Source organism: Melanotaenia boesemani, chromosome 14 (assembly GCF_017639745.1).
Source record: "Melanotaenia boesemani isolate fMelBoe1 chromosome 14, fMelBoe1.pri, whole genome shotgun sequence".
In the NCBI taxonomy this organism is placed as follows: Eukaryota; Metazoa; Chordata; class Actinopteri; order Atheriniformes; family Melanotaeniidae; genus Melanotaenia; species Melanotaenia boesemani.
In genome coordinates, this window is record NC_055695.1 from 35,272,920 (window position 1) to 35,343,838 (window position 70,919).

A 70,919-nucleotide genomic window follows, 5' to 3' on the forward strand; every position below is an offset into this window, starting at 1 on the left:
GTCATACACCCCAAATGGCAGTTGACGGATCAGGCTGCAAAGTGCCTGGACCGAATGAAGGCTTTATATGAGGTGTTGATCACTGGTAAGCTTGTCTATCTGCAGTCATTTATCATTTCAATATATAGATCAGTCTGTTCTTAATAATCATCAACCCCTAACCCCTCCACCTCCTCAGCCATCCAGCACTCCACCTCCCCAGCCATCCAGCCCTCCACCTCCTCAGCCATCCAGCCCTCCACCTCCTCAGCCATCCAGCACTCCTCCTCCTCAGCCATCCAGCCCTCCACCTCCCCAGCCATCCAGCATTCCTCCTCCTCAGCCATCCAGCCCTCCACCTCCCCAGCCATCCAGCACTCCACCTCCTCAGCCATCCAGCCCTCCACCTCCCCAGCCATCCAGCCCTCCACCTCCTCAGCCATCCAGCCCTCCACCTCCTCAGCCATCCAGCACTCCACCTCCTCAGCCATCCAGCCCTCCACCTCCTCAGCCATCCAGCACTCCACCTCCTCAGCCATCCAGCCCTCCACCTCCTCAGCCATCCAGCACTCCACCTCCTCAGCCATCCAGCCCTCCACCTCCTCAGCCATCCAGCCCTCCACCTCCTCAGCCATCCAGCACTCCACCAGTATGCCAACTTATGTTATTATAACATTGTGGTAAAAGATTCTGTTTCCGTACAAGTTGCAATGACAATTTCTTCTCAGAGATGATAGAATATCATGTCAAAATGACATCGTTTTGATTTGATATCACACTAGACATACCGTCAGCTTCAATGAAATGATCACCTATTAGATTATCTGACATCAGTTTTTTTTTTTTAATAACAGCAATAGTAATTTTAAAATAACAGCTTTTTACAGACAGTTTATTATTCTCAACAGATGTACCTCCAAAGAAGAAGGCAAAAAAGAACAAGGAAGACATACCTGGAGGTTATTTGGTCATCCTTTATTTACGTTCCTTCATTTCCAATAGGACAGTACACATATTTCATGGTTCTTCTATATATCTTTGAAATGACAAATTAATCAATCAATTCAGCTTTATTTTTAATTACCCTTCATAGAGATTAAATGTAGTTCAGTGTGCAGTGATATAAAAATGAGAACTCCTGGTCCAGGCTCTGGTCATTTCACGCATTGACTACTGCAACTCCTTACTGGCTGGCCTGCCTGCATTGCTCAGTTAAACCTCTGCAGATGATCCAGAACACAGCAGCACGTCTGGTCTTCAACCAGCCCAAAACAGCTCATGTCACTCCGCTGCTAATCGCTCTCCACTGGCTTCCAGTTGCAGCGCATCAGTTTCAAAGCTCTGCTTCTGGCTTACAAAACAAAAACCCAAACGGCTCCGGTCTACCTCCACTCCTTAATCCAGAGCTACACTCCCTCTCCACAGTTACGCTCTGCCAGTGAAAGACGCCTAGTGCTCCCACCACAAGGTGGCGCCACATCAGTAGCTACACTCTTCTCCTCTGTTGTTCCCCGGTGGTGGAACCATCTACCAAACTCCGTCCGATCCGCTGGGTCCTTATCCACTTTTAAAAGCAAGCTAAAGACTCAGTTGTTTAAGGAGCATTTCCACACTTAGCTTAACTCTTCTACTCAGAATGAGGTAGAAAGATTTGTCCAGCTCTTTGGCTCAATCAAGTGCTGAATAAGCTGTGTGCCCCTATGCCCAAGTTGATATTGTGTGATGAAATCGTGATCTTGTATTTTAACAAAATGACTTAAAATGACAAAAAAATAAATAAAAAATTATATGCACTGCCTCTAGCACTACATGACAGCACCTGGGTCCAACTGGACTCAAAGCAGTCTGATTATCACTTAATTATGACGTCCCATCATGTTTGAATTCATGCTTGTGTTGTTCTTACTCACTTACTCAAATGTAAGTCGCTTTGGATAAAAGCGTCTGCTAAATGACTGTAGAATAGAATAGTAGAATAGAACATAAAATAGTGACAACACACGGTAATAACAAAGATGGACGTAGAAAAAGAAACCCAAATAGTTAAAAATAAATTATATAACAGTAAGACTTGAAATAAAATTACAAGCATCACAAATTTAAAACAAAGACCACCCAAGACAGTGATGAAAAAAGCAGTTAAATAAAATATTGAGTTATTACACATTGTGAAAAGTTGATTTAAAAAAAACCCTACATACAAAATATTGACGGATAAATTTGTTTATTTTTGGTTTAAAAGTATAGATATTCTCAGATCCCATGCACACATGTCCACTGTTTGAGAGCATAATGGCTAAATGAAGTACAACGTAAACTAAATGCATCTCTGAGAGACAGCCCAATGCAAGGCTGTGCCTTAAAAATTAATACAATAATTGTACAATCAATTAGGTAATCACAGGCAGCCAATGTAAAGAATTTTAATTTATGTAACGTGTGCTTTTCTAGTCTTCTACTCTATGTTGGCACCAGCATTTCTGCATTTTTAATCAACTGCAGTTTATTGTATTTTGTTGGAAGACCAAAAGTATAATTTTTTCTGTGCACCCCTGGCAGTTCTATAACAAATGTTTTAAAAAACGTAAGCGTACACTTTTTGCTCTTTCAGATGGCAGCCATATCGTCAGGGGAAAGGACAAGTATTACCCGGTGAAGCAAGTTTTAAAGACAAAAATCCAGAAGGTTCTCCTTTGTTATTATTTAAAGTAAAGATGTAATGTGAATATATACCTTTAGTCTGAATGTATTTAGTGGATTTTAATGCACCACAGCTCTAAAGTCCTCTGACAGTGTGATTGCTTATAGCAGTAAACATTTTAAAATATTTTTCAGGGGAAACAAATAGAGCTGGTGGAGTGGGAACCATGTTCCATGTGGTATGTATGATTTCCCTTCTTTAAATTTTAGAAAAAAAATAGTCTTTAAATTGAAACTTTTATTATTCATGTAATGGAAGTTGTAAGGTATTTATTGTTAAATGCTTCTGTGCTATATATTTGTATAAACTTATTTTAAATTGCATTTATAGCTTGAGTGTATATAAAAACCTCAGTGAAATCATCACCATAAGACTGTGAGCAAATTAGTCATATAACTGTGAGCATGTTAACAAAGTGAATGAGCTACAAACTGAAGCCCACTGCGGCTCAGTGTCTTTTACTGTCATGTTGTCATTGAATCTTCTTTACATTTATTGCAGTGGGAAGACGTGGCCTCCACAGTGGGTGGCAAAGGAGAATACAAAGAACTAAAACAGCTACCTTCAGTATTCTGTGGGCTGCTGTCCTGTTCCTTTTTTATAATATTTTGTTAATTTATTATCCATTATTGTTATTGTTGGTGTTGATGGTGGGTCTTGTTATGTCCATATTGCATAATCTTTTGTAATAAAATAAAAACATTTGAAAAGGTGTGATCCAGATGTTGTTGTACTGCAATACATGCATTCATACTAACAAATAGGAAGACTGAATGATTGATCTACCCCAGAAGGAAAAGAAAATTGTAGCAGTATTAATACAAACATGAATAAAAATATAAACAGCTAAAATTCAGGAAAATGAATTACATAGACCTACCAGTATAATATATAAAGAGAGGGAGCTATGAAAAACATGCCCCACCATCCAAATTTCAATTTCATAGCTTCTCTGCTCCGAAATGAGACTCTTGAATGAATGCAATATCTGCTTTGTGATGCTTAAGATACGCCATTAGCTTCCCTCTCTTAGCAGGACTTCCACACCCCTTTATATTCCAACTTATAATTCTAATACATTTTGTAACCATAAAAAGAAAGTAACCATACTGCAATAGCCCCAGTCGAAAATAACAAAGTAAAAGCCACTCTCTATCACAGATTTCTTTGTCATGTCTACGTTTCCTTTAGCACAAACATATATGCAAAAATAAGAACAAAAACTAAACTTAAAGTGTCCCCCTGAAACTTCAAGAGGGCCTTTTGGCCACTTCTTGTCCCAAAGAACAACAAAAATAAACAGGTAAAATGAAAACGACATAGAACAGGTTATGGTCCGCGGGGTGCCTGAGGAGGAGGGGGGGGGGGGGGGGGGGGAATAGTAAGAAAAGGAGGAGGAGGAGGAGGTGGTGGAGCAGGAGAAGGAAGAGGAGAGATAAAAGAGGAAATGGTAGAAGAGGGAGTAGGGTAAGATAAAGGAGGAAAAGGAGCAAGAGGAGGAGAATGAATAGGAAGAGGAGGAGTGGAAAGAGGAGGGGGAGAAGGAGGAGGTGGAGAAACAGTAAGAAAAGGAGGAGGAGGAGAAGGAGATAGAGGAGAAACAGTAAGAAAAGGAGGAGGAGGAGAAGGAGATAGAGGAGAAACAGTAAGAAGAGGAGGGGGAGAAAGAGGAGGAGAAGAAGGGGGAGAAGGAAAAGGAGAAAGAGGAAGAGAACAGATAAAAGAAGAAACACTAGAAAGAGGAGAAGGGCAAGATAAAGGAGAAACAGCAGGAGAATGAATAGGAGGAGAAAGATGAGGAGAAGGAGGAGGAATAAGAAGATGAGGGGGAGGAAAAAGAGGAGGAGGAGAGGGAGGATGAAGCAGAGCTGGAGGAGGTCTGGTGTCCACCACCTCGAGCCCGACAGACCGCGAATACGCTGTGAGGATTTCCTGCAACACAGAAATCATTAAGCAGAAACTAAAGCAGGAAACACATCACACACACTCTCACTGCAGATTCATCACACTGTCTGCAGACACAAACACATCACACACACTCTCACTGCAGATTCATCACACTGACTGCAGACACAAACACATCACACACACTCTCACTGCAGATTCATCACACTGACTGCAGACACAAACACATCACACACACTCTCACTGCAGATTCATCACACTGACTGCAGACACAAACACATCACACACACTCTCACTGCAGATTCATCACACTGACTGCAGACACAAACACATCACACACACTCTCACTGCAGATTCATCACACTGACTGCAGACACAAACACATCACACACACTCTCACTGCAGATTCATCACACTGACTGCAGACACAAACACATCACACACACTCTCACTGCAGATTCATCACACTGACTGCAGACACAAACACATCACACACACTCTCACTGCAGATTCATCACACTGACTGCAGACACAAACACATCACACACACTCTCACTGCAGATTCATCACACTGACTGCAGACACAAACACATCACACACACTCTCACTGCAGATTCATCACACTGACTGCAGACACAAACACATCACACACACTCTCACTGCAGATTCATCACACTGACTGCAGACACAAACACATCACACACACTCTCACTGCAGATTCATCACACTGACTGCAGACACAAACACATCACACACACTCTCACTGCAGATTCATCACACTGACTGCAGACACAAACACATCACACACACTCTCACTGCAGATTCATCACACTGACTGGGGGAAAAGGCTGCTGAGCAGAGGAGAGGTTAGAAGGCGGTTTACAAACCACAGGTCAGACTGCTGACAAGGCAGACAGCGGGGAATCCAGAGAATCTCCGGTGGGGCAAGGAAAGTAGAGTCTGTGATCCGATATCTCAGTCCTGTAATAATTTCCAGAGGTCAGTGAGCCAGAAGATCCAAACAAGCACAAGCACCAGACAGGGGGCAGGCAGAGGCGAAATCCAAATCCAGGTAGGGATGTTCTGCTCGAGCCGTCTGCTCGATCACGTGTCGAGCATGTGACACGGAAGTGTTGCGAGCATTGGTCGAATCCCAAATGGAACACTTGAGCACTCCTGCACTCACGGGCGCGCTCCCGCGAGGGGCTCGAGGGTTCAGTGGTATTCCAATTGGAATTGTGTGAGTGATCAAGGGATGATGGCGGACATTTTTGAGCCCTTTCTGCCCCCTTTCCATAAGTCAGCATCGATGCCAACTTTCGCTAAGGAATTACCCATAAATCACTGCGATGTCACGTGAAACACGGAGTTTACCGAGAGAAGCCGACGTGTGAAACATGTTCTTCAGTATTGTGGCGCTGGGTCGTTACCCAGCAACCCATGTGCATAAACATTAAACAGGTTAACCCTATATTTCTTCTTTAAGTTTTCCCATTTCTTTGCAGCCTGGCTGGGGGTCACAACCTTCTGCAGACCCATTTCTGCAATGATAACACTATACACATACGCACACAGACACAAATGCTGCTCATCAACACTGGTTTTCTTTTGTTTTCAGCCCATTTACTTTTATATGGATTACAAGAACTCAACACTTACTCAAATCCTTGTAAGGACGCGTTGCGGAAGCCCGTAAATAGCGCTTCATGTTTTATCCTGAGACAAATTAATTTTTTGGTTTGGTCTTCAGACCCTGTTGATGGAGATATTACGTTGTTATTAGCCACATTCTTTCAGACATTCATGACAATAAATCATGGCTGCAGTGTTTTATACTAACAGACAAATCGTCGCTGCAGCAACTTCTCTTCTGTCATTTTTTTTTTTTTTAAAGAATTGTAATCCTCTCGTTTTGGCGTCTCTCTCCTTGCAGTGCAGGTCTCAAAGTGCTGTCCCAATCCTATTTAAAGCATTTCGAGCCCTTGTGGCCTGTCACCCTCGACTCCTCATGCAGGTGATGTCATTTAGTCATCAGGGGCTCAGGGCGAGTGCTCAAGTTTTCGGTTTGGGATTGGGGGATAGTCTCTGAGCATTGATTCAGCATGCCAAAAGTCACGTGATAGACCAAACGAGGCCTCGTTACGTCATCAGCGCGTATCGAGCAGCAAGCGGGATCTTTGAAGGGACCGGGCTTGTCAATCTCTTAGATTCCAAACACTGAGGAGATCGCGGGTTTTTGAGAGGAGATTCTGTAGCGATTGTGCGACATTGCATTTTGAAAACAAATTTAGGAAAAGCATCACATCAGCATGAGCTTATATTGAATCACATTTAGCTTTTAGAGATTTGGGGAAACAAACGTCTGCGCGAGACGCCGTTGCCAGAGTAACTGCTGAAGGAGCTCGGAGTATGAGAGAAGGACGGAGCAGGTGGTGCCTTCAACATCACAGGTAAGCTTAATTCCCCTTTCTTTATATAGATGTTTTTTAAATAGCCTTGCAAAGAGCAGACTTTAAAGTTAATCATAAACTTCAACCAGAAGCATCAGAGGAAACGTCTCAGTCTGCAGCTGCAGAGGAAAAACCACCACCTGCAGGACCTTAGACACCAAGCTGGTTTCTGATCACCATCAGCAGAGAATTTAATGATTTTAAACTTGGTTAATTACAATTTTGTTCTTGTGTTTCTTTCAGGTGCAACCTCTCCAAAGCTGGAAAGGTAGTGTGCCAGAAGAGGAGCAGATTGAAGCCTAACAGAAAATACGTTTTTTAAATAAAAATCTATGACATCACAATGTTGCCAAAGTTTTTTTTCTCATCATACATTTCAAGATTCAAAGTGTCTTTGTCATTTGCAAAGTAAGGAAACAAGCTTCCCTGAACAATGAAAATCTTACTTTGCCGTCCAACCTGAATGCCATAAAACATTATAAAATAAAAATAAACAATTTGAAAAAAAAAAAACTAGATAGACGATAAACAAAAAAAACTGAGTAAATAATCTATGTACATAAATGTGCAGTGTGCTATAAACTGTTGTGCCACATTTAACAACGATCAGCTATGCAAAAGAAAACTCATGAGGTAGACGATAACAAGCATTTACAATATCTATTATAAATAATTAGACACATAAAACAGTAAACAATTTTATTACAACTGTATTAAATAACACAGTCACTATACCCGTCGCACAAACACTCCTTCCCTCATGCCTTCCCACTGAGTAACTACTATCATTAGATTGGTTTACTTAAGTTACACCACAATTCGGTTACCTAAACAAATGTTACCTAATACCCCTCCTTGTTATTTATATGAACAACAGAAAATACATTTTCACTCGGATGGTAGATTACGTATCGTTTATTAAACATGTATTCCAAGTTGAGATAGGGATGACAGATGTGAGGTGTCAGTGCTGTCCTTCTGATACATCAGACTCCTACAGCCAGCAGATGGAGCTCTTTGGTTTGGTCAAATGATTCAGAACACTAAGCCATTTTCAAGCATTTGGGTCAAAGTTGGCTCGATGATTCATGAGGCCTCGCTTTCACCATCCCTAAATCCAGGCAAGAGGGTCAACGACAGGCAGGCAGGCAGAAATACAAAGGCTGGATACGTACAGAGATTAACCAAGACGACCTGGCAGGGAAGAGTTGTCACCAGCAGGTATAAGCGCTCAGCGCAGGTGGAGCGCATCAGCAATCATGAATGAATGAGGGGAAGATGCCTTCAGGGCAGCTGGGAAAGCTGGGCCCCGTACCACGGAGCATGACAGGAGCCATTCAAGTGTCCAGCTTGTATTCCAGATACGCTGCTATATCTGTGGGTGGCAATAGAAAACATTATCTTTTCAGAAAGTCCAAAGGGTCAGTCCAATAGTTTTTTATTTTTTAATAATTGATATATTTGCTATACTGAACCTTACCATGAACAGTTGTAATGAGCTTTATGCACGGTGCTGTTTTTTTAACTTCCGGTTCACGACACGCCAGTAAAAACGCTTCCGGTTAAAGCTATGGTAACGTTGTGGCTGTAGATTTGAACACTGAGGGAAACAAAGGAATAAGATATTGTTCATATTCGAGACAACAGGTAGTATAGTTGTTTATAGAAGAGTGTATTACTATAATGGTATAATATATAACGTGAGATGAAGCAGGAACACAAGTTTCAGCGGCGTGAAAGGTGGACAGCTGAACACTGCTGTGTTCCATTGTTACCTCGTCAGCTAAATACAATTCAACCATCAGTTTCCACACGTTTCCCTCGGAGGATCAACAACGGAAGAGATGGATGGTGAACATCAGAAGGGATAATCTCACCATCACTCCACACACCCGTGTATACAGTCGACACTTTACAGCGCAAGATGTCAAAGAGCCGAGTAAGGAAGGCAAGAGGAGGCGCTGAGACCCGGCGCCGTTCCACTTTTATTTCCGTGGAACAACTTTTCTCTTGGTGAGAGAAGACTTTCTGTGTGGGAACGCACAGCTAGAGAACCAGAGAATGTGGAAACTGGGGAACCAGATTGTGCACACGATCACGACTACTGCGTGGGTCCGGATCCTGCCGTTGTGGACAGTGTGCTGGAGGAAAAGCAGAGGCTACGAGAGGAAGTCGCTCCACTAAGGCAGCAGCTGGAGCAGATGTTCCTGTCACGTTTCGGGATACAGCGATTTGATGGGTCCGATGTGGACATTCGTTTTTTCACCCGGTAAGTACATTTGTTAGTTATCTTATACTTTTAGACCAGTTACATGGAGCCCCTCTTTAGAAATAAAGTGATAATAATAACGATAACAGCAATGACAATAATAATAATAATAATACATAGCCACGCTACATAATGCATAGTCTATTCTTCTTAATAATAACAATGTTGTTGATGATGATGATGATAATACAGTGTCACAAGAGTATGGGAGCCAAGTGTAAAAATCCAGTATAAAAGTTGTAGCTGACACATTTTCATTATTTATCTCACTTTTCTCACATTTAGTACATTTTTCCTACATTTTCCTACATTTAACATAACTTTTAACCACATGTATAATGGTCAAATAGAACATCTAAATCTAAATTTTAAATCTAAATCTAAATGCTATATGTTAAATCTAAATGTTAAATCTAAATCTAAATGTTTAAATCTAAATCTAAATGTTATATGTTATATCTAAATGTTTAAATCTAAATCTAAATGTTATATGTTATATCTAAATGTTAAATCTAAATCTAAATGTTAAATCTTATATCTAAATGTTAAATGTTAAATGTTAAATCTAAATCTAAATGTTTAACTTAAATGTTTCGAATATATGCTAATTAACCCCGCCCCTTTTAACCTCAACCAATACGCTAGTAGGGAAACACTCGCTCGCTCGCACGCACACACACACACACAGGTCTTTACTGTGAATGTCTTTCTGCATTTACGAGCTGCACATCAAAATACACTTCCAACCAACCTCTCACACCATTAATGGTAAGATGCATATATTTATTTTTAACTTTCTAAACAACATTTTGCGGACTTTTACTGTTAGCTAGCTACTTAGCTGTAGCTAACGTCCAGGGCAAATTTATCGCTATCACTGCCGTCACGTCACAAAGAAAAGTGAAGTGAACCAAGAATGCATTTCCTAATCCTTAACTGAGTAAATGTTGTAATGTCCAAAGTTTGTGTGTGTATAATTTAAAAGTACTCAGTCCACTAAGAGAAATCTTTGTTTTCTCTTTTTCAATAGGCTCCTCTGCCATCTATCCCTTGACGAAATGGGGCTTCATCAGGCTACTTGAGCCAAAGTCAAAACATATAAAAACAAGATGCTTGCCTTTTTCTCCAGAAGCATCAGTCTTTGTCATACCCAGACCAGGTTAGCTTAGGCTGGTCTCGTTGGAAATTTTTCCTTTTCCACATCATGGTCTAAAGGTCAACTACAGAGCTGAAATGTCCGCAAAATGTTGTTTAGAAAGTTAAAAATAAATATATGCATCTTACCATTAATGGTGTGAGTGGTTGGTTGGAAGTGTACTTTCAAGTGCAGCTCGTAAATGCAGAAAGACTTTCACAGTAAAGACCTGTGTGTGTGTGTGTGTGCGTGCGAGCGAGTGTTTCCCTACTAGCGTATTGGTTGAGGTTAAAAGGGGCGGGGTTAATTAGCATATATTCGAAACATTTAAGTTAAACATTTAGATTTAGATTTAACATTTAACATTTAGATATAAGATTTAACATTTAGATTTAGATTTAACATTTAGATATAACATATAACATTTAGATTTAGATTTAACATTTAGATATAACATATAACATTTAGATTTAAACATTTAGATTTAACATTTAACATTTAGATATAACATATAACATTTAGATTTAGATTTAAACATTTAGATTTAAACATTTAGATATAACATATAACATTTAGATTTAGATTTAAAATTTAGATTTAGATGTTCTATTTGACCATTATACATGTGGTTAAAAGTTATGTTAAATGTAGGAAAATGTAGGAAAAATGTACTAAATGTGAGAAAAGTGAGATAAATAATGAAAATGTGTCAGCTACAACTTTTATACTGAATTTTTACACTTGGCTCCCATACAAGAGGAGCTCCATTATTTTATTTTTTATATTGGTGAAAATTAAAGAGCTGAGTTATAGGACAGGAGATGGTATATTGCTTTCTGCTTATTGCTTACTGTAAACATCTAGCTTACATGTTGTCGACTGTGAGCAGGTCTGATTGTAAGGTCTGACAGCAGCAGGGTGAAAGTCATGAAAGTCCTGGAGAGACTCTTACTGGCTCACCTCAGCAAGCAGGTGAACACCTTTCAGGACCCATTACAGTTTGCATACCGTAATGGGCTTGGGGTTGAAGATGCCATCATATACCTGCTTCAGAGAGCCCACTCTCATCTGGACCAGTCAGGCAGCACTTTGAGGGTCATGTTCTTTGATTTCTCAAGTGCTTTTAATACGATTCAGCCTGCTCTGCTGTGTGAGAAGCTGCAGAAATTCCAGGTGGATCCCTCCACAACCACCTGGATTTACGACTACCTCACAAACAGACCACAGTTTGTGAGACTGAAAGGTTGTGTGTCTGAGATGGTGGTCAGCTGCACTGGAACACCACAAGGGACTGTACTTTCACCATTTCTATTCACGCTGTACACCTCAGACTTCCAGTACAACTCTGAGTTCTGTCATCTGCAGAAATACTCTGATGACTCAGCAGTTGTTGGGTGTATCAGTGATGGACAAGAAGCAGAGTACAGAGAACTGGTCGGTCAGTTTGTGAAATGGTGCGGTGACAATCATCTCATCTTGAATACCAAGAAAACAAAGGAGATGATTGTTGACTTCAGGAGGAACAAGAACACACATAGAAGTGTTTCCATCATGGGAGAGGAGGTGGAGGTGGTGGAGGAATACAAGTACCTTGGAGTTCAGCTGGACAACAGACTTGAGTGGAAAAGCAACACTGAGTACATTTACAAGAAAGGTCAGAGCAGACTCTACTTCTTAAGGAAGCTGAGATCTTTTAACGTCTGCACCAAAATGTTGCAAATGTTCTACAGGTCTGTTGTTGAAAGTGCAATTAGCTTTGCAGCAATCTGCTGGGGCAGCGGCATCAGAACCAGAGACTTGAAAAGAATTAACAAACTGATCAAGAAAGCCGGTTCTGTGCTTGGAGTAACTCTGGAGCCGCTGGAGTTGATCATCAAAAAAAGAATTCTGTACAAGCTGACGAAGATAATGGAAGATCCTTCACACCCTCTACACAACGCCGTGACGAAACAACAGAGTGTGTTCAGTGGGAGGCTTGTTCAAGTCCGATGCAAGACAGAGAGATACAGAAGATCCTTCCTTCCAGCAGCTATCAGGCTGAAGAACAAAGCCCTTAATTAATTAATGTGATTGTTTTACTAAAAAATTACTACTACTACAATATTGAATTTCCCTTTGGGATTAATAAAGTATTTTTCATTCATTCATTTCATTCATACAAATTAATAAGACCCCGGTCTAACAGGTGGTTGCTTGTAGCAGGAAGGTTTACTTCAGATCGCAGATGAAGGTCAAGAACACCAAAAGCATCATCAATGGAGAGATACAGCAGGTCCTTCCTCCCCTCTGCTGTCAGACTCCACAATTAGGCCTGTTCACAGCAGTGTTGATGTATTTATATTGTAGTTGTGTATATATATATATTTGTATACACAACTTGTTTATCTATTCATATTTGTTTTACTTGTTTACTGTGAAATTGTACAGCTGTCTACAGCACTATGAATTACCCCACTGAGGCATAAATAAATGTCTATCTAAAAAAAATTTACACAGCGTGTGGGGGAAAAAATGACTGAATATCTGACTAATGTAGTTTGGTTAACATTTATCCTGCTTATGGTAATTTTCAAAATAATAAATAAAACAAAATGGAATGTCCCTCAGGTGAAGTTAGGTCTCCATCTGTTTCCAGGTTTGCATCTTATGACCACCTGATGCGGTTTTGGCAGGTCATTCAACCATCACTGAAATACATGGTCCGAGCGACCAGCTTAACTGCTGATGATGCTGGACGACTGAGTGCTCCCACGGTAGGCCTTATTTGTAATTATGTGATTTTCCAACTACAGCACAATAAAGTAGTACAGCCAACCATTTATTTCTTATCTTGTGTATTTCACAGGGACGGGCTCTACACCCAATAGATGAGATGTTCCTGTTCCTGAACTACCTGACCTTTGGACTGAAGCAGAGGGACCTGGCTGACCGCTATCAAATCCACCAATCTACTGTGAGCAGAATAATTCTCACATGGAGCATTTTTTTGCTTTCTGTCCTGGGTGCACAGAGAATCTGGATGACACAAGAGAGGATCCGGGAGTACCTACCTGTAGAGTTCAGAGACTATGCTGACACCACTGTGGTTCTGGACTGCACTGAGCTGAGGTGCCAAACCCCTTCTTCTCCCTTGCTACAGAGTGAGGTCTACTCAAACTACAAGTCCCACTGCACCCTGAAAGGAATGGTTGGTATAGCACCACATGGTCCAGTGACCTTTGTTTCTCCCCTCTATGCTGGTTCGATCAGCGACAAGCAGCTGTTTGTGGAATCAGGTCTTTGCAAGCTTCTCCGTCCAGACTCAGCGATCATGGTGGACAGAGGCTTCCTGATGGACAACTGTGTGCCCTGTAAGATGTACAGACCTGCATTTCTTTCAGGAAGACATCAAATGCCTGAGAGTGAGGTCAGGGAAACGCAGGCAATCGCACACCTCAGAGTGCATGTGGAGCGTGTGATTGGAAGATTGAAAGAACACAAGTTATTGGATTCAGTCATTCCTTTGAATATGTTTGGTAACATTAATCAGCTGTACGTTGTTGCATGTCTCCTGCTGAACTACGAAAATGGCCCCTTGGTTAAGGCTTGGGCAAAGTAGAACAATCAAATCTGACATTGCAAGTGATTTTTGTAGAATAGTTAGTCATTGAATGTGATATTGTTATTGCTGTTTTAAACATTTTGATGCAATAAAAAAAGGCGATCTCACAGCCTTCCTTTGGGACACAAACGGTGGAATTTTAATTGTTTTGTGTTTGTTTGTTATTTACAAGCAGAGGTGGGTAGAGAAGCCAAAAATTCTGAAATAATAGTACTGTTACATGAGAAAAATATGACTCAAGTAAAAGTCAAAGCTAGTCATCCAAATAATTACTCTAGTTAGACTAAAAAGTACTTATTGAAAAAAACTACTAAAATACTGACAACAACATCAGATATATTCTTTTTAACTAAAAATCAATAACTGAAACAGTGATGAAAAAAATGAACATGAATAAAACATCCATCACATTAAAACAGTCTTCATAAAACTGACGTAGCCACCAGCACAGTATGTTTGTTTTCTGAGATGGTCATGTGGAAGTCGTGTAACAAAACTGATTCGTATTAATAAATGGCCAAAAAATAGAAGCAACGAGTGGAATGCATGCAATTGTAATGGAGTAAAAGTAGTGTTAATTTATAAGTATATTTGAGTGAAAGTAAAAAGCACACCGTTTTAAAACTACTATAAAAAGTACATTTTTTGTAAAAACTTACCCAAGTTAATGTAATGGAGTAAATGTACCACGTTACTACCCACCTCTGTTTACAAGCAGTGCAAGCATCATAATCAGTTTTCTCTTTTATAGCTTGTAGAACTTCATCATCCCTGTAAATCCTCTGAATGAACAGGTCATCCTCAGTGTAGACTACAAAGTCGCACCATTCAAATCCACTTAATAAAAGTTGCCCCTGCACCTGCCAGTAGTAGGCATGTGATTTTTTTAACTGAAGTATGTCATCAGAGACCCTGAGGTAAGTGCAGTCCACATAGCTTCTGACATGAGGACACTTCACCTCTACCAGTCCAAATGCAGGTTCAGCTTTTGGGTCGTAGATCAGACCATCTGGTGAAGCCCCAAGCCACGGCGCATCGGGATGAATGATGAAGCCACATGGGTAGTGGTTGACGTCCCTCGCCAGACAATACTCCTCTATTGCCTTAGGCTCCAGCTCGAGGCCTCTCTTCATGTCGGCAGTTTTGTAGCCTGACCGGGAGATTCAAACGGCCAAGCTTTCTGCCGATGACTGTCCTCTCACATGGCAAACTTCTCTGAAGCACATCACATGGATAAACAGTATATAATTAAACAGCATAATATATATATATATATATATATATATATATATATAAAAACACTATATTATCATTAAAACCAAAATGCATAAGGTCTGCTAGGCTGTGGTTTCTGAAAAAGATGTTTATATGAAGGCAAAGTTTTAAAAACAAAATCATATTTAACACAGTTTCTTATTCCGACAGGATCATCATGTTTGTTTACAACTATATATCCTGTTGGGTGAAAAGTGCACATACCTAAATCTAGAGGATGTCACACGCAGCCTCCTTAAGAGGTGCCATTCCTGCAGAGAGCTTTGCTGCCTTGTGCTCTCCTCAGTTCGGTGGGCCATGTCATGTGATGTTTCCAGAGACATCATGTGGAGTTGCTGATGATGGCTCAGTACAAAGCAGCACTTGGTGGGGCCCAAGAAGTAATTGGAGGGAGGTACAGATGGTCGTGGTGTTGCAGTGGAATGCAAACACGTTTTAGGTGGGCTCCATGCTGGGAGGAGATAGGAGAGGACACTTCCTTCTTGAACTTTGCCAAAGGCACTGTCCACCAGTGGTATAGCCCCTGAAATCCCCACGGTGGTTATAAGTGGAGCAGTGTCCCTTGGCATCTGTTCATAGGCCTCGTTCAGGTGAAGCACAGTCATGTCTGGGAGCTCGCAGGTCAGGTTTGAGGCTGCTTTGTATAAATTACTCCTGCAATTACAACATAGCGTCATTGTTTTACATGTTCAGTCAAATATTTTATGAGATCAATTCAGTTTAACCTTCTGACCTGCCAAACTTTGGAGTAGACTTTATTCTTAAGAAGTTGTTCACGCTGCTTGTTGGTTTGGTATCATCTACCATGTACTATGTACTCACTGCATCTATGCCTTCTCTTGTGCCTCACTGTTAACAAGCTGTGTGCGATAAGAAGAAGAGTGTGCATGTGTGCATGCTTATAAAGGGAAATTCAATGAAACAGACAAAGGAAAATAAATGAACTATTCTATGTGTAATGTATTACCGGATTCCTTCAGCCAGTCTTCTTTCTTTGGGTCTTGCTGATACTATCACCATCTGATTGGTCGGACCAGGTTTGAAGCCCTGTAAAGAAATGTAAACGTTAAAGATGATGTTTTTCTATGTGTGTAACTAACAACATTATGTTAAAAAATTTGGATTTTTCACCTGAGTACGAGGTTTGTGCCACTGCTGTTCAGAATGTGTGCAGCTTTGTGTTGGGGGTACAGCTGTAAGTCCCTTCTGGCTGTAATCAGCAGACTGATACAGCAAGGCTGCAACATGACTGCACAGGGCAAGCCCAGCAACACATGAACACTGGTACGTCAGCAGCTCAACAGGTTTAGTGTCTTTGAGAACCACCTGTAAAAGAAGTTGATAGAAACAGTACCATGTGAAGTGTTTTTATATCCATGCAGTGAATGATAGCCCTAAAACTGGTATGACTTATAAAAACACAGCAACTAAAGTTGTTAAACTTGTTATATGTTTTAGCCAAATATTCTTATATGTTAAAATACTGAATAGATATAAAATACTGAATTATTTTTGTCTAGTGTGCATTTCTGTAGTACCATTAACCTGCCAGGGGGTCTACAGATGGAAATTAGCCTTGAGCTATATTTACATTTGACTGAATGTTCATTAATATGCATCGTTTCCCCTTATTTCGTCTAAATGAAAAAAAAACTCATTACAATAAATGTAGAGCTACATAGTTCCCATCACATTAATAAACCAGAGTAGAAAATGCCTCTGAACGACAGACATTAACAGCAAAAATTACAGCAGCATCAAAACCCAGAACTGCAACTAACTGCCGTTTGAGGTGATATTTAATAAGTAAATTCTTCCCGCTGCTCCCATTTCCCTACACTCAATGAATGCGGCTTCAGGCTCTTTTTCATGGATCTGAAGCACTTTGTCCTCACTGTCACTTCTGTCTCACTCTTGTGGGAAACTGAGGAAGAGAAGCAGTAGTGACTTATTAGCAAATGGTGCTAACCAAAGAACACACAATATAAGTAGCAAAGCATTACTATATGTCAAAAACAGACCAAACATATTTCTGTGTAAAATGTGAGCTTAATATTTACTGTTCTTACTACACGGTGTCCTAATCACATTAACACGTTGACTAGCTGCCTGTCTTCTTATGATGCTACCTTCGAGCTACCACTGTTAGCGAAACACTTACCTTCATAATCGCGTATAAAGTCGGTGATAAACAACTTAAAGCCTTTAATCCGCTTGCTTGCGGACGTCGTCGTATGCTTCTGGAAAATCCTGTGGACATCGTCCACGTTGATGGAGGCAAGTCTTGAAGACAACGGGTAAAAAACACCATATTCACCGCTTTGGCAGCTGTCAACCGGAAGTAGTTGGGCTGGCTTATCGTGACCCGGAAGAGACTGCGCATAAAGCCCATTGTGTGTGTGTCAGAGCAGGTCTGCCACTCCGGGCCCACACCTGTTACACCACCAACGTTTGAGCAGCTGCACAAAATGGACAACGGTGAGAATGGCGCTCAGTCACACGAGCAGTCTGTTGGGGAGCTGCACCCATGGCCTTATTTGAAAGAGCTTTTTGAGTTTGTTGGTGCTAAAAGCAACTCCTGGCGAATGCGTTGTATCTTGTGCAAACCAAAACCCCAGGAAATATTGGCGTTCAAGAACAGTCCGTCAAACCTCAGGAAACACATTAAGGTAAGTCATTAGCGCTAGCTACGTGTTAGCTAGTTAGCTAAGCTAACATTAGACCGCTCATCTGAATACCTAACATCTTAGTGTGCAGACGTTATTGCTATTAGAATTCATGTTCTTGCTCTTAGGGATACAAACATTGTCTGGGGAAATGATTTTAGGTGGTGCTGCTGTTACAATTCAAAAAAGCCAAACAGTACTGTTAACAGCAGTAAAGTTATAGTGAAACTGGGGGGGTCTTTTTCATTTTATGAAGTCAAATGTTAATCTGTATAATTTACTTAAATGCACATTTTGTATTGAATCACATTTTATCAGAAAAACTATCTGACCCATGACTCATAGATTAAGAAAATCAGCTCCCCCATTTGAGAGCCAGATCAAAATGGTTGTGTGCACCGCTGGTGATGATATAAGGCTAACATTATAAGCTAAAGGCAATGCTGCCCTGACAAACATTTGTATCACTTGACTCTCTTTGTATCACATGGCTCTCCTACATTTGCCCCTCTAGAGAAAGCACGAGAGATACCTGGAGAAGTACACCAAGCTAGCTATTCAGAAAAGGAAGCATGAGGAAGATCCGAATGACCAAGCAACACCCAAGCAGCTGAAACTGTGGGATACACCTCGTGTAACACAGAAAGGTGTGGATGAGCGTCTTGTTGATTTTGTGGTTAATGGCCTGCAGCCTCTGAGTGTTGTAGAAGAACAGGGTTTTCAACGTCTAATTAAATACCTCCAGCCCGACGCATCTGTCATGGTTCGCAATACCATGAAGAGCAGAATTGACAAAGCAACTACAGAGATGAAAGAGAATCTCAAGGCGGCGATGCATGATGTGGAGTTCATAGGGACCACCACTGACTGCTGGACAGCAAACAGAAAGGGCTTCATCGGTGTCACAGCCCACCGGATACATCCTACAAGTCTGCAGCGGTGCTCTGCTGCACTAGCATGCAAGCAGCTGAAAGGACCACACAACTTCACTGCACTTGCAGATGCTCTGACTAAGATCCATACAGGTATGTAGGCTATTGGTAGGTTTAGTAGCATTTTCTTTGAGTCCAATCCAGTTTAAATATTTAGGCTTCTTGTCACATCTGCATTCATTCATTAATTTTAATACTTGACATACTTAACTCTGAATATCTGGATTCTTAACTGTTAATGTGTGCAATCATCAAATTTCCTGTGGTGTCGTATCGGTATGCCTTTTTTTTTTAACCCGTCTGTCTGTCTAGAGTTCAACATCAGAGACAAGATTGTGCGTACAACGACAGATAGTGGGTCCAGTTTTCTGAAAGCCTTCAGAGTGTACGGTGTCCATGATGAAAACAACAATGCAGAACCATTCGGGGCAGAGCCAGATGAATCAGGTGAGTGTTGCATCATATTGGTTTGTGAAGATGACATAACTACTAAGTGTTTGGATATCTTGAAAAACACCCTTGAATGCTAATTAATATTTTATTAATAAGGAGAGGAGGATGGTGAAGAGATCACGATGGAGGCTGTTGAAGCCGGCCCCTTGCTGGAGCAGGATGATGGCCTGGAATACCAACTGCCAAAGCACCATCGCTGTGCCTGTCATCTTCTGAACCTGGTGGATGATTGATCGAGTTTATGGATCCGAGGGATGACATGTAAGTTTGAACACTTATTCTCAACACGGTCCTTTGATATTCGCAGGTGGCAACAGTTGATGTCCAAGCAGTGAATGAAGACCGGATCTACATAAAGCTCTCTCGCTCATCGTTTGCAAAGTGCCAGGCTCTCTGGAACAAGAGCAGCAGATCCACCTCAGCTACAGAGATAATTGAAGAACACTGCAGACTCCAGCTCCTGAGGCCTTGTGAAACAAGGTACACTTTGCATTTTGAGACGTGTTCAACCCTTTCAATCTGTTTCAGATGTAATGCACTATACAAATATAATGTACCCCCTTTTTTATTGTTACAAGGTGGAATTCTCTCTTCTATGCTGTTGAGAGGATTGTACGGATTGTGAAAGAACAAGGAGACGCAGCCATTGCAGCGATCTGCAGCACGCTGAAGATTCCGATGTAAGTTTACTTTGCACTACCACTAGGGCTGCACAATATATCGTTTGAGCATCATCGCAATATATTTGTGCGCAATAGTCACATCGCAGGTCAAATCGCAATGTACAGGGTGTCCGCGCAGTGGTAAAAGGTAGTAAAAGGTAGTAAATAAAATCAGCCGAAATTAAGGCCCTTAAAAGGTAGTAAAGGAAACATACATAAACTGACTTGGTAGTAAATTTTTCATCACTGCCTCAATATATTATGAGTTTCCCGTTTAATGCTAAATATTTGGATGTTCACGTTTTAATTTAATCTAATTAAAAAATATATGTTATAGGCGCTAGCAGGACCTGATCGAGCCAGAGCTGATAGCCAATCAGTGACGCTGACGACATTTGTTGTCTTTTGCCTGTATCTCTCTGGCCTCAAATCAGACCTGAGTTGGCTATCGGTGTGAAAATGGGAAAATTTAAGTTTTCGCAAACATGGCTTGATCATTCAAAGGCTGGCTTAAACCGGTCATGGGGAATGACCGGGAAGCATTTTGCAGTTTGTGCAAAAAAAAAATCAATCTAACATGGAACGGCATTACCGCCATCAAATCCCACTGACAATCCGCCAGTCACCAGCAGCGGATTCGCGCGCGAGGGGAACAGCAGCCCATTTTCTTATTCTGTGATGCTACAGGGACCAGTACACCACCTCAGCAGCAATTCACTGCCACTAGGACCACGACCGCTGCAGCAGCCCCACAGCAGTCCTTCCTGTCTCCAACGTCAGCTCTTAGAGCTGAGGTTCTCTGGTGCCTGAACACCGCAGCCAACTATCACTCCTACAATTCAAATGACGGTATTGGGGAACTATTCAAAAATATGTTCACTGATTCCGATATTGCCAAAAGTTTCACATGTGGCAAGGATAAGACTGCTTACGTCATTGGATTCGGCATTGCGCCACATTTTAAAAAGGTGCTTATCAAAAGCGTCAATGATGCAGGGCCATATGTACTCATGTTCGACGAGTCTATGAACCAGTCGCTAAAGCAAAAGCAACTGGATATTCACATACGCTTCTGGAAAGATGACCGTGTGATGTCTTCATACTTTGGGTCACAGTTCCTGGGGCACGCAAGGGCTGAGGACTTGCTGCAAAACATCAAAGTAAGTGATTTTATTGTTGTTTTTTCTGTCTTATCTGTTATTAAATGCTCATTTGGACTCCTCCTGGCTTCAGCCATAGCTCATCCTGGGCTGTTGACAACTAGCTTGTTGCAATAGCAAACCTCATCAAGCTAGCTAACTAATTGCTACGTAAGCTGGATAAGGCTGTGCATGCGTGTGTTTGTGTACAGAGGGGTCTATAATTTACATTTAAATTTAATTTAAATTTGGTTAATATTTCTGAAAGATGAATACTGCAAAGGAAAAAATGTTTGGCAGATACTGTCTTGCACAGTTTTTGAATAACCAAAAAACTTAAGATAACAGTTCTTATTTTTAAATCTTTTTTGTGACAATCCACAGGAATGTATTGTACAGCTCAACTTGAGACACCTACTGTCTGTCAGTATGGACGGCCCGAATGTCAATTTCAAAATGCTGGAACTCCTTCAGAATGAGTTTCATGGGGATGCACAACTCATTAGTGTTGGCAGCTGTGGCTTGCACACCCTCCACAATGCCATGAAGGCAGGATTCACAACATGGCATGTAGACAAGCTGTTGAGAGCCATGCATTACATCTTCCACAATGTTCCTGCTCGTAGAGAAGATTACACCAGCACCACAGGATCTTCTACCTTTCCCCGATCTTTCTGTGGCCACAGATGGGTGGAAAATGTCCCTGTGGCTGAGAGAGCTGTCGACATCTGGCCCATGCTTTTAACATACATTGATGCCGTTGAGAAGAAAAAAGTGCCAAACCCCCACACGGCCTCATATGACACCCTTCTGGCAGCACGTGCTGATGATTTTATAATACCAAAACTCCAGTTCTTCTTGTCAGTTGCACGAAGCTTCAACCCATTCATGACCAAATACCAGACCGACGAGCCTGTGCTACCCTTTTTGGCTAAAGATCTAACAGAACTCCTGATGGTAATTACTGTAGAGACGTATTGATTAATTTGAATGTGATTTATCTGTATCAGTTGAGAGGAGCGGCTTAATAACTAAAAGTTTTTCTTGTAATTTTAAGGGTTTTCTGCGGCGATTTGTTAAACGGGAACTTTTACAGGACCGTAGCTCGCTGCAGCTCCTCAAAATCCAGGTGTCAGAGGAGAAGAACTGGGTCTCTCTTAAAAATGTGGACATCGGCCTGGGTGCTGAATCTGCAATCAAGGTAACTTTTGTGCGGTATCGTGTGTGTATTGTGCAGTTGGCACAAATAAAAAGCTAAACTGTTATGTAATAAAGTAAGAATTGTCTGATGATTATTTAACCACCTCTGTGGTAAGCAATGTAGCTGTCTCAATTGTGTATCTTCTTAACTTTAGTTGTCTTCACCACCAGGCCTTTGGTCCTGTGGCTTAAACGGAACCACGGCCATGAGGATGACCTCATTGTCACTCTTGTTACATTGCTTGAATTGTTTTTAATTTGTAACTTGTCATAGTTTCATCATTGCCAATCACTGCTGTGAATGAACGTTAATGTTCTTTATTTGTTAGGCCCTGCAGAGCAAACCAGGATACAAGATAGGGGAGCTTTCTGTGCTAACCTTCAGACGAGAATGTTTGCAGTGCCTTGTTAAGGTGGCTGGGAAACTGCAGGACAAATCCCCCTTAAAGTTTCCTCTGGTTAGGCACATTGCATGCCTTGATCCCACAAGAATCTACCAAGAGCCAGAGTGGTGCATCAAGCAAATGAAGAGTGTAGTGCAGACATTTCTTCAGGGCAAGCAATTGACAGGTGGCATTCCAGCTGGTAAGAAAATATATATGTGTAGGGGCAATAGAAGTGGGATAGCCATTCAAATGAAGGCAAAGTTCTGAGGGTGTCATTGATGCTATTTATTGATGCTATTCTACCTTTTTACCCTGTGGTGTGCGGAGTGTTAACAGTTTTGTAGTTATTAAAAAATACTGTGTGCATGTTGGCTCTCTGAGAAGCTGTGATATTATACTTTGTATTATGCTGTTAAGGAGACAGCAATGTGCTTTAATTTAGCAAATTATTATATCTTAATTTCTTTTACAATATTGTAGGTGATGTTATCATGCAGCAGTTTGCATCCTTGACCTCAGTGGAAGGGAGAGCTGAACGTTTCCTGTCCTTCAAACCAATGAAGGAGCGCCTTGATGTGTTTCTTTACACAACCCTCAGAACGCCTTACCCTGACTTACTACGGTTTTGCAAGAGTCTCCTTCTGCTGTCTCATGGCCAAGCCACTGTTGAAAGAGGATTTTCAGTCAATAAAGAGGTGGAGACATGTAACCTCCAGGCTAACTCTCTGGAATCACTGCGATTAGTCTGTGACCAGATCAGCAGTTGTGGGTGTGTTTTAAAGGTGCCTCTGACAAAGGAGCTCCTTGCCTCTGCTTCATCTGCAAGATCTCAGTATAGACTGTACCTGGAGAATGAAAGAAAAATGAAGGAGAGTGCCACACATGCTCTAAAGAGAAAGGCAGCTGAGGAGGAGCTGTTGGACCTCAGAACCCAGCGTGAGGTACTAAGCAGTGTCTGTGAGTCACTTCAAAATGATGCAGACAAGATGGCCGAGCAGGCTGAGGGAAAGGCTGGGTCCAAAATGGCCGAACTCATAACAAAGTCCAACACACTGCGTAGAAGACATAAAGACAAAACAAAAGAGCTCCGCCAACTGGAAGAAAGGATTAAGGAGAAGTCATCACAGCTGAGACTTATGTGACTGTGCCTCTCACAATCTGTGTCTCTTATTCTTTCCACCACTGTCATTCCTTTCTTCTGCCATCATGGTAGAACGGCACACGCTTAGCACCCTGTAGACCTGCATTCAAGGTCAGGAAGGGTGCTCTCTCCTTAGCTACAAGGGACAACTGTTACAACTTCCCTCTGTTAAAATTTAATTGGGGGAAATGTTCAAACTGTTATCTGTTTATTTGCATCAACCAATAAATACCAATTGTTACCACTCTGTGCACTTTGGACAGTTTTTGAATACACAGTGTAAGTTATTGTTAGAAGTGATGAAGATGATGAAATCAGCTGTTCCTTAGACAGTAACTAACGACTTTATTTAGTGTGTGAGAACGTGTGTTTTGTTTATTATTGTGTGAGTGTGTGACACTTTAGTTATTTTTATGAATGTTTATGGCCTTTTTCAAGTGTAATTTGTACCATGGCTACTTTGCCCCCCTTCCTTGTTCAATGTCGTGTAGGTTGTAAAAACTATAATAAAGGTAGTAAAAAGGGTAGTAAAAGGTGGTAAATTCAACTCAAGAATTCCTGCATATACCCTGGGAGAGGCATCCCATCCTCTTCCTGGCCAGGGGAAGGAAGGAGGATTTATGGTGCATGTGTCCATGGTTAATTAACACGAGGACATGAAGGATGCTCTCGATACCACGAAGAAAATTTATGAAAGTCTTCTTAACGGTAATGAGAGAAACATGTACGTCATATTTTACCTTAATGAATCTAGGATGAACTCAGAATTAACAAGTATAACATAGTTTAGGATGAAAATCAGAATCAGAAAGCCTTTATTGTCATTGTAAACCAGAGCATACAACGAGATTAGGGAGTGCTACTCCTTATGGTGTTTGCATCAGAATAAAAAGAATATTAAAAGTATTAAGAATAAAGGCAAAAGGAGGAAATAAATAGAATAAAATACTTAAGTAGAATAAAAATATGGTAAGTACTAAAAACAGATATATACATATATTTACAATTTGAATGTATTGCACTTAGAAGATGCTTACATGGACACCTGAGAGGTTTTAATATATTGATGATGTTTAGTCTTAATTCATTACATTGTAGTAAAATGTCTGTTTTGTTGAATTTTTGTACAACAAACATGTTTGTGCTCTAATGAGCTGGAACGCATTGATTTCTGGTATCTGTCCAGAGACAGACCCAAAGCATGACTGGATTTTAGTGTGTAGAGCTGATTTAAAGTAAACAATGTTGCTTTTGTTCTGTTTATATTATATACGCTTGTACGCTCATATGTAGGTAAGATGTGTTATGTGTGAGGATTTCTGTATCTAGAAACACCTTGGTGTTTAGCTGTGTTGTGGACAGTGTGTGTAGATTCCAGCCAGTTACACTGTGTAGAGCGAGTGTTGGTTTTACTAGAATTACACAGGATTCACACACCACTTGCACATTATTTGGACACTAACTCTCTCATGAGGAGTAGGGGAGTCCTCCTCCCCTACTCCTCTCTTTACTGTTTACTGGTTTGTCAACTGAATTTCTTCTTCCTGAAAGTAGCAACAGCAGTCGAGACTACATCTGAGATGGAGGAGAGGCCAGGACCGGGTACTTTTAGCCAGGACCGAGTCCTGAGGATCCGCAGCTCAATGAGGAGAGAACTGACCCAGCCCAGTCCTCCTCCCCTACTCCTCTCTTGTCTCCCTGTCCCTAGTCCTCCTCCCCTACTCCTCTCTTGTCTCCCTGTCCTCAGTCCTCCTCCCCTACTCCTCTCTTGTCTCCCTGTCCCCGGTCCTCCTCCCCTACTCCTCTCTTGTCTCCCTGTCCTCGGTCCTCCTCCCCTACTCCTCTCTTGTCTCCCTGTCCCCGGTCCTCCTCCCCTACTCCTCTCTTGTCTCCCTGTCCCCGGTCCTCCTCCCCTACTCCTCTCTTGTCTCCCTGTCCCCGGTCCTCCTCCCCTACTCCTCTCTTGTCTCCCTGTCCCCGGTCCTCCTCCCCTACTCCTCTCTTGTCTCCCTGTCCCCGGTCCTCCTCCCCTACTCCTCTCTTGTCTCCCTGTCCCCGGTCCTCCTCCCCTACTCCTCTCTTGTCTCCCTGTCCCCGGTCCTCCTCCCCTACTCCTCTCTTGTCTCCCTGTCCCCGGTCCTCCTCCCCTATTCCTCTCTTGTCTCCCTGTCCCCGGTCCTCCTCCCCTACTCCTCTCTTGTCCTCCTGTCCCCAGTCCTCCTCCCCTACTCCTCTCTTGTCTTCCTGTCCCCAGTCCTCCTCCCCTACTCCTCTCTTGTCTGATTTGTCCGTCTCTCATCATTTATAATAATCTTTGTTAAAAGTCTTGGTGAGAGTTGAAATACAGTGTCCTCCAGTAAACAAGCATAGTGGCTTTTTGGTATAAAAATCATCTAAATAAAATGTATCTGAATCTTATTTAAGGTTTTCAGGAAATCTATTAGTACATGTGCATTTTAACAGTTTGTAGATTTAAGTGCAGAGGGATGCTTTTATTAAAAGGGAACAAAAATTAAACAATTTGTTTTTTAAATTGTGTTTCAAGTTGTCCATTTAATGTTCAGTGTTTTTTTTAACAATGACCACCATGGCAATATTTTGATGTTTCTTTAATTAATAACACTTTTATCCCTTTCAGAGTGTCCCATTCATCAAGGCTCATCCACTTTCCCCTACAAAAACATTTGAGGCAAAGAGTTGGTTTGAAAAAGTGTTACAAATGTATGGAGCTAAATCAGGGCCAAAATGTTTGTTCATTTGAAAAAAAGTTTTGAAATTAAGAAAATTTAAATTGAAAATGAAAGTCAAGTTGTTATTGTAAACTTTGAAAAAGAAATAATTGTATTCAAAATAAAACAAAGTGTACCAAATGTTTATAATAAATTTAATTACAATTGGATTATGTTTTGCATTTTTTAAACAAATTTTTAAAAATTTATTTTTCATATTGATTTTTTTTTCCATGTTTGAGCTTTTTTTTCTATCGGCTTTAAAATAATATTTTTTCAAATTCATATTTTTTCTGTAATGTTCAAAACCTTATTTACAGTTTCAGATTTTTATTTCACCTTCAGATCATTTTTTCAAACCTTCAGATTCCTGTTTTTCAGTTTCAAACTTTTGGCCCTGATCTGGCGTGATGGGCGGGGCTAAAGAAAATAAGGGCGTGAAATCATGACTGACAGCACAACTCAGTTGCCTCTAACATGTTGCCTTCAGGAAACGTGGAAATTGGCAAAATCTACGAAACACCTTCTGCACATTATTATTATACAATTGATAGAAAATACATCATGTGCCACCAGTAAAGCTCAGTTATTAAAGCTGTTCCAGTTAGTACTGTGTCCAAATCACCCTGTAAGAGTAATAAATTATTAGCAGTTTCCTCAAACACACGCTAGAAGTTGACATTTCCCATGCCCCCCAAAGTGACCTTCAGTGAACGTTGTACCTCTCTGAAAGATGGCGTCCTCTTCGGGTAACGATGTCGGCGCGAACAATCAGGTAAGTGTTTAATTTTCGAATAATTACACCGCGAAATAGTTCTAATTGTTTTAATATATGTGACACAACGAGATAAGTAAAGGGAGAAGTCCAGAGTATGCATGTGCAGAGCCGTTAGCGCCATTGTAACGTGAAACCTTTGATTCTCGTACCCGTTGCTCTCGTCAGCCGACATCGGATTTACTTTGTAGATTGATTGATAAGGACAGGCGATCTTTGAATGATAAAATTTATATAATCCTAGTTTCTTGTTAATGGGATGTTTGATAATGGTATAGCCACAAAGGAAATTGAGAGATATGGAAGTTGACCATCCCCACAAATGTGCAAACCTTTGCATTGACTTGATTACAAACACTGATATGTATTATTAACATAATTAGGGACCTTTTGAGGGTCTGTCAAGAGCTCATTTACAACTATCAGTATTACTGTAGGAGCAGCTGAATACAGCACAGGTCCTTCCTTAGTCTTAATAGAACACAGAAAATTTTGTAGAAAAGCAAAAACTGTACCAACTATGTAGGTTTTTTTTTTTTTGTTTTTTTTAAAAAAAAAAAGATTATAACACTTGAGTCCCTGCAGGATCTTTGTTTATGCAACATCCCATATTAATGCTTAATGTTAATGCTTACTTATTGCAAGTTGTACAGCCCTCATAATTTCCTTGTGTTTTCTCTACATGTGGATTACCTTTGCTGATATCTGTTTGTCAGAATGTCAACTACAGCTCAACAGTGGCAGCAGCTGCACAGAACCTTATTACAGTGCTCACTCAGAACCTTTCTCAGGGACAGCACCAGCCAGCACAAGGAGGAAGGCAGGAACAGAGACCTTCCTCTGTAGATCAGGAGATGGCAAGGTTTTAGATAATATAGATTTTTTAAGCTGTTTTAACTGCATTTTGACAAGTTTGTGTTATAATTTGCTATGCTACCATTTTTACTCATTTTCCTCACTACATTCAGATCTTTCCCAGGGATTTTTGGAAAGAAAAGTTATCTTGGAAAACGAAAGATGCATAATCCAAAGATCCATGGTCCACCATCTTCAAAGACATGGAAGCCTTTCAGTTTCTATGTCTATCTGTTGAATTGTAATACAGAAACAACACCATCCTCCTCTGAGGAGTTTGAGCTTGCCCAGGCAGGACTGGGTAAAAGACATCTCACAATGTCCAGGGACATGAGTCATGAAGAGGTACATAAGTATATAGATATTTAGATCTAAGATATGTCTCTTAAGAACATTTAATATGCAGACAGCACCATATGGTTATGTTTTCGCAGTTCTTTGGACTTCTTCAAAATGAGTATCCTAAGATGTATGGTCTAACTGGAGGATGGCTGCTCTACAAAGCCACAGGTAGGGGTAACAAGTACACAAAAAATGAGAGTCATTAAATTAGCATCTATGTACAAATAACTTGAAATTATCTGTTATATTAAACCTTTGTTTTCAGGTGGACAGGGTAAAAGGAAACTGACACTGGTCCCTCCTGATTCTGAAGGATACACCGGGACACTTTTACGTAGTGTGACTGGGGCTGGGAAAAACTTACTGTATATAGTTCCTTTACAACAAGAATTTGACCTTACGCCATTACCTCCGGATGCAGTGGAATTCAAAAACATGCCCAAAGCACAATGCCAAACATGCAAAGTGAATTTGCCTTTGCAAATTTTGGCTCTTCATGTGCAGGACTGCACAGAGTCAGAGTCTTCAGCTGAGGGTACTGAGGTACATAGAAATACCATAGAACAATATATGCATTTTTAGGATGTTATTGCACTTCATTTTTAATCTTAATCATTATCCATTGCAATATGTGTAATGTTGTTTGTTTTAGGCTTGTCAAAGCAAGGTCCAAATAGTTTCTGTGACACATCCTCCAGAGAAAACTCACACAGAGGAATCGGATGAAGAGGTAAATATCTTAATGGTAATGAGTATAGTACATTAATGTTAATATATTCGAACTCATATTAATATTTGACGTTTTATCTCAATTTTAGAAGCTTCCATGTCCCATCTGTAACTTGAAATTTGCAACACACTTCCTCGAAATCCATGCAAGCACATGTGGAGAAAGGTAATTGATATAAGTATGGCTATTGAAATTACATTACAGAATATAAAATACTGTACTTTTTAAAGGAAATATTTCTACACTGAATCCACCTATTGTACATTCATTAGATGCAAAGATGATCTCACAATGGATGAGATGGGAAACAAAGGAGATGAGGAGCATATTAAAAGGTCAATTACATCAACGCAGAAAACTTCACACTCTCTGAACTGAACAAAAGTAGTTTATTCTGTTGTTATGCTTTTTCATCAGTATTGATGATGTATTGAATACCATTTGGGAAAGAGTTGATGTGGAGAAAGAGTTCAACATCCACATTTCAAGAACAAACATTCTGGAGAGAGGTCTTCTGCAGTGGCAGCGTCAAAAGACAAATACACCAACTGCTACGTTGAAGGTGTCCTTCTTTGGGGAAGCAGGAGTAGACACTGGTGCACTTCGAAAAGAATTTCTCACAGGTGAATCCAAAGAAGATCAATTTGTTATATATGTCATATTTATGGTTAAGGAATGACTAATTCCAAATTCATCACAATTTTATGCTTCTATGTTATATGTCTTATCTTCCAAGTGAGCCCTGTTGTGTCATAATATTAAATATGACTTGGTTTTTCTTTTGTTATTAATAAGATGTCAATCAGTCCCTTATGTTGAGCATGGTTAGTCCTCTTGACAATCTCTGCTAAACTTGTCAAAACTGTCTGATTTTAGCAAAGTATGTCCTAAAAAACTAAAAGAAATTTCATAAATGTTCAAATAAATTTGTGGTGCTACTTATTATTGAGTCACAGCAACACAATAAAAATGTCATAAGTATTGAAGGCTGTTTTACAACGCAGTTAATTCCCAACATACTTCTATTGATAGAAATGGTGGCCAGAATTGAGACTCGTTTCTTTGAGGGACCACCACACCAGAAAAGTCCACGCTACTCACTGACTGACTTTGACAGTGGACTCTTCAGGTATATCTACATAAAGTCAAACGGTTGTTTCATGTAAAATTTGACAATATAAGCAATACACTCATGCTCCGTTTTTTTAAATAGGACTGTTGGAGAGATTTTAACAGTTAGTTTGGCACAAGGAGGTCCTGCCCCTGCGTTTTTCAGCCCATGGGTTTACAGTTACTTCTGTAATGGGCAGATCAACCCAATGCTTCTCGGCAAGAACACAGTGGCAGATTCACAGCTGCGTTCACTGATTGACCAGGTGCTGTATGGCCAGTACACATATTGTCTTCATACACAAAGCATATTTTATTTAATAATAATTTTATCTGTTTATAATATTTTCAGGTGGAATCCTCAACTGAACAGTCAGTTGAGGGTCTGACCGATGAGATTTTAAACTGTGGATTCACAGGAGCCATCTCAGTTCAAAACAAGGAGCTGATTGTCCGGTATGCCAAGACACGTTTTTGTTTGTGTATAATAAAAGTGAGGCTTTGAAGATTTTTTTTTTTTTTTCGTCAGAGCCATTACACTCCATGCCGTGCTTAGATTGCAGCCAATGCTGGAACAACTTAGGGAAGGTTTGCAGCTGTATGGCCTTCTTGAGCTGATTAAGCAGCACCCAGATACCTGCCAGCCTCTCTTTGTCCAAGGGGAAGATGTTAAAGTGAGTACAAACTTAGTTTCTTCTTAAAATGGATTGTCTATAAAGTATTTACCTTTTGTGACACAGAAAAATATAAAAGATTAAATAATTTGCTTTGTAATCTAATCATAGGTTAATGCAGAGTTTGTCATGGCATCCATTCACCCTCAGCTGAGTGAAAAGGGAACCACCAGGCATCAAGTTGAGCTGGAGATGCTTAATTTCATCCAAGACTTTCTTTACGAATCAGAAGGTAAGTGGTTATTTTCCATAAAGTGTGTAGTTTTGAAATTTCATGGTTATGGCCACAACATTCAGTTATCATTCTGTTAGTCTTAAATTCAGAAACAATATATTTACTTTCTTTTCCCTTCTCTTAAATGTGAAGATTTTTCTGATTTCTCTTTTTAAATCTGCTCTTATCCTAGCAGAAAGTCCAGAGCATCTAGGTGATGAAGGTGGCCCAAGATCTGTTACACCTGCCAGGTTTCTGCAGTGGATCACTGGTCAGGGTCATATTCCACTCCTTCCCTCAGAAAAAAAAGACTTTGCTGTGGTGATCAAGTTTAACCATGACTGTGGTGCTGACTTTGGAAAGCACAGCATCTGCTATCCTGTTGTATCTGCATGTGCTAAGACCATCGTGCTGCCTGTCAAACACATGAAGTCCTATGATCAATTTAAAGTGGTTCTAATGGATGCTTTTCATCTTGGCCAGGAATTTAACAATGTTTAAAGTGTGACCATTGTCTTCTCCTGTTTTGAGGTTTAACTCAAGCCAAACTGTTATGCAAACAGCTGTTTTTATCAATTTCATGTTCAAGTTAAAGAAACACTTACATAAGTTGTAAATTAAGTAAGTGAAGTACACAAAGAATTTACAGTTTAAAAGTCAGTTTTACTTCAGAAAAAAAAATGCTGTTTGGAATAAGATGGCTGTTTTCACCAAAATTCCCAAGCTTTCATTCTCCATGTTTCAACAAATAAACATAGTACAACAACCTTCTCTGTGTTGAAAAGTCAAATGTATACTGAATCCACCTAGGAAACCTGATTTATTACGAAGCTCAATACATCCAAATAAATGTCTCTGCCCTGTGATTGAGATGGTCTTGTGACATCAATAGTGTCCCTTAGCCTTGCCATGTCCTGTGCAGAGAGAGGACATTCAACAGATGGAAGAATTATTCCAGGACTGGTCCCATCCAGCTCACCAGTAGAGTTGACATCAAGATCTGCATCCTCCATGTCCTGTGATGATAAAAGTCAAATATTAAATGAAAATTCAGAGACATGGAGTTGTGAATTTTAATACTGTAGACACAGGACTGACCATGTAAATGTGAAAATGTTTACGCAGAGATGTTCAATACAAAATGCAGATTCAATGTACTTTATATGTGATGTGTACACCATGTATGTAATGTTTTAACCATTAGGTAGATATTTAACATGTTTACATTGTTCTTTTGCTAGTAGATAATGCCATAAGTAACATTGCTTTAAATTTAAATGACCAATAGTGCAAGAGTGCCATTTTCTGTTGTATTTGTATTTTGTCCCCCCATGTGCACATATTTAAGCACACTTTAAAGACAGTTTGTATAATTTTTAATTATTTCATTTTGTACCTCTTCTCTGTCTGGAGAATCAACTGGATTCTGGAGGAGTCCTACGGTCCACAGCTGTTGTGGAGATAGATTGTGCTCTGTCCTTAAAGGGTGGTTATCCCAGCCCAGCCTAAAGACATCCAGATCCCTTTGCAGACGTGGAAGAAATGAATGCTGGGCACAAAACATGTGAATACCATCACACGGATCCAGAAGGCCTTCGTCTTCAAGGTTATGAAGGATGTCATAATACACACTTGAAACAGCCATCCACACATCTCGCCACAAGCGCTCTATTCTGTTCAATGACATCAAAGAATGAATAACTTCTATTTATTTTATCTTAAAATTCACTAACTTCAAAAATAAATGAAAGAATGCTTTATTAATACCAGGGAAAATTGAAAATATTAAATTTACCTTTGATTGTGAACACTCTTGCCTGACAAGAAACTTCCTATTCCACAGCCCCTAATGGTGAACATGCATCTTGCTATCCCAACATTTTCCACCCCTTGATCACCTCGCACTCTGAAAAAAAAAAAAAACATTAACAGTTCAAGTTTAGTAAATTTGGCTACACGTTTCTAAACCTCAAACACTTAAAAACATCACAGCTGAATGAAATACCACCAAATACTGTTTAAAGCATACTGTTATGGGACAGATAGATAAATAAATTATTGATCCTGAAGGAAATTTGGGATGGTTATTTAAGGTACATTTTGTAAATGTTTGAACCATTTAAACATGAATATGAGAGTTAATCAACAACTGAATATGTATATTTCACACCTCTAATTTTTAAATAATTACAATTTAAATCATGTGAAGAATCAAAACAACAGATTTGAAACATATGGGTAATACTCACTATTAAAAGAAATAATTTTCTTACCTTAATGGAAAGCCATACTTTTGTACTGCCTCCAAGAAGAAATCAAGTGCAGTTGTTGCCTTGTTATTAGCAGCAGCACCCAGGTACATGATCTAGAGATAAAAATATCAAAAAGTGCAAATGTAATCAAAACTAATACTGTAACTATAGATAGAAAAACATGTTAATGACATGAGGTACTGTTTGGTAAAAAATACACACATTTATAAAATCAAAACCAAACAAACAAAAAAACATGCTTCATAGGGTAGGAGTAGATGTAATCTGCCCTCCACCCAAATACAACAGACACAAAAAGACTTTGAGGGATAAAAAAAAATAGCCAGATAGCAAAGCCTTTATAGTTACCAAATCTTCACAAAATAAAAATGTTTGGACCAGTTTGTCAGACAGGAAGATCTGTATATCATACAGCAAGTTTAATGGTGAACCAATACACCAGTATCTCACTTTTCAATTTCCATCATCTTTTTCTGTCTAATGCTGAAAGTAGGAAGGAAAGAAGGAAGGCAAGAAGGAAGAAAGGAAAGAAAGAAAGAAAGAAAGAAAAACACGTAATCACTTTTCTTGAGTAGCCATCAATCCCTCCAAATATTACCAGGCCATATCTGTAAAAAAGAACACAACAAAACAAAAATCGCTTGCATTTGTTAAGTAATGATAAACTATAATCCAGCATTTAGCATTTACAGATTAGGTCAACATCATCCTACCTTATTAGTTTATGATTTGTGTCGATATGTACCAAGTGAAGGGGACCCTTGACGGAATATGTCCTTCGGGCTACACATCCCAGCCTTGTCATTCTTGACAAAACACCTGCAGAGTCCACACGATGCATTGCTGAGGACACTCTCTGCCACTGTACACGGTGGCCCATGGCTTGAAGGATTCCTTTCATCATCCTGTATCCAACATGCGGCGTTCTTGCCTTTACTGATCTGACTAAATTGTCCAGTTCTTCATCACTCAGTGTACTATAGCACTGCTTTATGTTAATACCATATTCATGTAAGCGACGTTTCACTGTCCTCACAGATATTCTCAGAAGTTTTGCAATTTGTGGCACTGATAAGGACATTTCTGTTAGTGTCTGTAGCTGGTGAGGAGACACATCAAATTTGGGACGTCCCAGCTCTCCTTCTAACACTGGCACATGAGAAGGGGTCAATTCACTGATGTTCTCCATACTGACAAGAGTTGACAGCTCTGTCAAAGCACTCATAACATCTTGAGGAATCTCCACTTGGTTGGACAAAGACCTTAAAAGAACCATCTCCTGGTTGACAACGAACTGCAAATAGTTCTCATCAAGGGGCTGTCTGTGCATCACCTGGGAAACTTTATGCAGTAGTCGCTGCATAAGCTCTCTTTTCAGGTGCTCCTAGGTTAAATGGACATAATCTTAAATTACTTTACTAGCTTTATTGTTGCCCATGTATACAGACTAACTCGCGCGTGTTATGTACACAAAAATGGAATTAGGATTGTGAAAAGGATGGATTAGGTTGTGGCTACCATTGCTTATCCTGCCCAAACTAAGACAACAAAGTACTGCTGACAAACAAATTGAAAACACTAGTCGTTAGCACTGTCATGATGGGCTTAAACATCTTCTCCCTTTACTTATCTCGCTGTGTCACAAATATTAAAACAATTAGAACTATTTCGCGGTGTAATTATTCGAAAATTAAACACTTACCTGATTGTTCGCGCCGACATCGTTACCCGAAGAGGACGCCATCTTTCAGAGAGGTACAACGTTCACTGAAGGTCACTTTGGGGGGCATGGGAAATGTCAACTTCTAGCTTGTGTTTGAGGAAACTGCTAATAATTTATTACTCTTACAGGGTGATTTGGACACAGTACTAACTGGAACAGCTTTAATAACTGAGCTTTACTGGTGGCACATGATGTATTTTCTATCAATTGTATAATAATAATGTGCAGAAGGTGTTTCGTAGATTTTGCCAATTTCCACGTTTCCTGAAGGCAACATGTTAGAGGCAACTGAGTTGTGCTGTCAGTCATGATTTCACGCCCTTATTTTCTTTAGCCCCGCCCATCACGCCAGATCAGGGCCAAAAGTTTGAAACTGAAAAACAGGAATCTGAAGGTTTGAAAAAATGATCTGAAGGTGAAATAAAAATCTGAAACTGTAAATAAGGTTTTGAACATTACAGAAAAAATATGAATTTGAAAAAATATTATTTTAAAGCCGATAGAAAAAAAAGCTCAAACATGGAAAAAAAAATCAATATGAAAAATAAATTTTTAAAAATTTGTTTAAAAAATGCAAAACATAATCCAATTGTAATTAAATTTATTATAAACATTTGGTACACTTTGTTTTATTTTGAATACAATTATTTCTTTTTCAAAGTTTACAATAACAACTTGACTTTCATTTTCAATTTAAATTTTCTTAATTTCAAAACTTTTTTTCAAATGAACAAACATTTTGGCCCTGATTTAGCTCCATACAAATGTTTCACGATAAAAAACTAATTATGAAAACATATAAATATCCCAACATAATGATATCTACATGTGTTATTGTGGTCAGGACACAGAGGCAAAGTGCTGCCTGCAAACTTTTGAAGTCTATATGAACTGGATGAGGTAATGGCTCGGAGCTTTCAGGCTTATGAAAACCATTGCTATTTTTTTAGCAACATATTTGCTTGTTGACTCGAGAAACAAGCTTCTGATTATAACAGTGGGACTACTACTTGCATATATTGGCCTATAAGTGCACCTTGCTGTGCATCTGCCTGCGTGTCCTCGGCTTAGTGTAGTTGTGTAGCTTGGTGTAGTTAGTGTCCAGATTTTACAAACAAGAATCAAATATCACTCAACAGTTGTTTTGGTGATTTCAGTATTTCTACAAAACAATTACATGACTGCAATAAAATGGGCCTCATTCACCAAATGTTCTAAAGAACAAATCAAATTCTGTCATTTTATCTTATTGACCATACCGGCTGATTGAAAGATAAGACGGCTCTTCTTTGGGGGGGGGGGGGTCTGTTTGATTGTATTTTTTGTGGTTTAGACAAATGAAGGAAAGCTAAAGAAAAGTTCCTTAATTTTATGGTTTGTCTTTATGTCTCTACCGGGGCTGTGTGGAGGTCTTGGTGCAGTGGCATCCTTGCTCTGGATGGTATGTATGTTTAATGTATGTATGAAGTTTTTACCTGTAAATATGTATTGTGGCATTTACCTGTATTGTACAAAACACTCAAAACAACTGAAGTTCTTATTTCATATCTAAAGTTGTTTATGTAGATGCTTACATCAGTAGGTCATAGTACTGTCTTTTCTTCTTTTACATAAATCCACATTCTAACATGGATATGATTCCACCTGAAGAATTTCAACCCAAATTCACAATTAACTCTTACCTAAATATTGTAAATGATGCTTTACAGTGTAACTACAGAATGATCATTTATTAGATTGTTTTTACTTTAATCCAAGGATGTCCAGATCCGGCCTCCGTGACTGGTGTCCTGCAGGCTTTCGATGCTTTCCTGCTTCAACACACCTTTTTCTAACCAGTGGCTTATTGTACAGAAACTGATAAGCTTTTGGATCCATGTAATGTAAATCAGGTGTGTTGGAACAGGAGTAATCTAAAACCTGCAGGACACCGGCTCGAAGACCGACTTTGGACATGTCCTGCTTATAATTATGTGCAATATTATGATCCTGTTTATGTTTATATGTTGTTGTTGTCTACTTTTGGAAATGGGGTTTGTACTGGAAAAAGAATTTTGTTGCACCAGTTGCAATGACAATAAAGTTTTTATTCATTCCTTCATTCATTAATACCATATGTTCAGATTTTCATTAGTTATTTTCTACACGACTTTGCTAATTCAGGGCTGCAGGGGGCTGAAGTCTCTCCCAGCAATTAGCAGGCGAGAGGCAGGTACACCCAAGACAGGCGGCCAGTCCATCACAAGGCCAACACAGAGACAACCACTCATGCTCACGCTCACTTAAAGGGAGATTTTAGAGCAGAGGTGACTAAGTCGGTTTTCAAGGGCCACTGTCCTGCAGGTTTTCAGTGTATAACTGCTTCAACACACCTGACTCAAATTAAATGCATCCAAAAGCCCGTGTAGTTCTGTACAGTGACTTATTAATTGAAGTCTGATGGTTTTGGAGCAGAGACACTGAAAACCTGTCAGATTGTGGCCCTCGAAGACCGGAGCTGGACACCCCTGATTTAGAGTAACCAATTAACCTAACATGCAGATTCCATACAGAAAAAACATTCTTCAAATCTCCTTCCAGCCAAGGCTTTAAATGTGCTTTACAAATAAACTTGACTAAGTATTTGCTAATGGCTATTCAGAACTATTTCGTTTATGGAAAAATCATTCGTTAACAAGTGCTCTGTGTGGATTTAAAGGAAATGTCCTAAATTGATGGATGCTGGACTGGGTGCAGGGCTCAGGAACAACAAGAATACATGCATACCAGGATTTGTTTGATTGACCTTTGTTCCCCGAGCCATCAAACTGTACAACTCTGCATTAGGCAGGAGGGGGAGAAGGAGGGGGGAGAGGGAGGTGTGCAGTCCGCCTGATACAACACATGCACAATAACCCATACAAACAGTTGCTATAACTTATACGTGCAATAGTGAACTGGGAATCTGTACCACCTCTACTGTGTGCAATGCTTGTTTATATTATTTTAATTTAACTTTTTTTTTATTGCATTCTATTTTATACTTTTCTTGCACCTTATTTCCTCTATTTTACTTTATACCTGTATATATTATATCTTAGTGCTTATCCTGCTTTACTGTTGGTGTTGTTTTGCTACTGGTACCCAAATTTCCCTGAGGACTCTCCAAAGGGATTAATAAAGTATTTTCTATTCTATTCTATTCTATTCTATTCTATACTCCAAATATTCTTGTACATGGTAAAGTCAGGATGGTTCATTATGAAAACAGTTTTAATGAAACAGTAATATTTTGGGCTGCCTGTCTTTCTCTCTGTCTTGCAGTGGAATGAAGTGGAAAAACTCTTGGGAACCAAAGACAAATATTCAGATATAAAAACCTAAAATGACTGTTATAGTTAATTTCATTGTTCTATGTTTGGATGTTGAATTATACATGGTAATGTACCTGTTGGACCATTATTTGACATTTTCTGTTTCTGTAAATGTTCAAACGGTAAGCTGTAACAGAAGAAGTGACATAAACGGCATTCAGCTATGAAGTATGGCTTTTACTCAGGTATTGTGAGTAAAATAATGTTAATAAAAATATTTTCTGCAGACTACATTTGCCCTGCTTTTCTTACATGCTGTGCTTTTAGATCACTTTTGTGTGCTATTACATTGATGTACATTCAAACACAATTTAATTTATTATGGATACTTTGGGAGTAAAGAATTAGTCTGTCCCAACACACGCTCTGCTGACCTAAAGAAACTGCTATTATTATGTTAAAACTGGTATATAAGATGTAAAATTGAATTACTGTGTAAAAGGTATTACAGTAAATGCAGGTTATTTCATGTTAAGGAGCCAAACGATTAGTAAGTTGCCAGGTATGAGGCCCTGAGCCTCAGGTTTAGTTACCACAAAACTCCTGGTGTCCATCACATACAATTACTTTAACAGATGAGCCATTAATGTGTTTTTTGTAACAGCCATATTAGCTATGTGGCTATAGTTACTCCAGGTCATGGTATTTACCATGGAGACTGTCATGTTACAAGCAGACATATATCCATACACAACGGTTCATTTCTGTTCTGTTTTGGTGCAGTTAGTCACTGCTTTGGTTAGTATGTATTACCCTCATGTTGTTTTTAATTTTGATGGCAGTAACCATGTAAAAAGATCCGATTTGGTTGTTATCACTCCATTAAATGGGCATTATCAGTGGTTATTAGCCCATTGGTAAGGGACCATAAGGCCATACTCTGCCTCTTAGCAGGCAGGTCGTTGTCATATATTCACGCTGCTGATGAGCTGGACTGAGACTCCCGATCCAGTTCGAAAGGTGTCAAGATTCAAATTCTAGTGATTACGGCGCAATTTTTTGTCAAACAACGTAAATTTAAGACATTTAAATCGTGACTATTTAATATATGAGTGAAACAACAAAAGGATACCAAATGGATCCAAATGAGATACCCGACAGAAAAACTGTCTTTTAGCCATTTCAACCAGTCTTTCATTCTCTCAGGTCTCGCCAGATCGTTGTTGCCATGGACGCTGCTGTGGTTGCCATGGACGCTGCTAGGTGTATGGTACGTTCCAGTACTTTGATGGGCTGTCTGCCGTCAGTTGGCTGCGCTCCATTCCAAATTACATTTTTTAAATCATTTTTATGTATATATCCACTATTATGTAGCAGAGCATATTTAACCTAATCTCTAAATAAAAAAATGGATTTCTTTTTTTTTTTTCATGTGTGCAATTATATTCCATAAAGCACTTTTATATATACTTTTACAGGATGCTGAAATTTAGAAACACACTAACCTACAGGGGATGTAAAAAGTTTGTATTGTATATAATTCAGCATTTCCATCTTTTAATTGGATGCAAAACGTTTCTATCCATCACTTCCCTCTCCCAGTCCACATTTGCCATGTCGTCTGGGGGCATCCCAAGGCAGTCCCACAGGCCAGCCAGGAGATGTTGCCCCTCCAGCGTGTCCTGGGTCTTCCCCAGGGTCTCCTCCAAGTGGGACATGCCTGGAACACCTCACAAGGAGGCATCCTGACCAGATGCCTGAGGCACCTCATCTGGTTCCTCTCAATGTGGAGGAGCAGCGACTCTACTCCGAGCCCCTCCCAGATCACCGATGACCTAGAGTGTCCTGGTGCCAAGTGCATATGTGGACACTCTTATGCCTGAACATGGTGTACATTATGGACAATCCCTGATGAGCACAGAAGTCCAATGACAAAACACCACTCAGATTCAAATCACGGGGGGGGGGACCCCTCCAGGTCTTACATATACATTTTGCCAACATGAGCATTGAAAGTCCTCTGAAGAATTGCTCTCCAACACCCCATCCAAGGATTCCAAAAAGGCTGGGTCCCTACCCTTGGCGCCCACCCAGCTCCCACTGCACTATACTTTTTATGACCCCTCCTGCAGGTTGTGAGCCCACAGAAGGAGGGGGACCATGTCAGGCCCAGGCCACCAGGCGCTCGCCTTTGTGCCCCACCTCCGGGCCTGCATTCATCTTCTTTATTCACCATAGACCCCTATAACATCAGCAAAACATTTAAAAACTACAATTCCCTGTAGCACTGCCATGCAGAACAAATCAGTGTCATTATTGTAATTCTTTAGATTTTCAGAAGCTAGAAAATAGGTTTACATAAACATATATTACATTAATAAAATAAATAATAAAGCTGAACTGGTGATTACACTACTACTAGATAATATATGTTGATAGAAAGTAAAGATGCTTATTTATTTTCCATATTTAAGCGTGTATTAAAGTTGGTAAAGGCTGGTAGTTCGTCTGGCTTTACAATTGTAGATTATAGGATCATACCACATATTTCAAACATATTGTACAAACTGTCAATTACTTATGAACTAGATGACGATGTGGTGTGTAAAAGTAAATATGTGGGTGTAATTAAGATTTTCTAACCACAGTATTCACAGTTTTCATAAATAACAGCTTTTGCCCAAGTTCTATACCTGAAATAGAGAGCAGCCAACTGGAAAAGACAAAACGAAGAACCTACACAGACACGTGTCCGACTGCGTCGGGAGTCACTTGTGTTTTCCTGTAGAACCTAATCACAGACAACACAGCAAAACGTGTCCTTCTATGTCACAATAGCCACCTAACAATATGTCTTTCTTTATGAGGGAACTATTAATCTCATATAGGCAACTGTGTGTAAAGAAAACAGTGAAATGGCAGACGTAGCTTTTATTAAGGGACTTCATTTATAAGCCAAATTTGAATGCATGTCCTTACAAACAGCACTTAATATGTGATGGGAAAAGCAGAGTTAATAATCATAAAATAAAATACTTTATGACGACACTGTTGTAGTACCAAATATTTCACATACATGTTACTGTAGCATAACATTAATCTAAAGCATTTAACAAGGAACACGTGACTATTTACACATTTTATTACAGTAAAGCTGGAACACGTAAGTATTTTAATAAAAAGTGGTCTAAATATTCTTCAACCAGAGTTTAAATTTGCTTCGTGGTAGCTTGCAGTGTGTGACTGTGTAACACATTAAACACACAGCTGGTCTATGCGTCTTCCTCCAGAAGGTCTGAGCTGCTGTCATCCTGTTGCCTTTCCTCTTCATCATCATCTTTGTCTTCCTCCAACACGAATGAAGATGAGTCCACATCAAAACAAGCGTAGGTGCTAGCAACAGCGCTCAGTTTCTCCAGAAGAAGGTGTCGCTTCTGCAGAAGACAGCAGCGCAGTCCCCCGTGTCCTCCTTCTGTCATACCTGTAGATGAAGCTAAAGTAACACATAAAAAAGTTTAATTAAAAAAGACAAAAATGAAGTTGAAACATTCACCCTGAGACAGACATTTTTGTGAAAATATCACCACTGGACTGATAAATGATGGTTATAACTGGAGAATTATTTACTGTGGTTCTTGATGTCCTCTTCAGTTTTGTGAAGGAGGTCGTCCAGTTTGTCGAAAACCCTCCGTAGATACTGATAATGCTGAGTCATCTCCTCCTCCACACGTCTGACGAGCATGACCTGGTCAAACAGTCGCCTCTTCAAACGGAAACTAGCAACTAAATAAAGAGAATAGAAATAAAAATAAACATTAAATATGCTACAACATTAGAGTTGCTGGTTTTATCTGGCCACAGAAAAAACTGGCTGCCTGGATTTAACTAAGCAAATAGGCAGGAGCCTCCTGTTGAATAATTACTGCATGGGCTCTTATCTTTCAGCTGAAACAAGTCAGCTGACTACCTGAATACACTGAATGAGCAGGTTATTCCATCTTCATGACGGCACGGCCATATTCCAGGATGAAAATGTCAGGATTCATGGGGCTCAGATCGTGGTGGATCGGCCACCAAAGAGCTCAGACATGAACCTCATACTGGGAATCTTTGTGATGTGCTGGAGGCGGCTTTGTCCAGAGGTTGGACCCTCTTATCAACCATACACGGTGAAAAATTAATGCAACTCTGGATGAAAATTAATCTTGTGGCAATGCAGAAACTTATGGAGACGATTACACAGAGAATGAGTCATGGTTGCTGCCTGCACTTCCCGGGTCTTCTGGAGTGAACCATTACAGAATGCTGCTGGAATCCAAGCTTGATCCCAAAAATAGGAGTTTCTGACCTTTTGTATTGCCTGCGCCTTTTTTTTTTTTTGCCAGGCAGTGTATATACACACTGACCAAGCTTTGATTGGAGGCACAGCAAATAATCCAACAAAAAAACAAGAATTATGCTGGCTTTTTTTTAACTGAGAACTGCTTTAAATCCTCTCATAGTGAAAGACAGGGTGTGGAGACACTGAACCACAAGGTGAAAACCTTATTTTAGCTGACATCAACAAGATAGCTTTGCAAATAATATGAAATAAATAAAATGACACATAAAATGAAGTAGAAAATAAATTAATGGCAAAAATCGCCCCGTCATGATGGAAATGATACGTAGCCACAACTGACTGATGTAAAAACACCCAGCTTACCATCTCAGGGCAGAAGGACATCAGAGAGGCCGCGTCGGTGTGTTTGACCGGATGGAAACAGTGTTGTACTGCAGGATCTTCTCCTTTAGTTTTTTCTTGAGATTACACAGATTCCTCCGTTTGTGCAGCCTTGCTTGGTTACTGTCTGTTAAGATAAAAAGAAAGAAATCTTAGCATAAACCGTAAACACCTTGAGTTGCTGACCAACAATAATAAAAAGCATTCTGTCGATAGAGATCATGCTTCCTTCTTCGGAGGGAATAAATGATCTCATCAATCTCTCTTCCTGGCTGCTATTAGCATCATGTCTCTCTTAAAGAGAAAATAGAAAATTCCAGGAATAAAAAGGGCTGAGAGCCCGCCCGCCTGATGAGTTTTTCCAGCCTGTTAGCACACCTTTTTGTCATGTTACCCCCCCAGCAGACAACAGCATAAATAAGCGTACTAGCCACCACAGACTGATAGAACATCCACAGGAGTTTCCTGCAGATGTTAAAAGATCTCAGTGTTCGCAGGAAGTACAGATGGCTTTGGCCCTTCTTGTACAGGTGATCTGTACAGCATGTCCAGTCCAGCTTGTTATCCAGCCACAACCCGAGGTACCTGTAGTTGTCTACAATCTCCACCTTATCGTCCCTGATGGTCACTGGACGTGGTTGTGGGCTGGACTTCCTGAAGTCAATAACCAGCTCCTTAGTCTTTGAGGTGTTAAGCTGGAGATGGTTCATCTGACTCCAGGTGACAAAGTCACTGACCAGATTCCTGTACTCGTCCTCTCCATCATCCCTGATACACCCCACGATGGCTGTGTCATCTGCAAACTTCTGGATGTGACACAGCTCTGAGTTGTAACAGAAGTCTGAGGTGTAGAGTGTGAAGAGGAGGGGGGCCAGCACCGTCCCCTGGGCGCTCCTGTGCTGCTAATAACAGTGTCAGATGTGATGTCCTTTAGTCTGACGTACTGCGGTCTCTCTGTGAGGTAGTTACCAATCCAGGACACCAAGCAGGGGTCCACCTGCATCTCCCTCAGTTTGTCCAGAAGCATCAGGGGCTGGATTGTGTTGAAGGCACTTGAAAAATCCAAGAAGAGGGTCCTCACTGTGCCCCTCCCCTTATCCAGATGTACTTGGACACGGTGTAGGAGGTAGAGAATAGCATCCTCCACACCCACACCTGCGCGATAGGCAAACTGTAGGGGGTCCTGGGCCTGTTGCACTTGGGGCTTGAGGAGATTGAGGATGAGCCGCTCCATCGTCTTCATCAGCTGGGATGTAAGTGTCACCGGTCTGTAATCGTTCAGCTCACCAGGATGGTTTTTCTTTGGAACTGGAACAATACAGGATGTTTTCCACAGGGTAGGCACTTTCCCCAGCTGTAGACTGTGGTTGAAGACATGCTGGAGTGGTTCCCCCAGTTCAGCAGCGCAGGTCCTAAGCAGACGAGGAGGCACTCCGTCAGGGCCTGCTGCTTTCCATGGGTGGAGCTTCCTCAGTTCTCCCCTCACCTGTTCAACTGTTATGTGTGGAGGGTGTTGAGATGGGGGGAGGGGTAAAGGTTGGCAGGGGGGCTGCACAGGGGATGAAGTCAGGGAAGACATGCACTGCAGTGGGGGAGGGGGGACCGTGGGCTGGTCAAAGCGGTTAAAGAAGATGTTCAGCCTGTTTGCTGTTCGTGTTGACACCATCCCAGACCTCCTTCAAATGGCTCTCACTCAGATTATCCTCCACCTTCCTTCTGTAGGTGTCCCTCGCCACCTTCAGGCATTGTTTCACCTCCCGCTGTGCTAATTGCATTGCCTCCCTGTCATGGTTCATGAAAGCCACCTTCTTCCTGTTGAGGGCAGCCTTGACATCTTGTGTTATCCACGGTTTGTTATTTGGATAACAACGGACAGTCTTATTGGGGGAGACTACGTCCAGCGAGAAGTTGATGTAGTCCGTCAGACAGTGAGTCTGCTCCTCTATGTCCTCACCATGTTGTCTCAGCAGTAGATCCCAGTCAGTGATGTCAAAGCCGTCTCTCAGAGCATCCTCTGCCTCAGGTGACCACTTCCTGATCGAGTGTGTGGTTTTAGACATCCTTTTGACCAGGGGGGTGTACTGTGGCTGTAGGTATACCAGGTTGTGGTCAGACTTTCCAAGTGGGGGGAGGGGGGTGGCTGTGTAGGCATCCTTCACATTGGAGTACAGCAGGTCTATTGTTCTGTTGTTCCTTGTGGGACAGTCTACAGCCTGGTAGAAGGAGGCCAAGGTAGAGTCCAGGGAAGCATGATTAAAATCCCCAGATATGACCATAAATGCCTCGGGGTGTTTTGACTATGAACCTGTTCCACCTCCTCACCTGTTGTATTTCCTGGTTTCTGCCCCCCCGTCACCTGTTCCACAGCAAATATGTTTCTTAGCTTTACAACCAGGCTCCTGACCCACGTCACTGTAGTTTATCAGATGTGTTTCTGTATTTATGTTCTTATATGTAGACCCAGCTAATATTTAAAAGTCTGCTCAAGGACTACTTTAAACTCATGTTTGGACTGTATTTAGATCCATGTCATATTGGAAGTCCATCGTTCAGAATGCCAAGCGGCATGTATAAACTTGCTTTTTACCACATTAGATAACATTTCTTACACAACTATGTGGATGCTGATTACATGCACACACAACTGTGTGGTTTAAAGCAAGTGTATCTCTAGACAATGTCTCAGTAGGACTGCATGTAATGAACTAAATGATGTTACTAACATGGACTACGGTTTACGTCCCAATGAAGAAATGTGCCTAAAAAAATGAATATGGTGCAATGCGTCATGCGTAAGAGAAGGCAGCAATGTGTTTGAAAGACAGTGTGAACCAAACATTTAACTTGCCACTGTAACTCACATTTGCCAGTGAGAGGCTTAGCATGCGTTACAGAGAGAAAAGGCTTCATCTCTGTAAGAGGCTGAAGCTCAGGGAACTTTTCACACATCTTCTGCAAATATGGCCAATACCTGTAATGAGAAAGTAAAGGTATTAGTATTGTTGTAAGATATGCTAGGACCAGGGATGTCACCAGTATGACCACTGTAACCAATCAAAGGAAAAAAATGTGGTGAAATAAATGACAATATATGCTTGATGTGCAAGTATTAACACTTTAGCCATCTCACCTACAGCCACAACATCTGAAACATGAATGTAAGCGTTGAAGGATGAGGAGTGGGATCAGACCCGGCTGCAGAAACAAATTAGAGGGGGGGCATCACACTTATTCAGGGGGGCATACTTTTTCAACCTACATTTTATATGACTTAGGATGAACAGTGGCTCTGCGGCTACTCCTACAGTATTAACAAATCATTTTCTCCCACTAGAAAAAGGAAAGTTCATCCTAAAATATAAATACACACACACACACACACACATATATATATATATATATATATATATATATATATATATATATATATATATATATATATAAAACAAACAAAATACCATAGTGTAGTGCTGAGTCCATTTAATTAACTCAAAACTCAAGAACAGCAACAGGGTCTGGGTCATACAGAGCAGCACCATACAGCTTCACTTCTCTTTTAAAAATAAGCAAAATCTGAACACTGGCTCAAACATTCAAGCTGGGGAAGGTAGCTACAGCAGCTAGGGAGCACAAGGAGCAGCACCAAGCAGTATGACTCATCTGCATGATGGAATAAACGTGAGTAACGTTGTCAACAACAACATAAGCACCGAGCTCCCTAGCTGCTGTAGCTAACCCTCCTAGCATGACTGTTTACTCCAGTGTTACTGCTGACAACGGTCCTTATGTTTCCATTAGAAGTGGAGTTGTATGGCACTGCTTCCTGCTCGCTCACGCCTGTCCGTCTTGTAGTTTTTGGAAATATGCTCATGCCGATGACGGCAAAAAGCAGCTAATCTCACAGCAACCGGACTGGTGAGCGTAATTGTTTGACCTAATGACCCGCCCCCCTCCGTTTGTAATTGGCTAACATGTTGCCTTTGTTCATTGGTTGGATTGTAGGATTGACACATCAAGATAGATAGTTTGATGATGGATACTCCGATTAAAAAAACAAAACCCAGACCCAAATAAAATAACGAAAAACTGCTTTTAGTCCAGGGCGGGCATAGCTGAGTCCATGGGCGGGCACGGCCCCCCAATGCCCGCCCATGCCGCCGGGTCTGAGTGGGATGATTTGGTTTTCACCTCGTCAATCTGAACTAATTCTGATCTGACAATTGGTGTGTGGGTGTGTGTGTGTGTGGTCCAACCAATGAATTCTAAGCAGAGATGGCAAAAGTACCCGCATTTCTTACTTGAGTAGAAGTAAAATACAAATGTAAAAAAACAACTTGAGTAAAAGTAAAAAGTACTGATCCAAATATCTACTCAAGTAAAAGTAAAAAGTACAGGCTCTGAAATGTACTCAAAAGTATTTTTAAAAGTAAAAAGTATTTCTATTGCATGATTCACTTTCTGCAAAGCTATTAAACACAGAATAATTTATATGGATTCTACTTTAGCAATGTTATTGTTTCAACAACCACCGCTGTCTAGTATCTCAATGTAAACTGTCACAAATCATGCTTAAGGCCCAACTCTCAAGCAACTTTATTTAATAGCACTTTTTTAATACATCAGGTAACAAATGTTTAACACTGTACAGGTGTGTTTTTGTACGTGGCACACCCAGGAACTACAGATGAAAATAAGCTTCTCTAGCTATTTTCCAGTACAATAAACACTGTGAAATCTTCCTGCCAAAGAAATTGAAAATGGAAAAAAGAAAAAGTTGCACACCATGCATTCAGTGAAGATCAATGAAAAACCCTTCACATTAAAGACAACACTTGTGCTCCTCATATGTTACTCATGTTTACACCTACACAACACTAAACCACCTCTCCACCTCTGCACTGCATCACTCCATCCCTCTATGCGAGTTTAATGTGAAGGCATGTAAACAAGACAAATTTAACAAAACCTTTTGCTGAGCTTCATGAGAAGCAGGTTTTCCAAGTTCTCAGAAAGCAGCTTAGCCCTCTTGGGTCTAAAAATCATTCCTGCTGTGCTAAAAAGCCTCTCACAGGCAGCTGAGGCAGGTAGTGGTGTGTTGAGCTTAAGAGACAGGTGGCACACAGTTGGAAATGTTTTTAGGATGTCCATGGTATCAGTTGGACTGGCCAGGTAGGACTCTAGTTGTTTGGTGTTACCGTCCCGTTGATCTGTCTGCTTGATTGACAAAAAGAAGTCCTCCTCTTCTGCTGACGACAGAGAGTCACCTGACTGTGCTGCACTACTCTGCTCCTTCAGGTGGGTTTTGATGTAGTCGAGGCCTATGGGGGATATAAAACCAAATGAAGAAACAAAATTAGAATACAAGAGAAGGGGATGGACAGAAGAGGGAGGGACTGAGCAAGGGAGGGCAAGGAAATGAAGGACTATGGATGGAGGTGTGGAGAAGGAGGTAAGGAAGGGTTGTGGGGTTATAAGTGGAATTTATACCATATTTATATCCACTTTGGTTGAATGTACATATAGATGTGAGGGGAGTGAGTTTTAGGGTGTTAAGAATATTAAACATAATTTAAAAAATATAACAATACAATAAAAGAAAATAGGGGTGTCCTGATACGATATCGGAAATAGGTCTGATATCTGCAAAAAATAATGGGATTATATCGGACTGCATCAAAAATCTCCGATATATAAGCAGTCCACTCCACCCTGAATTCTGGTCTAGCAATTCTTTCCAGCAGCGCTCGGATGCAGCATGCGTTTGGTTAATAATAAATGGTTAATAATAAATTGGTCAGTTTTTTCCCTCATGCTTACTGTTGCTAAATATTGTTCTATGTTTGAGTAATATCACTTGATCATGCCGTTCACATATTCCACACTACAAAACGGGTAAAAGTGTGTATGATTTATGTTGATATCTTATCGGACTGATATCAGTATCAATCAATCCTGAAGGCTGTGATATCGGTATTGTCTCAGAAGTGAAAAAGTTGTATCGGGATTCGGGACGCCCCTAAAAGAAAGCAGCACATACCACATTTAATGATGCCTTCATCAGTAGTCCAGCGTGTCCTGAACTTGGGGACAAGAATGGCAGCAGCAATCAGCTCTGGATCAGCAAGCGTCTCTCCAAAGCGACGTTCAAGCCCTGCTTGAAGAGCATCCACCAATGGCCCACAGTACTTGGAGGTGGTGTGAAGGTTCTGGAGCTTGGACTTCAGCAGTGTGATGGAGGATACATGCCACCCCATCTGCACGTTTGCCTCACCCTGAAGAACATCAACTGCTTTTGCAACTGGACTCATGGTCTTTGCATATTCTGTGAGAAAAGCAATCTCGGCAGGACTGAACCTGAGAAACATACAGATACACAAAACCATCAGTGTCTAAACAGTCAAACATTACATGCCCACAACACCTAAAACTATGCAAAGTTTGTGCTGTGTTCTTTGCAAGTGCATTATAGCATTATTACTTAGTTCTACTCCCTGTTAGGCCACTAGGTGGCTCTATAAGTTAGCACTGCAGGTCATCACCTTTAGTGTTGGTAGAACAGCAGGGAAGAATATATCACCTGAAAAGATGGTGAATAAAGAAGCCAGCTGCTCTTGTTGATGATCTCTTACACATTTACTTACACCAGCCGACCCTACAGTTAGGTGGTAATTAGGACTGCACGATATTGGAAGAAACTGGCATTATAATATTTTCCAACCCTGCGATATACATTACGATATATATTTCAATATGAAAAGATACAAGAATTTCAGCAGATGACTTGAACAGCACTTTAAGTTCTGCCATCTTGTTGACAATGAACCTGCACTGATCTTAACTTTCTAAATGTTGCAAGTCTGTTTTTTTTCTGTTAGTTGTTCGTATTGTTATTTCTCATTGCCTGCTTTTAATCTGCTAGGACCTAAGTACGTTTTGTTTTATTATGTACAAATGTAAATTGTGTTTTACCACAAAAAGTTTGTTCTTCACCAAACTAAGTAAGTGAGTGGTGGATCACTGTGCACAATGTATGTCAGGTACCTTTGAAATTAGATAAGAACACACGAGTTAATTTGCCTCCTACGTTGCGATTTGACCTGCGATGTTACTATTGCGCACAAATATATTGCGATGATGCTCAAACGATATATTGTGCAGCCCTAGTGGTAGTGCAAAGTAAACTTACATCGGAATCTTCAGTGTGCTGCAGATCGCTGCAATGGCTGCGTCTCCTTGTTCTTTCACAATCCGTACAATCCTCTCAACAGCATAGAAGAGAGAATTCCACCTTGTAACAATAAAAAAGGGGGTACATTATATTTGTATAGCGCTTTACATCTGAAACAGATTGAAAGGGTTGAACACGTCTCAAAATGCAAAGTGTACCTTGTTTCACAAGGCCTCAGGAGCTGGAGTTTGCAGTGTTCTTCAATTATCTCTGTAGCTGAGGTGGATCTGCTGCTCTTGTTCCAGAGAGCCTGGCACTTTGCAAACGATGAGCGAGAGAGCTTTATGTAGATCCGGTCTTCATTCACTGCTTGGACATCAACTGTTGCCACCTGCGAATATCAAAGGACCGTGTTGAGAATAAGTGTTCAAACTTACATGTCATCCCTCGGATCCATAAACTCGATCAATCATCCACCAGGTTCAGAAGATGACAGGCACAGCGATGGTGCTTTGGCAGTTGGTATTCCAGGCCATCATCCTGCTCCAGCAAGGGGCCGGCTTCAACAGCCTCCATCGTGATCTCTTCACCATCCTCCTCTCCTTATTAATAAAATATTAATTAGCATTCAAGGGTGTTTTTCAAGATATCCAAACACTTAGTAGTTATGTCATCTTCACAAACCAATATGATGCAACACTCACCTGATTCATCTGGCTCTGCCCCGAATGGTTCTGCATTGTTGTTTTCATCATCGACACCGTACACTCTGAAGGCTTTCAGAAAATTGGACCCACTATCTGTCGTTGTACGCACAATCTTGTCTCTGATGTTGAACTCTAGACAGACAGACGGGTAAAAAAAAAAAGGCATACCGATACGACACCACAGGAAATTTGATGATTGCACACATTAACAGTTAAGAATCCAGATATTCAGAGTTAAGTATGTCAAGTATTAAAATTAATGAATGAATGCCGATGTGACAAGAAGCCTAAATATTTAAACTGGATTGGACTCAAAGAAAATGCTACTAAACCTACCAATAGCCTACATACCTGTATGGATCTTAGTCAGAGCATCTGCAAGTGCAGTGAAGTTGTGTGGTCCTTTCAGCTGCTTGCATGCTAGTGCAGCAGAGCACCGCTGCAGACTTGTAGGATGTATCCGGTGGGCTGTGACACCGATGAAGCCCTTTCTGTTTGCTGTCCAGCAGTCAGTGGTGGTCCCTATGAACTCCACATCATGCATCGCCGCCTTGAGATTCTCTTTCATCTCTGTAGTTGCTTTGTCAATTCTGCTCTTCATGGTATTGCGAACCATGACAGATGCGTCAGGTTGGAGGTATTTAATTAGACGTTGAAAACCCTGTTCTTCTACAACACTCAGAAGCTGCAGGCCATTAACCACAAAATCAACAAGACGCTCATCCACACCTTTCTGTGTTACACGAGGTGTATCCCACAGTTTCAGCTGCTTGGGTGTTGCTTGGTCATTCGGATCTTCCTCATGCTTCCTTTTCTGAATAGCTAGCTTGGTGTACTTCTCCAGGTATCTCTCGTGCTTTCTCTAGAGGGGCAAATGTAGGAGAGCCATGTGATACAAAGAGAGTCAAGTGATACAAATGTTTGTCAGGGCAGCATTGCCTTTAGCTTATAATGTTAGCCTTATATCATCACCAGCGGTGCACACAACCATTTTGATCTGGCTCTCAAATGGGGGAGCTGATTTTTTTTAATCTATGAGTCATGGGTCAGATAGTTTTTCTGATAAAATGTGATTCAATACAAAATTTGCATTTAAGTAAATTATACAGATTAACATTTGACTTCATAAAATGAAAAAAACCCCCAGTTTCACTATAACTTTACTGCTGTTAACAGTACTGTTTGGCTTTTTTGAATTGTAACAGCAGCACCACCTAAAACCATTTCCCCAGACAATGTTTGTATCCCTAAGAGCAAGAACATGAATTCTAATAGCAATAACGTCTGCACACTAAGATGTTAGGTATCCAGATGAGCGGTCTAATGTTAGCTTAGCTAACTAGCTAACACGTAGCTAGCGCTAATGACTTACCTTAATGTGTTTCCTGAGGTTTGACGGACTGTTCTTGAACGCCAATATTTCCTGGGGTTTTGGTTTGCACAAGATACAACGCATTCGCCAGGAGTTGCTTTTAGCACCAACAAACTCAAAAAGCTCTTTCAAATAAGGCCATGGGTGCAGCTCCCCAACAGACTGCTCCTGTGACTGAGCGCCATCCTCACCGTTGTCCATTTTGTGCAGCTGCTCAAACGTTGGTGGTGTAACAGGTGTGGGCGCGGAGTGGCAGACCTGCTCTGACACATAGATATATATAGAACGCTAGATGCCTCGTCCGCGTTGCCAGCCAACAAAGTCGAACGTCCGTGCCTGGCGGCCATCTTACCACAGGTAGCTCTCTCACCCATAACGCTGTTGGTAGTGTAAAAGTACTTTTCAGAGGACCATAACTTGATCAAATTTCAACAGATTTTCAAACGGTTTGGTTTGTTATAAACATGGGTGGATGTAATAATTATACTCAATTGTTATTAATGATTATGTCCTAAAAATAATGTTATGAAACAGGTAGATTAATATTTCCTATTACAAATAGGCTATAAGAAAGGCTCTATGTTGAAATCCCCACCCTGTACACAGATGTATATACTGTAGACACTGCATACTTGAATAATTGAGGCCTTGAGACCATACATGTAGGGGATAAACTTAACTGAACATTTTACCCACCTCTGACAATACTTCATCCGCCTCTCAATATAATGCATGCTCATAATGTACCATAATCACAGAATACACAATATAAATTTACCCCTTTCATGCGTAGCATCCACTACGGTGGACACCTATTTGACAGCTGTTTTCTAGTATATTCTTGGGTGGATATTTGTAATTTTGCCACTTCAGGGGACATCAGTGAGTCATGCAATACACTGTCACTTACTCTAGAATGAATATTTATATATGTAAATTCATACATTGTAATAACCAAACTTTCTTTAGTGATAAACAGGAAAATAAAAATGATAGCCATATTTTTATAGAATAGCCAGATAATATAAATATGAAAAGCTTATCTAATTAATAATTTTGAATAAACTGTCAAAATACATTTAAAAAATAAGGTAAAATATGACCAAGAAATAAAAAAGCATCACTGTATGTGTCTCTGGAAGTAAAATACTGTATGCAAAAAACATGTGGCACTGTTTCTTATAATTCATGCTTGAAAGGGTTAATACCACTAATATTGGTATAAACAGTAAACGGTAACCTTCAGCATTATCAAATGTCCTCAATGTACAGTATAATTTACATTTACATATATGAAATCATAGAAAACCAGTCTGAAACACATTGTTTAGAAATATTTAATTAGGAGCTGAAACTCGGTGTCCGAAGACCCAACATCCACATTGCGCTAATGCCTCGTTTTCTTGTGTCAAGACTACGATGATTAGCGCAGCCATAAGCTGCACAAAAGTCCGGCATGTTCTCTTTGAAAAACAAATTTCCTGTAGAAATAAGAATGGAAGATGTTTTAAACAAACAAAACCCAAATTGAAAATCATGTGCAACTTTAGTTATATTGAAAAGAAACACCAATTCTGCCTCTGACTTCGACGTAAAATTACTAGGTGCTAGCTAGCAGCCTAGCCATACACAACGTTGACTAAACCGTTTTCTGAAGAGAAAATCTGCAATTTCAACATGTTCAAGCATCCAGGATTATAACCACGTTAATACTGTTTCTAATAAATCCAACCATTTGTAAATCCGTCAAAATTTCATCGAGATAAGAATAATAATGTTTCAGCATATCACTGACCTTACCTTGGTTTACCTCAGGTTCAACAGATTCTGCCAGGAAGCGAACCTGTGGTAAGATGGCCGACCTGTGATGCCGTTTAAGACTCCGCCATAAGGCATCTAGCGTTCTATATATATCTATGCTCTGACACACACACAATGGGCTTTATGCGCAGTCTCTTCCGGGTCACGATAAGCCAGCCCAACTACTTCCGGTTGACAGCTGCCAAAGCGGTGAATATGGTGTTTTTTTACCCGTTGTCTTCAAGACTTGCCTCCATCAACGTGGACGATGTCCACAGGATTTTCCAGAAGCATACGGCGACGTCCGCAAGCAAGCGGATTAAAGGCTTTAAGTTGTTTATCACCAACTTTATACACGATTATGAAGGTAAGTGTTTCGCTAACAGTGGTAGCTCGAAGGTAGCATCATAAGAAGACAGGCAGCTAGTCAACGTGTTAATGTGATTAGGACACCGTGTAGTAAGAACAGTAAATATTAAGCTCACATTTTACACAGAAATATATTTGGTCTGTTTTTGACATATAGTAATGCTTTGCTACTTATATTGTGTGTTCTTTGGTTAGCACCATTTGCTAATAAGTCACTACTGCTTCTCTTCCTCAGTTTCCCACAAGAGTGAGACAGAAGTGACAGTGAGGGCAAAGTGCTTCAGATCCATGAAAAAGAGCCAGAAGCCGCATTCATTGAGTGTAGGGAAATGGGGGCAGCGGGAAGAATTTACTTATTAAATATCACCTCAAACGGCAGTTAGTTGCAGTTCTGGGTTTTGATGCTGCTGTAATTTTTGCTGTTAATGTCTGTCGTTCAGAGGCATTTTCTACTCTGGTTTATTAATGTGATGGGAACTATGTAGCTCTACATTTATTGTCAGGAGTTTTTTTTTTTCATTTAGACGAAATAAGGGGAAACGATGCATATTAATGAACATTCAGTCAAATGTAAATATAGCTCAAGGCTAATTTCCATCTGTAGACCCCCTGGCAGGTTAATGGTACTACAGAAATGCACACTAGACAAAAATAATTCAGTATTTTATGTCTATTCAGTATTTTAACATATAAGAATATTTGGCTAAAACATATAACAAGTTTAACAACTTTAGTTGCTGTGTTTTTATAAGTCATACCAGTTTTAGGGCTATCATTCACTGCATGGATATAAAAACACTTCACATGGTACTGTTTCTATCAACTTCTTTTACAGGTGGTTCTCAAAGACACTAAACCTGTTGAGCTGCTGACGTACCAGTGTTCATGTGTTGCTGGGCTTGCCCTGTGCAGTCATGTTGCAGCCTTGCTGTATCAGTCTGCTGATTACAGCCAGAAGGGACTTACAGCTGTACCCCCAACACAAAGCTGCACACATTCTGAACAGCAGTGGCACAAACCTCGTACTCAGGTGAAAAATCCAAATTTTTTAACATAATGTTGTTAGTTACACACATAGAAAAACATCATCTTTAACGTTTACATTTCTTTACAGGGCTTCAAACCTGGTCCGACCAATCAGATGGTGATAGTATCAGCAAGACCCAAAGAAAGAAGACTGGCTGAAGGAATCCGGTAATACATTACACATAGAATAGTTCATTTATTTTCCTTTGTCTGTTTCATTGAATTTCCCTTTATAAGCATGCACACATGCACACTCTTCTTCTTAACGCACACAGCTTGTTAACAGTGAGGCACAAGAGAAGGCATAGATGCAGTGAGTACATAGTACATGGTAGATGATACCAAACCAACAAGCAGCGTGAACAACTTCTTAAGAATAAAGTCTACTCCAAAGTTTGGCAGGTCAGAAGGTTAAACTGAATTGATCTCATAAAATATTTGACTGAACATGTAAAACAATGACGCTATGTTGTAATTGCAGGAGTAATTTATACAAAGCAGCCTGAAACCTGACCTGCGAGCTCCCAGACATGACTGTGCTTCACCTGAACGAGGCCTATGAACAGATGCCAAGGGACACTGCTCCACTTATAACCACCGTGGGGATTTCAGGGGCTATACCACTGGTGGACAGTGCCTTTGGCAAAGTTCAAGAAGGAAGTGTCCTCTCCTATCTCCTCCCAGCATGGAGCCCACCTAAAACGTGTTTGCATTCCACTGCAACACCACGACCATCTGTACCTCCCTCCAATTACTTCTTGGGCCCCACCAAGTGCTGCTTTGTACTGAGCCATCATCAGCAACTCCACATGATGTCTCTGGAAACATCACATGACATGGCCCACCGAACTGAGGAGAGCACAAGGCAGCAAAGCTCTCTGCAGGAATGGCACCTCTTAAGGAGGCTGCGTGCGACATCCTCTAGATTTAGGTATGTGCACTTTTCACCCAACAGGATATATAGTTGTAAACAAACATGATGATCCTGTCGGAATAAGAAACTGTGTTAAATATGATTTTGTTTTTAAAACTTTGCCTTCATATATATATATATATATATATATATATATATATATATATATATATATAATGTTTAATTATATACTGTTTATCCATGTGATGTGCTTCAGAGAAGTTTGCCATGTGAGAGGACAGTCATCGGCAGAAAGCTTGGCCGTTCGAATCTCCCGGTCAGGCTACAAAACTGCCGACATGAAGAGAGGCCTCGAGCTGGAGCCTAAGGCAATAGAGGAGTATTGTCTGGCGAGGGACGTCAACCACTACCCATGTGGCTTCATCATTCATCCCGATGCGCCGTGGCTTGGGGCTTCACCAGATGGTCTGATCTACGACCCAAAAGCTGAACCTGCATTTGGACTGGTAGAGGTTGTAATGGAAAATTTACACATAACCCTTATATTCTGTAGACTACACTTTGCATTGTTAAAGCTTGGCTTATGTTTTACTCAGGGAGGAGAATGACTGTGTACCCAGATAAGGATTTAATGAGCTCCCCTTCCCCCTTTTCTTTTCTTCCTTGTACCAGGCCATGCGGGGTTTACTACAATGACCTTCGACCTCGATGTTATCAGCTCATGCTCTGGCTATATTAACCAAGCACACATGTTTCTCTTCAGACTCACTTAGCAGATCTTTCTGACTATGTGACTCTCATTGCTGATCAGCTCTTAATTAAATACTTTGTTTGATTCTCATTTAGTGTGTGATCTTTAATAAATAATATTCCACAACAATCTGGCGTTGTCGGCAGAATATCTTGAGTGACTGACCGGAGGACCAGAACCCGTGACTGCTCATCCTGGAGGATTCTTCAGCCCTGGGGTCAGCCTTAACCGTCAGGGGACGGCGGAGGGACTCCGTTCAGACACCACTGATATCCAGAACGAAGTCTGCGTGTGGAGCAGCACCCAAAATCACACACAGTGAGAAGTTTTCATATCGGAGTCTCATTTACCACCCTTTTCTCACTATCTTATGAAAATAGGGTAGGAATCCCACTATCTTGCGAAGACAAGGTAGTGACCTACCCTGCTTTCGCAGAATAGTGAAAACCTATTCTACTGAGGTAGGGTAGGTCAAGTCCGGCATCGAAGTGAAAACTTTGGTGGAAATAAGAGGCTTTTTAGAAATTTTTGTGCCTGAGTGTGGGCTACTCGAAGAAGAAAAATCCAACAGGAGACGTCCTAGTTGCAAAATGGGAACACAGCTGGTAAGGAGAAGGAGGGTGAATGGGACCCCCCAATATGTAACAAAGGAAAAAAAAAAATAAATAAATAAAAGGGCCAAACAATAATAGTTAAGGACATAAATATAAGTAATATAATAAATACATAAATATTTCAAATAGGTGCACCTTATAAAATAAATAAAGAAGAAATAAATATATAATAAATAAAATAAGCTTATTGCTGAAGCATAAAAGGAAAGAGTAATGAAACCAAATAAGAAGATAACAAAAAGAGTCAAAGAGTGTGTGAGTGTGTGTGTGGTTGGAGATTCTCTCACATTCCGAAGCAGCAGAGAGAGAGGACACGTTGCTGGTAATAACGAAGCTCTGTCTAACAGTTTGAGTAGGATATGAGAAATTTCATGAAGAAATAAAATGGTACTTTTAACAGTAAAAACTAAATTAGAAGGAGATGCTAAATTTACGTCTGGAAAAGATCCAGATAATGTAAAATGATCTGATCAGGCTGAGGAAATGTTTTGCTCTGCTCCAGAATACTTAATACACACAAGGACACCTTCGGGTTGTAAAAGCTGGTTGTTTGAAAAAACTATAGTTTTTGAGTTTCAGCTGACTAGTATTTGCATTTATAAAATATTTTTTTATAAGAATTTCATTCTTTTCTTATGGACACCTTCATCACAATACTTTAATTTTATTGCGTTCTTTCTACTTAATTTGTGTGTTTTTTTTTAAACTTGTCAAACATGAACAATTTTTACCTTAAAGGAAATTAGATCTGTTAAATCTGAACAACACTTTGCTTGTAATGAAGAATGCTTTTGCTTATACATACACACACACTGAAGATTTACTTTTAGCATTGTCAAATCTTTGAGAGAAAACACTTGCATCTTTCCTCAGACACATACATAATCTCTATAGGATAAATATTAACCCTGTTTTCCTTTTTCTTCTTTTCCCCCTCCCTTCGTCTCTGTCGGAGACACCCTCTCCTGAAGCTCACAGGCTGCATACCTGACCCGACTCAGTTCTTCTGCCGGGATAAAAGTCAGCAGAGACCCACTGATATATATATATATATGTATATATATATATATAAACTTTCTATCACCACCATGTCCTACGAACTGATACGGATGCCCATTCCTACCAGCTCCACTGATACTCTATATGATTCAAGAAACAAAGACAGAAGATACTCCAGCATTTACCACCAGAGTTCCTCTGCTTCTAGTTCCAAAGAGACTAAAACCAGATGTTTGATGGACATGTAAACATCTGTTTTTCGATGGTAGAACACCATCCTCCACAACGCTCCTGATCATGCGTTTATTCAGAGGACAAACCAGGACAAGAGCTCTTCGACCAGCTCCGAGGTGGCGTGGCCGCTGAGCTCTGAGGGGCGAACAGAGAGGTGGGTGCTGGGGGCCCGAGGTTGGAAAACCATCCGGTTCTACTGACCAGAGAGAGAACATCCATGTGGTGAAAAGGGTCATTGGCCATAAAATCAAAAGGCGGTTTGCCATCTGACTGATCCACGGCAGAGCTGACTCGGAGATGGAGGCAGTCATGTGACCAGTTAAAATAATAATGGTGAGATTGTTCTGATTTCATACTATAAATAATTAATGACTTGATGCAAAACTTTGTTAATATAGCTACTGAAGCTAAGCAGATCTACATCTTTTATGGAAAGAAAGTGTTAAAGAGTAAACAGAAGAAAGCTTCACTTCTAGACATTTCCCACACAAAAGACTCGTTCACAGCTGGAACGAGAGACGCATTTACAAATACACGCACGCTCACTGCAACGAAGTACCTGCTTGCTACTGACATCACATAACATGACATGATGAGTTACTAACCCTGTCATGTTTTGTTTTCATGGTTTAGAAAGAACAGAACATGTTTAGCGAGCTGGTGGCAACAACCTTTCCTCAGTTATCCAACACTGATCGGCTCATTTATAAAGGAGAAAGAAAATGAGTAAAACGAGATGAAAATAATGTTTTATCTATTTGATCCCTTCAGATGCATCCTAATTGTTACTCACTGACACATGAATCTATATTTTCTCCAGATTACCGTCTAACCGTTGACCCAGGATCTGATAAGATGGTATCTCTCTCATTCCTACAGCTGAAGTTGTGAGAGTGAGTAAAACCTTCCTGCCAGAGGTGGAAATGCCAACATACTGATCCTTATGTACATTTCTGTAAATACTGAACGGCAGTTTCCTGCTTGGTTCTCTGTGGTGATGCAAACTGCAAGTCCCCTGATTTCCTGACAACTTAAGTGTGTGCATGATTCACACTAAACTGTTCATGTGTCTCTGGGTTCTGATTATTTTAATTTTATCTTTCACAAATGGCTTAGGTTAAGGTTTTAGTACTCTTGGTACTGTATCTAGAATCTATATTAAACAAGGATTGAATCTGAAACAGCTTTAAAGATACAAACTGAAGACATAATGGATTTATTTTTCAGTCGAGCAAACTAAGAATCTGAAGTCTGTCTGAAAACAGATGAATCAATAAATAAATTGCTTAGAGCGAATTTCCTAAGACCTAAAGAAAATGCTGATGTATAAATTAAATTACGTTAAAGGAGTTCCTCTATTAACTGTCATCAGATGTAACTGTATGCAAATTACTTTTAGTAAAACAAAGAAAACCTTAAAAAAAAAAACTAAAACAACAAATGTTGAGGCAGGTAAAATTACTTTTAGGTCATTGTTAGCTCTGCATTAAAACAGGGAAATGCATTATAAAATAACCATTGAGATACCAGAAGAAAATTAAAAACTTGTTTCATATTGGTCTGATATCCATGGATATTTTAAACTGATTCTCTTATAAAAATTATAATAATGAAAAAAGGGATTTGTAAAAGATTAAAAGAGAAAAGAGCTGCTCGAGAAAAATTGGCTGATGATGGACACATTATTTAAAGAAATTCCAATTGGGTTCGAGTCCATATCATCTTGGAGTTGAAAGCATTAATAAAAATCTCCAAAACAATTAATGTTTTCCCAAACAATTTTAAAATGAACTTTAAGGATCCTCATGAATGCAGGAAAATTGACCTGCTCTGATTCGGCCTTTCTGCGCAGAAATACTGACGTGACTTTGACAAAGTTTGCTGACTCTGACCTGGAGACAAACGACTGATGGACTGATATTGAATGAACTTTTCTTCCAGCAGGTTCTAATCTAGGATTGCTTCCACAGAAGGCTGATTGCTGTTCATAACGCTGCTAATTCTGCTGCCATTAACAGTTACACACATTTATTGTCATGAAAAGCAGGTCTGATAATCTGTTTACAGGAGGAGGAGACATCTACACGAAATCTCTTTTTGTAAAATATGTGTATGTGCATTTTAAAATCAAAAATGACTTTGTCCCTTATGACATTTTGGGGTAGAACTTTTACAGGCGGAGAAAATGATCACCTTGTACACATGTGCTTATGCTGATGAGGATTGTTTCACAGGGGAATGCCAGAACAGGCAACTCCAGGATTCAAGTATACAAGAATTTTAATGTTTTGTGTACGATTTTACTCTTACCTGGGATACTGTCACATATTAACAAAAATGGAAAGTATATCAGTTTTTTGATAAATTGACTATTCCACCATGCACCTCTGGTTCTGCAGGTATTGTGCGCTCTACTGATGGAAGACCTTGCCTTCTTTGTCAATTTTTCCCCTAGTTTGCTAAGTTGTCACATGGGGTGGACCATGTGCCAAAAGGGGGGATGGTATCTTCTATAACATCTTGGTTTACAAAAGGCTTCACTGTGGTGGCTGAACAGTATTGCAAAAATGTTTGATCTGTGCAGGCTACAATACAGCCCGCCCTCTTGCCTGCCCTCCAACTGGTCATACACCACCTAATCAGCCTTTTGATCACGTGATGATGGATTTCATTGAGTTAACACTTGCAGAAGATAAGAAATATTGTTTAGTCATGGTTGACATGTGGCCAAAAAATGGGTTGAAGCTTTTTCAGCAAAGCATGCTACAAGTTCAGTCGTGGCTAAGGCTCTGGTGACCGAGATCATTCCAAGATGGGGATTCCAGTTAAGGTCTCATCTGACACTGGTTCATACTTTGTCAATGCAGCCCTGAAAGAGGTAAGTGGACTGTTGGGGTTCCAGCTTAAGACTCATTGTGCTTATCACCCACAAATCAGGCGGAGCAATTGAGCGTGAAAATGCCACTTTGTAAGGTAAGCTGGCTAAATGTTGTGAAGACACAGGATTGTCCTGGCCTAAAGCCTTCCCACTCGCACATGAGGATGAGGAAACGTGCCCGAAATGAACCTCAGCACATTTGAGATTCTGTTTGGCAGACCTCCTCACACTAGTCTGGATCCCCCAGGACTCTCCATGTCTACCACATACTGTGAAGGTAACATGCTTGCTTATTGCTAAAATCTGTCCAAAGTTCTCTCACAGGTGCACAGTGTGGTTAAGGGAAGGCCTGCCACACCAGCATCAGATCTGCTCCACTCCTTGGTTCCGGGAGACTGGGTCTTGGTCCAGAGACGAGAAGAAAGCACTGGCGTTTTGAAAGGAGGTTCCAAGGTACACCAACCCCAGTTCCAGCTGACCTCTCAACCACAGCGCAGAATAATCCCTGAGGTCAGTTCCGTGAGAGGTAGTTTACCCTCCACGTGGCAACATGAAGTGCACCCAGGCTGCCGTGAGGGGATGGTCGTGCGTCATCTTCTTCATCCTTGTCCCCTTCCTCCTCTGGTACCTGGATCCAACCGGTCCTCGCCCAACACAACACTCCCTAGCTTCGTCCCAACCCGCCAGATGACTGCAGGGGACAGAAGCACCCTCTTTGAGGAGGCACCGCCGAGATGACCACACCCTTCAGCATCATGACAACGCTGATGATCTTTGGTGCTAACATGTCTGCTCATAGATTGACAAATGACAGCTGTTATGTTTGTGGACTGGTGCCACATGCCACACCCTCTCAATCAGTTTTCATTCCATATCCAGTCCCTCTGAATACCACTTTGTGAACTCTGATCATGGGTAATAGATTACACCCTAGGAACATTACCTGACCACACCAGCCCTCCCCTCTCCTGGAGGAGGCCCGCTGAATTTTCCAGCAATACAAACTCTACTTGTGTTTCATCCAAAACTGTTTTCTCCATCTCTCTGTTTTTAGCAAAATGGGACAGATGCACTATTCTTTTTAGGACACTCTAGTTTGTCAGCGTATTATTCCAGTCTCATGTATATCCTCACCTTGCCCCAAACGCTCTGACTCGTTCACCTTAAATTCTTGTGATTTATTCCCTGACTGTTCTCCTTCTACAGAGTGGGGCTTAGGAATTGTTGTGTTTAACCTTACAGCACTTTTACCTTTTCCTGACCTTCCTATGTACAATAACTCTGTTCTTAACACCACTTGGTCTTACATCCCATCAGATACCGGCTTTGGCTGTCCTCATTATATGGTTTGGACATGTTACAGACACTCTTATATTTACCTTCCTGTCAACTGGTCTGGACCATGTTATCTGACTTATCTGCTAACTTGTCTGTGGTCCATGATGCCCTTACTGATCTCTGGGACACTCTGCACGGCTGCAACGATGTTAATTTACCCTCTAAGGGGTGGAATTTCTGGGACTGGCTTACTAATGGTTCTTGCATTTTTTCTCCTGTGTTCTGATTGTATTTTGCTGTGTCCTTCCTTTCATCAGGTGTGTGCTTAACGGCACGTTCACTTTCTATTTCCGTCATTATGTTCCAGCAGATACTTCTCCATATGATGATGCTGGTGGTTTGGAGTTCTTTGAGTAAATTTTCTCTTTATGTGTGATTAATATGTTGCATTTTAATCAAAGCAGTGGATTGTAATGGAAAATTTACACATAACCCTTATATTCTGTAGACTACACTTTACATTGTTAAAGCTTGGCTTATGTTTTACTCAGGGAGGAGAATGACTGTGTACCCAGATAAGGATTTAATGAGCTCCCCTTCCCCCTTTTCTTTTCTTCCTTGTACCAGGCCATGAGGGGTTTACTACAATGACCTTCGACCTCGATGTTATCAGCTCATGCTCTGGCTATATTAACCAAGCACACATGTTTCTCTTCAGACTCACTTAGCAGATCTTTCTGACTATGTGACTCTCATTGCTGATCAGCTCTTAATTAAATACTTTGTTTGATTCTCATTTAGTGTGTGATCTTTAATAAATAATATTCCACTACAAGGTGAAGTGTCCTCATGTCAGAAGCTATGTGGACTGCACTTACCTCAGGGTCTCTGATGACATACTTCAGTTAAAAAAATCACATGCCTACTACTGGCAGGTGCAGGGGCAACTTTTATTAAGTGGATTTGAATGGTGCGACTTTGTAGTCTACACTACACACTACTTTTACTCCATTACAATTGCATGCATTCCACTCGTTGCTTCTATTTTTTGGCCATTTATTAATATGAATCAGTTTTGTTACACGACTTCCACATGACCATCTCAGAAAACAAACATACTGTGCTGGTGGATACGTCAGTTTTATGGAGACTGTTTTAATGTGATGGATGTTTTATTCATGTTCATTTTTTTTCATCACTGTTTCAGTTATTGATTTTTAGTTAAAAAGAATATATCTGATGTTGTCAGTATTTTAGTAGTTTTTTTCAATAAGTACTTTTTAGTCTAACTAGAGTAATTATTTGGATGACTAGCTTTGACTTTTACTTGAGTCATATTTTTCTCATGTAACAGTACTATTATTTCAGAATTTTTGGCTTCTCTACCCACCTCTGCTTGTAAATAACAAACAAACACAAAACAATTAAAATTCCACCGTTTGTGTCCCAAAGGAAGGCTGTGAGATCGCCTTTTTTTATTGCATCAAAATGTTTAAAACAGCAATAACAATATCACATTCAATGACTAACTATTCTACAAAAATCACTTGCAATGTCAGATTTGATTGTTCTACTTTGCCCAAGCCTTAACCAAGGGGCCATTTTCGTAGTTCAGCAGGAGACATGCAACAACGTACAGCTGATTAATGTTACCAAACATATTCAAAGGAATGACTGAATCCAATAACTTGTGTTCTTTCAACCTTCGAATCACACGCTCCACATGCACTCTGAGGTGTGCGATTGCCTGCGTTTCCCTGACCTCACTCTCAGGCATTTGATGTCTTCCTGAAAGAAATGCAGGTCTGTACATCTTACAGGGCACACAGTTGTCCATCAGGAAGCCTCTGTCCACCATGATCGCTGAGTCTGGACGGAGAAGCTTGCAAAGACCTGATTCCACAAACAGCTGCTTGTCGCTGATCGAACCAGCATAGAGGGGAGAAACAAAGGTCACTGGACCATGTGGTGCTATACCAACCATTCCTTTCAGGGTGCAGTGGGACTTGTAGTTTGAGTAGACCTCACTCTGTAGCAAGGGAGAAGAAGGGGTTTGGCACCTCAGCTCAGTGCAGTCCAGAACCACAGTGGTGTCAGCATAGTCTCTGAACTCTACAGGTAGGTACTCCCGGATCCTCTCTTGTGTCATCCAGATTCTCTGTGCACCCAGGACAGAAAGCAAAAAAATGCTCCATGTGAGAATTATTCTGCTCACAGTAGATTGGTGGATTTGATAGCGGTCAGCCAGGTCCCTCTGCTTCAGTCCAAAGGTCAGGTAGTTCAGGAACAGGAACATCTCATCTATTGGGTGTAGAGCCCGTCCCTGTGAAATACACAAGATAAGAAATAAATGGTTGGCTGTACTACTTTATTGTGCTGTAGTTGGAAAATCACATAATTACAAATAAGGCCTACCGTGGGAGCACTCAGTCGTCCAGCATCATCAGCAGTTAAGCTGGTTGCTCGGACCATGTATTTCAGTGATGGTTGAATGACCTGCCAAAACCGCATCAGGTGGTCATAAGATGCAAACCTGGAAACAGATGGAGACCTAACTTCACCTGAGGGACATTCCATTTTGTTTTATTTATTATTTTGAAAATTACCATAAGCAGGATAAATGTTAACCAAACTACATTAGTCAGATATTCAGTCATTTTTTCCCCCACACGCTGTGTAAATTTTTTTTAGATAGACATTTATTTATGCCTCAGTGGGGTAATTCATAGTGCTGTAGACAGCTGTACAATTTCACAGTAAACAAGTAAAACAAATATGAATAGATAAACAAGTTGTGTATACAAATATATATATATACACAACTACAATATAAATACATCAACACTGCTGTGAACAGGCCTAATTGTGGAGTCTGACAGCAGAGGGGAGGAAGGACCTGCTGTATCTCTCCATTGATGATGCTTTTGGTGTTCTTGACCTTCATCTGCGATCTGAAGTAAACCTTCCTGCTACAAGCAACCACCTGTTAGACCGGGGTCTTATTAATTTGTATTTCAGAATACGTTTTTAATTTCCATGTTCATGGAGTCTAACAAGTAAACCAGTCCAAATATAAAAAGACGACCCCTCATTTCCCCTTGATGTTTCACTCTCAGCAGATATCTGCATCTGATCATCCACCTGGCTGCTTACTACCTGCAGATTCTACAGGTGAAGCTCCTGCAAACTTCAGTTATACTGAGGGGTTACCTTATGAAATAAATGCTTAACATTTTCACAGTACAGGGCAGCCCCTTTCACCCTGCTGCTGTCAGACCTTACAATCAGACCTGCTCACAGTCGACAACATGTAAGCTAGATGTTTACAGTAAGCAATAAGCAGAAAGCAATATACCATCTCCTGTGCTATAACTCAGCTCTTTATTTTCACCAATATAAAAAATAAAATAATGGAGCTCCTCTTGTGACACTGTATTATCATCATCATCATCAACAACATTATTATTATTAAGAAGAATAGACTATGCATTATGTAGCGTGGCTATGTATTATTATTATTATTATTGCTGTTATCGTTATTATTATCACTTTATTTCTAAAGAGGGGCTCCATGTAACTGGTCTAAAAGTATAAGATAACTAACAAATGTACTTACCGGGTGAAAAAACGAATGTCCACATCGGACCCATCAAATCGCTGTATCCCGAAACGTGACAGGAACATCTGCTCCAGCTGCTGCCTTAGTGGAGCGACTTCCTCTCGTAGCCTCTGCTTTTCCTCCAGCACACTGTCCACAACGGCAGGATCCGGACCCACGCAGTAGTCGTGATCGTGTGCACAATCTGGTTCCCCAGTTTCCACATTCTCTGGTTCTCTAGCTGTGCGTTCCCACACAGAAAGTCTTCTCTCACCAAGAGAAAAGTTGTTCCACGGAAATAAAAGTGGAACGGCGCCGGGTCTCAGCGCCTCCTCTTGCCTTCCTTACTCGGCTCTTTGACATCTTGCGCTGTAAAGTGTCGACTGCATACACGGGTGTGTGGCGTGATGATGAGATTATCCCTTCTGATGTTCACCATCCATCTCTTCCGTTGTTGATCCTCCGAGGGAAACGTGTGGAAACTGATGGTTGAATTGTATTTAGCTGACGAGGTAACAATGGAACACAGCAGTGTTCAGCTGTCCACCTTTCACGCCGCTGAAACTTGTGTTCCTGCTTCATCTCACGTTATATATTATACCATTATAGTAATACACTCTTCTATAAACAACTATACTACCTGTTGTCTCGAATATGAACAATATCTTATTCCTTTGTTTCCCTCAGTGTTCAAATCTACAGCCACAACGTAACCATAGCTTTAACCGGAAGCGTTTTTACTGGCGTGTCGTGAACCGGAAGTTAAAAAAACAGCACCGTGCATAAAGCCCATTAATTATTGCCATTTCTACTCGAAGTCTTTCTAGGAAGTATAAGTAAGGAACAACTTCCCACAACCATGACACAAGGCTTGACAACTTTAATACCCAAATCCAACAAGGACACTTCCTTTATTGATAACTGGCGTCCAATAACGTTACTTAATAACGATTATAAGATATTTGCTATAGTTTTTGCCAGAAGGCTGAAAATGGTATTGGACTCAATTATTGAAGAAACTCAGTCTGGTTTTATGTCTAAAAGACATATAACGAACAATAGTTATAGACATCCTGGATTACTCTGAAATGTTAAATCTTGATGGCTTTATTTTGTTCCTAGACTTCTATAAGGCCTTCGATACAGTGGAGCACCACTTCATCCTACAATCGTTAAAGAAATCGGTAACTATTTCTCTTCTGCTATTAAAACCCTATATACTAACAGTAATAGCTCTATCAAACTACCAGGTGGCACACCCCCAAGATTTACTCTGTCTCTGGGTATTAGACAGGGTTGTCCTGCCTCTCCGTACCTATTTTTGATTGTGGCTCAACATATTCAAATGAGTGCTGTGGAAGGCATCTCTGTTCTTGGTAAAGAACTAATTATAACACAGCTGGCAGATGACAACCACACTATTTTTGAAAAATGAAAATCAAATTCCTCTGGCAATCAGTGTTATTCAAGAATTCTCTGTGGCCTCTGGCTTGAGTCTAAATATAAAAAAATGCGAGCTTAGCTATTAAAGATTGCACAAAATTGGCACCATGTAACATTCCAATTAAAGATGAGGTACACTACTTAGGAATTCTAATAACAAAGGACCAAAACAGAAGAAGTTCCTCAAACTTTGAACCAAACATAGAAAAAACCCGGCGTAAATTAAACCAGTGGCTCTTACGAGACTTGTCATTGAGAAGAAGAGTACTTCTTACTAAAGCAGAGGGTATTTCTTGATTAACATACACAGCTCTCGCTCTGCATGTCAGTGATAAAACCCTGAAAGAGATTGACAAAATTCTCTTTGACTTTGTATGGAAAAGTAGAACTCGTTATTTGAAGAAGACTGTTATTATGAATCCTCATGAAAATGGTGGTCTCAACTTTCTGGATTTTCGGACTCTAAATAATACATTTAAGATTAATTGGATTAAACAAATTTTCAAAAAACCCACTTCAATTTGGAATATTATTCCTCACAATATATTGTCCAAACTAGGTGGTATTCATTTTCTTCTTGTTTGCAATTAAAACATTGAAAACATCCCTGTTAAAATGTCTGCTTTTCATCGCCAGTTCTTTCTCTCATGGTGTCTCATCTACAAACATAATTTTTCACCCCATAACTATTTAATTTGGAATAACAAAGACATTTTGTATAAACACAAATCTCTTTTTATGGAATATTGGTTTCAAAATAACATCAAATGGGTAGATCAGTTATTTAACAAAGATGGTCTGTTATTAACGTATGAAGAGTTTCTTGAAAAATACAATATTCCTGTGACTCCTGGAGATTATGCAAAAGTCTTTGAAACCATCCCCTCTGGTGTGTGTATGCTTTTTAAATGTCATCAAAGGCTTGACGCTTACAACCTAAATCTTGTCTCTCCAGTGGACACACCTGTAGGAAAGGTTTGTCCTTCCAGGCGACCCATCAATAACAACAGATTAATAAGGAATATGTTCCAAAGAGATATTATTACACTTCCTCGTGTTATTTCACACTGGAATGCATCTGTGGATGATGTACTGTGGAAGAGAGTCTGGCTGCTACCTAACAGATATCTTATTACCAATAAAGTGAAAAAAATATCTTTTAAACTTGTCCATAAATTCTATCCAGCTAAATCATATATAAAGAATAAATTTAAATATATTGATGTAAATTGTAGCTTTTGTAATGAATGTCCTGAAACTGCTGTTTATTTATTTTGGCACTGTCCAGATGTTAAAATGTTTTGGCAAAAACTATATGACTTTATTCACCCTAACATTAAAAAAGATTTTGTGTTGTTTTGGAAGAATGTAATGTTTGGTGTTTTTGAAAATGGCTTACAAAAGAGTGACTCAGTTTATTTGATAAACCTCTTAATTTTGATGTCAAAATTTCACATTCACCGTTGTAAATACTCAGGTAAAAAGCCATGCTTCGCCGCTTTTTCTAACACCTTAAAACAATACATTCTTTCAATTAAATACTCTGAAAACCAAACGGCACTTAAAACTGTTGAAATCTGCACTGTATACAATATTTTTATATGAAACCTGTCACCCTGGCATTTGTTCCTTCCAACTCCTTTGGAATATTTTCTGTACCTTCTCTGTTGTACTGCAATTACTGTTATGACTTACTGTTATAATTACTTCTAATAAAGGGGGGTGTATTTAATTTTTTAAGGTCTCCTTTGTTGGAAATGTATGGAAGCCCATTTCCGTCACTCTGATGAAAAAAAAAAACATAGTATCTCATAATTATGACTTAAGTATCTCATAATAATGAGATACTATCTCATTATTATGAGATAGTATTTCATTATTATGAGATACTATCTCATAATTATGACTTAGTATCTCATAATTATGAGATACTATCTCATTATTATGAGATACTATCTCATAATAATGAGATAGTTAAGTCATAATTATGAGATACTATCTCATTATTATGAGATACTATCTCATAATAATGAGATACTTAAGTCATAATTATGAGATAGTATCTCATTATTATGAGATACTATCTCATAATAATGAGATAGTTAAGTCATAATTATGAGATAGTATCTCATTATTATGAGATACTATCTCATAATAATGAGATAGTTAAGTCATAATTGTTACAACCAGCCTTACGGTTATAACAAAACAACGCCGAACAACCAAGAAAACCAATTATAATTATTTATTAAACCAAAACTTAAGACAAAATAATATAATCATGAAGTGTGATTGTCTGCAATATCAGTAATGTCAGGGCGTGCTTGGTTGTGTGTACAAATATAATGAGTGCAGTGTTGTATGATGTAGAACTAAACCAAACACAATAACGAGGTGCAACGGCGCAGGTCCGGCCTGGGAGCGGAGCAAAGAAAGAAGCTACCAGGCCGATTGTAGGCGGGTCTTATATAGC

General features: G+C 40.1%; 4 protein-coding genes and 5 long non-coding RNA genes across 11 annotated transcripts; 7 read left to right on the top strand and 2 right to left on the bottom strand.

The window, feature by feature from the left end:
* Nucleotides 1–2,636: 2,636 nt before the first annotated feature.
* LOC121652640 lies at nt 2,637–3,401 on the top strand. The gene is made up of 3 exons (XR_006012653.1): nt 2,637–2,664; nt 2,815–2,858; nt 3,182–3,401. It is a non-coding gene; the product is annotated as an uncharacterized LOC121652640 (long non-coding RNA).
* Nucleotides 3,402–9,025: 5,624 nt separating this feature from the next.
* LOC121652623 lies at nt 9,026–14,053 on the top strand. Its single transcript, XM_042005507.1, has 3 exons — nt 9,026–9,304; nt 13,075–13,192; nt 13,285–14,053. Exons 1-3 carry the CDS (start codon nt 9,237–9,239, stop codon nt 14,035–14,037), a joined length of 939 nt encoding a protein of 312 aa, XP_041861441.1. The 5' UTR covers nt 9,026–9,236; the 3' UTR covers nt 14,038–14,053.
* Nucleotides 14,054–15,903: 1,850 nt separating this feature from the next.
* On the bottom strand, nt 15,904–16,481 carry LOC121652633. The gene is made up of 3 exons (XR_006012646.1): nt 16,447–16,481; nt 16,283–16,362; nt 15,904–15,969 (listed from the first exon to the last, which is right to left on the bottom strand). It is a non-coding gene; the product is annotated as an uncharacterized LOC121652633 (long non-coding RNA).
* Nucleotides 16,482–18,360: 1,879 nt separating this feature from the next.
* LOC121652637 lies at nt 18,361–19,308 on the top strand. The gene is made up of 3 exons (XR_006012650.1): nt 18,361–18,628; nt 18,768–19,006; nt 19,226–19,308. It is a non-coding gene; the product is annotated as an uncharacterized LOC121652637 (long non-coding RNA).
* Nucleotides 19,309–19,314: 6 nt separating this feature from the next.
* LOC121652639 lies at nt 19,315–19,805 on the top strand. Its single transcript, XR_006012652.1, has 3 exons — nt 19,315–19,360; nt 19,463–19,587; nt 19,674–19,805. It is a non-coding gene; the product is annotated as an uncharacterized LOC121652639 (long non-coding RNA).
* Nucleotides 19,806–20,901: 1,096 nt separating this feature from the next.
* LOC121653746 lies at nt 20,902–22,559 on the top strand. Its single transcript, XM_042007407.1, has 4 exons — nt 20,902–21,188; nt 21,552–22,124; nt 22,225–22,368; nt 22,539–22,559. The coding sequence occupies exons 1-4, from the start codon at nt 21,039–21,041 to the stop codon at nt 22,557–22,559; spliced, it is 888 nt and encodes a 295-aa protein (XP_041863341.1). The 5' UTR covers nt 20,902–21,038.
* Nucleotides 22,560–27,959: 5,400 nt separating this feature from the next.
* On the top strand, nt 27,960–32,213 carry LOC121652620 (G2/M phase-specific E3 ubiquitin-protein ligase-like). 3 transcript variants are annotated; one of them, XM_042005505.1, is made up of 14 exons: nt 27,960–28,260; nt 28,367–28,598; nt 28,688–28,763; nt 28,861–29,138; nt 29,248–29,325; nt 29,414–29,490; nt 29,598–29,660; nt 29,743–29,948; nt 30,358–30,454; nt 30,539–30,701; nt 30,788–30,891; nt 30,965–31,109; nt 31,221–31,341; nt 31,517–32,213. In XM_042005505.1, the coding sequence occupies exons 1-14, from the start codon at nt 28,253–28,255 to the stop codon at nt 31,822–31,824; spliced, it is 1,956 nt and encodes a 651-aa protein (XP_041861439.1). In that variant the 5' UTR covers nt 27,960–28,252; the 3' UTR covers nt 31,825–32,213. The 3 variants fall into 3 exon arrangements, with proteins under 3 accessions (XP_041861439.1, XP_041861437.1, XP_041861438.1); XM_042005503.1 differs by having other exon boundaries at nt 27,960–28,598; XM_042005504.1 differs by having other exon boundaries at nt 27,960–28,598; nt 31,520–32,213.
* On the bottom strand, nt 32,130–35,391 carry LOC121653747. The gene is made up of 7 exons (XM_042007408.1): nt 35,299–35,391; nt 34,310–34,980; nt 34,159–34,204; nt 33,597–33,688; nt 33,119–33,229; nt 32,720–32,996; nt 32,130–32,339 (listed from the first exon to the last, which is right to left on the bottom strand). The coding sequence occupies exons 1-7, from the start codon at nt 35,338–35,340 to the stop codon at nt 32,130–32,132; spliced, it is 1,449 nt and encodes a 482-aa protein (XP_041863342.1). The 5' UTR covers nt 35,341–35,391.
* A 20,355-nt stretch (nt 35,392–55,746) lies between these two features.
* On the top strand, nt 55,747–56,281 carry LOC121652634. The gene is made up of 3 exons (XR_006012647.1): nt 55,747–55,781; nt 55,866–55,945; nt 56,259–56,281. It is a non-coding gene; the product is annotated as an uncharacterized LOC121652634 (long non-coding RNA).
* The last annotated feature ends 14,638 nt before the right edge of the window (nt 56,282–70,919 follow it).

What these genes read in the sequence shown, in the direction of transcription:
- LOC121652623 (XM_042005507.1), top strand. Translation starts at nt 9,237, where the DNA reads ATGTTCCTGTCACGTTTCGGGATACAGCGATTTGATGGGTCCGATGTG. An exon ending in GACATTCGTTTTTTCACCCG is followed by an intron (nt 9,305 to 13,074) that starts GTAAGTACATTT and finishes ATCTGTTTCCAG; the next exon opens with GTTTGCATCTTATGACCACC. An exon ending in GACGACTGAGTGCTCCCACG is followed by an intron (nt 13,193 to 13,284) that starts GTAGGCCTTATT and finishes TGTATTTCACAG; the next exon opens with GGACGGGCTCTACACCCAAT.
- LOC121653746 (XM_042007407.1), top strand. Translation starts at nt 21,039, where the DNA reads ATGTTCGACGAGTCTATGAACCAGTCGCTAAAGCAAAAGCAACTGGAT. An exon ending in ACTTGCTGCAAAACATCAAA is followed by an intron (nt 21,189 to 21,551) that starts GTAAGTGATTTT and finishes GACAATCCACAG; the next exon opens with GAATGTATTGTACAGCTCAA. An exon ending in GTGCTGAATCTGCAATCAAG is followed by an intron (nt 22,369 to 22,538) that starts GTAACTTTTGTG and finishes CTTCACCACCAG; the next exon opens with GCCTTTGGTCCTGTGGCTTA.
- LOC121652620 (XM_042005503.1), top strand. Translation starts at nt 28,329, where the DNA reads ATGCTACCATTTTTACTCATTTTCCTCACTACATTCAGATCTTTCCCA. An exon ending in TGCGTTCACTGATTGACCAG is followed by an intron (nt 30,702 to 30,787) that starts GTGCTGTATGGC and finishes TAATATTTTCAG; the next exon opens with GTGGAATCCTCAACTGAACA. An exon ending in CTTTCTTTACGAATCAGAAG is followed by an intron (nt 31,342 to 31,516) that starts GTAAGTGGTTAT and finishes CTCTTATCCTAG; the next exon opens with CAGAAAGTCCAGAGCATCTA.
- LOC121653747 (XM_042007408.1), bottom strand. Translation starts at nt 35,340, where the DNA reads ATGGCGTCCTCTTCGGGTAACGATGTCGGCGCGAACAATCAG. An exon ending in TTGATGGCTACTCAAGAAAA is followed by an intron (nt 33,689 to 34,158) that starts GTGATTACGTGT and finishes TTTTATCTCTAG; the next exon opens with ATCATGTACCTGGGTGCTGC. An exon ending in ATTCTCCAGACAGAGAAGAG is followed by an intron (nt 32,340 to 32,719) that starts GTACAAAATGAA and finishes TTATCATCACAG; the next exon opens with GACATGGAGGATGCAGATCT.